Source organism: Arachis stenosperma, chromosome 2 (genome assembly GCF_014773155.1).
Source record: "Arachis stenosperma cultivar V10309 chromosome 2, arast.V10309.gnm1.PFL2, whole genome shotgun sequence".
Classification (NCBI taxonomy): Eukaryota; Viridiplantae; Streptophyta; class Magnoliopsida; order Fabales; family Fabaceae; genus Arachis; species Arachis stenosperma.
Window position 1 is genome coordinate 3,819,891 of NC_080378.1, and position 63,659 is coordinate 3,883,549.

The following is a 63,659-nucleotide window of genomic DNA, read 5'->3' on the forward strand; positions in this document are numbered from 1 at the left end:
GAAAGAGGAGAGTGGCAAAACAAAAGGCAAAGATGAGGCGGTGCAGACCGAAAAATAAAAAACAGGTGTGTAAAAATATTTCTAAATGAATTTCAGTTCTTGGAATGTTAGGGGGTTAAGGGGTGACGGGAAGGTGAGAATGGTGAAGGAGTTGAAAAACAAACACAAATTGGGTATGGTAGGGTTGATTGAGACTAAAAGACAAGTGGTGACAAGGTTTGACGTTAGAAGGATTTGGGGGGGTAGTGGGGCGGAATGGGAATATGTAGGGTTCAAAGGTGTTTCCAGTGGCCTTTTGATGATTTGGGATGAATCTTTTTTTAAACTAAATAACTGTTACAAGGGGGATAGGTGGTTATGCATTGAAGGTGTCTTGCTGAAGAATAGTTTCAATTGTGCTTTTTTCTTGGTCTATGGTGCGCATAGTAGAGAAGAGAAGAATCTTGTGTGGGAGGAGTTGAGTTACATTGCTGGCCTTTGTCAGGTTCCTTGCTGCTTCATGGGAGATTTTAATGAGATAGTGAATGTGGAGGAGCGGAAAGGTATTGAAACTTTACCTCTGTCTGCGGAAGAATTTAAGAGTTGGATACAAGACATGCAACTAGTGGATTTGCCACTTACAGATCGGAAGTTTACGTGGTTTCACGGCCGTTCATGCAGTCGAATTGATAGAGCTTTGGTTAGTATAGAATGGTTGGAGGAGTTCCCTGAGACCCGGTTAAGGGGGGGACCACGGGGCTTGTCATATCACTGTCCTATCATTGTGGAAGATAAAAGGATGATGGGAGAGCCTAGGCCTTTTCGAAGTCTTGATTCGTGGTTTACACACGAAGGTTTTCTTAGAATGGTCAAGGAGGAATGGAGAAGTTTAGGGGGGATGGATTTCTCTCAGAAATTGAAGGCATTAAGAGGTCCTTTGGGAAGATGGCATAAGGAGAACTTTGGAGACATGGATAAGAAGATCGCGAAGTTTGAGGAAGAGATTAAAAAGGTGGATGATATGGTAGGTAATGGAGTGTATGATGGAACTATTGAGACTAGGAGGAAGGCGCTAGTTACATGCTGTGAGAGGTGGTATGCAAGGAAAGAAATTCACTGTAAACAAATGTCTCGATCCAGGCAAGCAAAGGATATGGACAAAAACACAAGGTACTTCCACCATATAGCATCAGCACGACGGAGAAATAATCGTATTGATGCTCTGGTAGTCAATGGCAGACTGGTAAAGAACCAAGCTAGGATCAAATTAGCGATTAAAGAGTTTTATAAAGAGTTGTATCATCAGGAGAGCTCTCCGATGTTGGGGTTCAGGGATGACCTAGTAGAAAGGATAACTGAGGAAGAATCTGCAACCTTGGAGATTATACCATTGGCTGAGGAAATTAAAGAGGCAGTATGGGATTGTGAGTTGTCGAAGGCGCCAGGCTGTGATGGGTACAACATGAACTTCATTAAGAGGTGCTGGGGTGAGATTGGGGCTGATTTTACGGGTGCGGTGGTGGAGTTCTTCCAGACATCAAGGTTACCAGCAGATTCCAACATTACATGGGTGGCGCTGGCCCCTAAGTACATTGGGGCGAAGGAGATTAAAGACCTCAGACCTATTAGTATGGTAGGATGTGTGTACAAGGTTATTTCGAAGGTTTTAGTGAGGAGAATGAGAGCAGTGATGCCAAAGCTGGTAGGGGAGACTCAGACCGCTTTCGTCAAGGGCAGAAAAATTCATGATGGGGCTCTCATAGCGTGTGAGACGGTGCACTGGCTTAAAAGGAGAAAAAAGGAAGCAGCTATTATCAAGCTAGATTTCCAAAAAGCGTATGACAGAGTCAATTGGAGCTTTGTGGATTTTGTGCTGCAAAAAATGGGATTTGGGTGCAGGTGGAGGGCGTGGATTATGGAGTGCGTGACCACATCTTCTATGTCAGTCCTGATTAATGGATCGCCTTCTAAACCGTTTAAAATAGAAAGGAGCTTGAGACAAGGTGACCCGCTCTCTCCGTTCCTTTTTGTGTTGGTTGTAGATGTTTTGCATAGAATGGTTGGTGAGGCAGTTAGGAACGGACGTATCTCGCCTTTGGTGGTTGGTCGGGACAGTGTGGAGCTATCACACCTCCAGTTTGCTGATGATACAATTCTGTTCTACCCCCTGAAGACAAGACAATGAAGAACTACAAGCGGCTCCTGAGATGGTTTGAGTTGATGTCAGGGCTCAGTATTAATTTCGATAAATCTAGCTTAATTCCTATCAATTGTAAAGAGCAGTGGGTGTGCCGTATGTGTTTGCTGTGGGGTTGTAAGGAGGATACCCTCCCTGTGAGGTACCTTGGAGTTCCCTTAGGAGCTAATCCGAGGCTAGTGAAGACTTGGAAGCCCATCATTGATAAAGTGGAAGATAAACTAAGCCTTTAGAAGGCAAAGGTGCTAAGCAAAGCAGGAAAGTTGGTGCTCATCAAATCAGTCTTGAATAGCCTTCCAGTGTACTATTTGAGCCTCTATAAGATGCCGAAGGCAGTTGCTGAGAAGTTGATTTCCTTACAGAGAAGGTTTCTTTGGAGTAAGGAGGATGGGAGGAATGGCATGGCCTTGGTGAAATGGGAATTGGTACAGGCCCCGAAAAAGCTAGGCGGGTTAGGAGTCGGAGATGCTATGCTTCGTAACACTGCCTTGTTGTTTAAATGGTGGTAGCGCTTTGCTAAGGAGGAGTGTCCGCTTTGGAAGAAGGTGGTCTGTTCCTGTAATAGTCTGAGACCGAATGAGTTACTGTCCACTCAAGTGCTGCCTACGAAAGGAGGCCCATGGAAGGATATTTGCCATTTGCAAATTAAGGAGCAACAGCTCAGGGATAAGATGATCACAGGACTGGCTATGGAAATTGGTGATGGACGGAGGACTCGGTTTTGGGAGGATGTATGATTACAGGGTGGATCCTTGAAAGAGCGGTTCCCTAGACTCTTCTCTGTTTCAAACCAATATGGCTCGGTCATTGGGGATTGTGGGTTTTGGGATGGGCTAGAGTGGGTTTGGAACTTCCAAAGGAGGCGTGAGCTATTCCAGTGGGAGCTAGACCTTCTGAGTCAGCTACATGAGACTTTGAGACCTGTCAAACTAGTGACTACTAGAGAGGATAGGGTTGTGTGAAAATTTGATAAACTTGGCATCTTTTCGACTAACTCATTTGTGCAGGTGCTACAAGAAGAAATGCTATCCGAGGATGTCACCAGCTACAGCTTCACGAAGACTGTCTGGAAAGGGTTGGTTCCACCAAGAGTGGAGCTGTTTACTTGGTTTGTACTAGTAGGGAGGGTGAATACTAAGGAGCGATTGAGTCGGTTCGGGATTATAAGTCAGGATGATATGAGTTGTATTTTGTGCACTAAGGATGTTGAGCATGTCGATCACTTGTTTCTTGGCTGTGAATTTGCTTGGCAGGTGTGGAGTGCTTGGGTAGCTGCCTTTGGCTGGCTTTGGACTTTTCCGAGGGTGATGAAGGACCATTTTCTAAGCTGTACAGAGGAACCGCGTGGAAAAGAGATTCAAAAGCAGCGTCTGAGGTGCTTCTGTGCAATAATCTGGCACATTTGGATGGAGAGGAATAGGAGAATTTTTCAGAATCAAACCAAAGGCGTAGAAGATATTATATGCGACACCATGCTCAGCTGCAAGGAGTGGAGTGGTGCCCAGTTCTAATGTTGTTGATGGCTATGCCGGAGATGACACGTGAATCTTCTCTTTGGTTGTTGTTTTTCTTTGGAGTTGTTGTTCTTATTGTTTGTTTGACACTGTTTGCTCCACCTAGTGTGTTGAGCTCTTTAGTTTTCAAAAAAAAATAGTGGTTTAAATTTCCAGTGATTGGAGATGATGAGATAAATATTTGTTTTCATTTTTTAGAAATATATAATCATAGAATTGTTTAATTCTATAATATTATATCTTTGTCTTTTATTTTAAAATCTCTTTTTGTATTTGTTTTTGTATCTTTATCTCAAACATAAACCAAACCCTACCTATATAGTGTCAAACTCTCTTCATCATTAGTATTCTTTACTTGGTTGTTGTTGAACACCAAATGCGTGAAGCACATATAAAAAATACCGACGCTTAAGTTAGTCAAAGAATAAAACATTCAAAAAAATTTTATAAATAAACTCAGATTCCGATTATTGCAACAAAAATGTAACAATAAAAGAAGAATTAATGCAAAATTTGATCAAAGAGAGAAGAAAAAGAACGGTTTAATGATTTTGAAATTCAAGGTAAGTTTCAATTTCCTGTCTTCGAATTCACAAAATATGAACTCCACTCGTAACAAATTCAACCATTTCTTAGATAATTTCTAGTAGAAAATTTATCCCAATTTTTATTTATGGTCCATCTATCATAAAAAGTAACTCTATCTCAATTTTTGCGTCATAAACAGTAAATAGAAACTTAAAGTATCTCTCTCTTCTTCATTAGAAGAAACTAACTCTAGTCTCTATTGTAGTTCCACTTAATTAATTAATTAAAATACTTAAAATTAATGTAATTAATTTTTTTCAATAATATAACTTAAATTTATAAATTTAAAAATAATTCACTATTAAAAGATATTAATATTAAATAAATTCATATATAACAATAATACACAATATATAATTTGGGATTACACTAATTTGTAAAATTACTTAATACAAAGAAAAACATAATTAAGCTCTATAGTTGACGACAAGCATTGTGAAATTGCCATATGTGTTCAACAAATCCTCTTTCATTTGTCTATGTTGCTGCCTATTTCGAAATTTGGCATTTCTTTGGAGAAATTGATGGTATGGTGCAAAATCTTCTTCTCCCAACTGAGGTTGTGATAAGTCATTTTCGACATCATCATACTTTAAGCCTTGAGCAAAATTTCCTGCATAGGTGTCTCTTTCATCCTCAACAATCATATTATGCAATATAATACAAGCTCTCATTATGTTGGCAAGCTTTTTCTTTTCCCAAAAGCGAGCTGGACCACGTATAATTGCAAAGCGTACTTGCAACACTCCGAATGCTCGCTCCACATCTTTTCTTTTTCCTTCTTGGTATTGTACAAATAACTTGCGTTTCTCTCCTTGTGGCTTTGAGATTGATTTGACAAATGTGGCTCATTCAGGATAAATACCATCTGCTAAATAGTATCTCATAGTGTAATTATTACCATTAATCGTATAATTTACCTTCGGAGCACGGTCATTTAGAATATCATCGAGTACTAGAGAACGATCTAACACGTTGATATCGTTATTTGAACCAGAAACTCCAAAGAACGCATGCCATATCCAAAAGTCTGAAGATGCTACAACCTCAAGTACTATGGTTGCAATCCCACGATAACCACTCATGTACATACCTTTCCACGCATTTGGACAATTTTTCCATTGCCAATGCATGCAGTTAATGCTACCCAACATGCCAGGAAAGCCACGACCCTCTGTCATTTGTAGCAGGCGTCGTATGTCATTTGGATTTGGTTTTTGCAAGTATTCATCCTTGAACACCGAAATGACACCTTCAACAAATTTTTTCAAGCATTTGATTGTACATCTCTCGCCTATGCGCACATAATCATCAACAGCATCAGTGCTACGCCATATGCTAACATCCATATCGCAACGGTACATTTTTGGAGTGGTGACAAGCCTCTTCTTCCAGTTGCATCAACCATCTGTTGAAAATACGGATAGACGTTTGAGAGAGTGTCTACTATCCGAAGGAACACATGTCTTCTTATTTGAAATCTCTGTCAGAAAATATCAGCATTATACACCAGTTCATCTGCAAAGTAATCTTGAAAAAGGCGATCATGTCCTACTTCTCAATCTCTGTTGATCCATCTACGGAGAGTTGGGATAGAGCTTCTATCGATATCTTCTTCTTCTAAATCTTCGAGTAAACACTCATTGATCCAATTATTTATGATTGTGTTATCTTGCCGTCTTCTTTTGCCATACAAAGCCTCATTAAACAGATCATCAAAATTTCTAGCCATATCTAAAAATGTAATGTTTAGTTCTCTTTCGAGGTGAGAAACCAAAGTTGAAGTGGAGTTACAGAGTCATTGATAGTTGATATTTATAAGTGTGTCTGTAATAAGTACCTACTCCTCAACAGCAAGTTTTACAACGACTACTTAACGGCTAGTTTTGTAACGGCTACTTTTGCAACGGTTACTTTCATGAACAATAACGGCACAATAATATTGACTAATTTAAAAAATTACATCAGAAATAAATAAAATAAACTACATCACATACCAGTAATACGCAATAAAAATAAGAACATACTACATAACTCTATGAATACAAGGAACCATTAAGTAAACCACTTGGCGATTATTTTCTCACATGCAATCTCATAAAGAGTTCGTCGTTTTTCACTCATTGTAGACGTGTCAGCATTAAGTATTTGCATATCCATTTCCCTTTCCCTTTCCTTGGCCATCCTTTCCATTCCCCTTTTTTTTTTGCATTTATCTCCATTTCTTTAATATACCTCTGAGTTTGTAATTCTTGTTCTTTAATTGCCGCTTGAATTTGTAATTCCTTCTCTTTGATTGCCATAATCTTTGCTCTATGTTCCCTCTCCTCTTCTCTTTCTTTTTCCCTATCAATTAGTTTTTTTCTCTAACATTCTTAATATCTTCTATGAGAGATAAATTTTTAACCACCGATGATTTCTTTTCGCTAAAATTTTTAGACATTTGTGCTTTTCTCTTACCTTTTCGCTTGCTCTTCTTTGATCATTGTGGGCGAATGAGAGAGTCCACACCAGATTTATCAGCCAACAGTGTTTCTAGGTTTGATGAGGATGAGTATGCTCCAGTTGCACTAACCTTGGTTCTCTTTGAGCCGCCACTCTGTGTAGGTAGTTGGCTTCTCCATTTTTGCTCCAACCGAAACATGTTCCAATACCTCTCAAAAGTAAATTTTTTACCATAATTTGTGGAATAAAGTTTATAGGCAAAGTCCTTTATATCATCAGCGTTCGAACCACTCCTTATGTTTCGACTAGCTTGATCGTAGCAACCGGCAAATTGTGCAACAGCCTTGTTGATCTTATACCATCGTTTCTTACATGCAACTACCTCCCTTGTGATGTAAGAGCAAAATTCTACATAGTAGCTATGAATTCGACTCCAAAATGTTTTTCCCTTTTGATTGGTACCAACTATAGGGTCAGTTGAAACATTTAACCATGCACTAATCAGCATCTCATCCTCTTTCCAATGCCAGCATTGAATACTATCTTGCCTCCGATCTTCAATATCATCATCATTGAGGTCGATAGCATCTAATCCACGAAGGTTTGCAAAATCTGAATATTGTGAATTTAGACTAGATTGTATAGGAGTCTGAGAGGGTGGGTTAGAAGAGCCACTAACACCAGATGAGTTATTTCTGTATGCACTAAATTGAGTTGAAAATGGCAAGAAAGTTGGACTATCATTTTCGATAGAGGGGTTAAATATGGAAGAAAATGAAAAATGTGGTGTTTGTGAATTTTGATTTTGTGGTTGGAATATAGGAAATTGATTATGATAAGGAGCTTGAAAATTGAAATTAGAAAAATTTTGTGGATTTGGATTTTGAAATATATTCGGTAGTGTGAAGTTTTGATTTGGAACTTGAGAGTTTGAGGTTTGAGATGGTTGGGTATTTGGAATTTGAGAAAAGTTTTGTAAGTAATTGAAGAAAGAGTTGAGTTGGTTTGGATCCATTTTTTCGAATAAAAAAAATATTACTAGAACTTTAATTTCGTAAATTTGGAAGAAGATGAAGAAGAGTAGTAGAAAGTGTGAGAATAGAAGTGTATCTAACTGGTATATATAGAGTAACAAAATATTAATTTATTAATAATAACATTAACAGAGTAACGACTAGTTTCCAACTGCTAATTTTGTAATGACTAGTTTTACAACGACTAATTTAATATAATAATATAAATAATATTCAATATTAATTATGACATAAATAATTAATATAAATTATTAATTAAATAGAAATTTAATTATTTAATCTAATTAATTATTATAATTATTAATAAATTAATTACGATTTAATTATTATTTAAATAATTAATATAAATTATTAATTAAATAAAAATATAATTATTTAATATAATTAATTATTATAATTATTATTAAATTAATTATTATTTAATTATTTGATATAATTATTTATTTAAATAATAACTTGCCAAATGGTAAGTTATTATTCGCTACTTCCAGTTTCTATTCAGAGGGACTTTGTTCCATCGGACTTTGTGCAAGGACCAATTCCATTTTGCTCCAACAGACATGAACACATTTGTCTCAGAAAAAGTTACCAAGGCACTCACCGTTGGAGATGGTCTTAAAGCAAGTCCAATGCATGAGTCCTAATTCTACTTTTTCTGACAGAGAGGTCCTAGCCGTTGGAGTAAAAGAAGAGAAGGTCCCCACACGAATTTCTAGAGAAACCAGGCCCTCTGAATGGGAACTTTGAGAAGCCAATAATAACTTGCCAAATGGCAAGTTATTATTTAAATAAATAATTATATAAAATTTTAATTAATTATATTATAATAAATAATTAAAATAATTAATTAGATTAAATAATTAAATTTTTATTTAATTAATGATTTATATTATTATATTTAATTAGCCGTTGCAAAACTAGCTATTGGAAACTAGTCGTTACTATGTTATCGTTATTATTAATAAATTAATATTTTATTACTCTATATATACCACTTAGATACACTACTATTCTCACACTTTCTACTACTCTTCTTCATCTTCTTCCAAGTTTACGAAATCAAAGTTCTGCTAATATTATTTTTTATTTCAAAAAAATGGAGTTTTTGGTTCAAATAATGATATCAACGTGTTAGATCGTTCTCCAATATTCGATGATATTCTAAATGACCGTATTCCGGAGGTAAATTATACTATTAATGGTAATAATTATACTATGAAATACTATTTAACAGATGGTATTTATCTTGAATGGGCTACATTTGTCAAATCAATCTCAAAGCCACAAGGAGAGAAACACAAGTTATTTGCACAATACCAAGAGGGGCAAAGAAAAGATGTGGAGCGAGCATTCGGAGTGTTGCAAGCACGCTTTGCAATTATACGTGGTTCATCTTGTTTTTGGAAAAAGAAGAAGCTTGCCAACATAATGAGAGCTTGCATTATATTGCATAATATGATTGTTGAGGATGAAAGAGACACTTATGCAAAAAATTTTGCTCAAGGCCTAGAGTATGATGATGTCGAAAATGGCTTATCACAACCTCAGTTGGGAGAAGAAGATTTTGCACCATACCATCAATTTCTCCAAAGAAATGCCCAACTTCGAAATAGGCAGCAGCATAGACAATTGAAAGAGGACTTGATTGAACATATATGGTAATTTCACAATGCTTATCGTCAACTATAGAGCTTAATTATGTTTTTCTTTGTATTAAGTAATTTTACAAATTAGTGTAACCCCGAATTATATATTGTGTATTTTTGTTATATATGAATTTATTTAATATTAATATCTTTTAATAGTGAATTATTTTTAAATTTAAATATTTAAATTACATTATTGAAAAAATTAATTACATTAATTCCAAGTATTTTAATTAATTAATTAAGTGGAACCACACTAGGGACTAAAGTTAGTTCCTCTTAATGGATAAGAGAGATATGCTTTAAGTTCCTATTTACTATTTATAACGTAAAAGTTGAAGTGCAGTTACTTTTTATGACAGGTGGGTCATAAACAGGAACTGGGATGAATTCCTTACTGGAGATGGTCTTAGGTCCCACTATCCCTCCTCTCTCACTATATTCCCCTCGAGACCTAACTAACTCTCTCCATTCCACATTTATTGTGCACCCACACTCACTTTCCCACTTGATAGTCTCTAGTCTAATACGGAGCTTTTCTTACTATCTTATTTTTGGATTTTGATCTTCTAAATTTTGAATCAAGAGAGAAAATATTCAAGGGTGAGATATCACACTTTATTCTATTAAGTAAAAATTTAAAATTTAGAAGATCCAAATTTTTTATTTCTAATTGGACTTGCTACTTCTTGCCCTTCTTTGGCAGGTGCATAAGCTGAGTTTTTCATTGGGCCTTCCATCGAGTCAGTTTGCTGAACCAGATCAGAGTTGACGTTCGCATTAACTATCCCCTGCTCGATAAACACCTTGTCCTCAAGGTCAAGATCTGAGAACGAACGTTAGGCTGCATTTGTTTCTGAGAACAGGACAGGACAACACACTGAGAACAGGACAGGACAAGACACTGATGGACAAAGACACAAAATTTTGTGTTCTTGTATTCTATTTGGTGATAAACTAGAACAAATTATGAAAATCTAATTTATTCTCATTTTTTTCATTCAAAAATTTGAGATGAAAAATATAATAATAAAAAAATATAATTATGAAAAATTAACAAAAATAATAAAGAAAATAATAAAAAAAAGTTGTATCCCTTGTTAGTGTCTCCGTGTCCTTCCTGTAAGGATGGACACAAAATACACTAATTCAGTGTCTCTAGATACACTGTCTCTGTCCATGTCTCCTCTGTCAAGCGTGATTTTATGTCTCTGTGTCCATGTCTCAGTGTCCTGTCTCTGTAAACAAATGCAGCCTTAGAGCTCATCCTTGTCGATTCAACATGTCTCTTCGCGAGGTGACCCTACCCATTCCACCAACACTTGTTCGATCGGCGCCCCCTCTCGCGTAACGATGTGACGTCCGATTATCGGCTTATCACATTTGGGAGGGACTGGAAGATCGTGGGCGTCGTTGTTAAAGCCGGACTTCCCATTGGTAGATCCCCAATTCCCCATGATACTCTTTCAGCATTGAGACGTGGAAGATTAGGTGGATAGTGCTCCCCTCCAACAACTCTAACCGGTATGCGAGCTTTCCAACTCGCCACTGCACGCGGTAAGGCTCGAAGACATGCCGACTTAACTTTCGGTGTTCCTTGAGGAAGAGAGAAATCTGCCGGTATAGTTTAAGTTTCAATAAAATCCAATCATCCTCCTTAAACTCTATCTCTGTGATTTTTATCTGCTTGTTTTTTCATTTTCTACATTGTTTGATGCATGTAAAATCTCAATTCATCATTAAGGATCTCTGTAGTGCACAAAAACTGGTCCACTTTCAATACTAGAAATGCTCCAGAGATATAACCTGGTGGAAGGTTCATTAGAAACCCTTCTAATACTTTATGGTGGCATCTGGATTAGAGTGAAAGGAGCTATTGTAGCAAAATTCAGCTTAAAAAAAGAAGAAAATCCAACACTGTGGTCTAGAATGGGTGAATACTAACAAATACTGCTCCAAAGAATAATTTGTGACTTCAATTTGATCATCATTTGAGGATAATAAGTTGTACTATAGTGTAGTCTAATTTTTTTTTTTTGGTAATAGTGTAGTCAGTTTTATTATGCTCAAACAAGCTCCGCTAAAATTCAATGAGAAAAATTAAGCCGTGGTTTGAGACAATAACAGCAGAAAAGCCATAAAATTTGACTATGGACACAATGAAGACATACCAACGGATGCAACAATAAAGCCGGGACACAATTTTAAAATGGGCTGTCTTGCTAAAGCGCGCGGTCCACGACCACCATAATGGCCGAGTTATGCTAATTAGATCAAAATCCAAACTCAATATATACTTTGCCCAAATTATGTTTTACCAATTTTATAGTTTTTTTTTTTCGAATATCATTTTTAATTTGATGTTATAAGGTTTTATGAATAACTTCTTTTTGAGCTGCATACGTTGCTGTTGAAGGGAGGTATTGCACTCACCTTTGAGTAACTACTAACTACTACTTTTCTTTGAGAATACATTAAATTGATTAGGATACTCATAACATGCACAAATAATTTACAAAGTTTTTCAATCAAATATCCCAATTCCAAACATGCACTAAGGCTTTGTTTGGTTGGAAGGAAAGAAATAAAAAGGAAGGAAATAGAAAGGAAAGAAGAGAAAGGAAAGAAATTGAGTGGAATTTCATTTTCCTTGGATATGTTTGGATGAAAGGAAAATGAAAAGGAAGGAAATAGTATATAATGTTATGAAAAGACAATTTTATCCTTAGATATTTTAAAATATATTAAAAATTAAAGGGTAATATTGGAATATTGATACAAAATATATTTTCCTTCCATTTTCCATCCATTATTGGAGGGAAAAAATTTTCAATGGGTCCCACCCATTTTTTTACACTATTCATTTTTTCCCTTTAACTTTTCCATTCAACCAAACAAAGGAAAATAATTATTTTCCTTCTAATTTCTTTCCTTCCTATTTCCTTCCTCCCATTTTCCTCTCAAACAAACACACCCTAAATGTCTAAATCCAGAAATAGAACATTGGTAGGAGGAATGTTAGAAGTCAGCAACTTTTATAATTTGTAACCATCAAATAGTCATTAATGATGTTTTAAATAATATGAGATTTCATCCAATAATATAGAATTACTCATTTTTCTTTTACTAGTCACATATTAGGCAAAATTTAATAAAGTTGTTGACTTCTAAACTTTTCCTATTAGTAAACCATAACGATTGTTTTTGCTCTTCTCTTTATTCTTGAGTTAAAACTCGAAAATATCTTTTGTTTTGTGTTAACATATTGAGACCAAATTCTTAATTTTGTGTTTTGCTCTTATCATAAAAATGATCGTTCAAATTAATATATTAGTAATAAGCTTAAATATTAGAATTTGGTTCAATAATTTTTTATAGTCAGATGAATTGGACACTTCTAATTCTATGTATTACATTATAAATTTATACACATAATATTTGGGTTTTATTCATTATTTGACCATCACTAAATCAAATATTAGAGTTTAGTTCAATAAATTTTTAATCAGATGAATTAGACACTTCCAATTCTATATATTACATCACAAATTTATATATATAATATTTGGATTTTATTTATTATTTGACCATCACTAAATTTTAAATTCGAATCCAGAATATTGAGAGACATGATATATAGCCACACAACCAAAGCTTAAGTTGCAAAGTTCAATGCTTATTCATTCGTGTACTTTCCAAAACGAATGGTGGAAAAATGTATGTTTTATGCATTTCATTCTGGACTTATTTCCAATTAGTTTGTTAAAAATGTATGTCATATACATATCATTCGTTCCTACTTCCTAGGATCTTTTTGGTGCACCTTGTTAAGAGGCACACAGATCCTTCACAAGATGGAACCTCAAGCTTGTGTTTTTTTTTTTTTGTCTATGTAGTGAAGTTAGCCCAATTTCAACATAGCGGTACGGTCTCTTTTACCATAAAACAAATACAAAAAATGAAATCTACATTTTTTTCACTTTTTAAGCAAATTAAGTACCAATTATTTAGATACCATAGAATTTTGCTAATAGTATATTGTTGTATTGAAATTATTAGTAGGCAACCAAAATGTACCTTTGTTGAGTGACTACATATTGACACAGCCTTGTGTAGTTAATTATTTTACCAAAACTAACAAGATTGAATTATTTACTTGCATATTATAGTTAATCTTTTGATTAATGGCCATATTTTGAAGATTATCCTTTGTTACGAATAAAAAAATTTAAAAAGAAATTCTAACAGTTCAATACCCAACAATTTCTGGGTGACTACAGATTAACCTTAATAATTTAACATCAATCTTAGTATTATGAGTATTATTCGAAAAGAAAAAGTTTAGAAAGATCAATATTTTTATTAAAATTTGTCTAATATTTAACTATTAAAATAAAAATAAATAATTCTATATTATTAAAATACTAATAATAATTAATTAATTATTACAAATTACACCCTTTTCGTCTGAAAATTAGCGAGGCCTCAACGTGGAAGACAGTACTATGACGTTAGCTCCACCTTCCACCACAAAAAGCACCAAGCCGACCAAGACCCCAATTCACCATTTAGTCCAATCCGTAGCCGCCACGTGTCTCATCCCATTCACCTATCAGTCACTTCTTTCCGAAAGTACCCACTCTCAGACAAGTAGTCCTATGCTAATTGCTAACTTTGGCACAATTTGAATTGGGTTAGCAACTTAGTGAAAATTTGAAATGGAGTATTATATTTTTTATATTAAAAACTAAACAATTATTATAGAAACCATAGAACTAATAATTGATTCAATAATTTTGCACGGAATGCCATTATAGTAACATCATGCGTTCAAAAACTAGTTTTGAATGAAACTTTGAAAAAGATCTTATAAAAAAGGTAACAATTAATTAACTTATACTTAGGTGCAAAATATAAAATCATATATAAAAATTTTCCTTTAATTAGCTATATTCTTTAGGAAAATTTTTCAACCAAAAGGACTACTTTTATTATATTGTAATTACAAAATATTTTATAATTCTAGTTAATCATATTTCATTATTTAAGTCAATTTTATATACTTTATAATAAAAGCGTAAAACTTAAAATTTATTTGAGGACATTAATCAAAACGGCGTTAAAAGCCTGGACTGTATCAAAACGCATGCCGCTTAATTCACGTCCGTTTCTCTATGTACCAGATTCAAATTTCTCCGAACCTTAGGCTCGGGTTCCGAGTCTCGTTCTCCGCAACACTATAAAATGAAAGCGAGAGATTCTCGTTTCGAACCCTAACATTTCGCTATCACGTTTCACACACACTCTTCAGCTCAAAAACAAGCTTAATAGTGTGAGCTTCGTTTTCTTCATCTTTTTAAATCTGAATTCGAAGATTTAGGGTTTGTGTTTCGAAGACAATGGCGGAAGAACCGGAGAGCACTGTGACCAGCCAGGAGTCGTTGATCGAGAAGATCGCCGATAAGATTAAAGGCCACGATTCCTCATCTTCGTCCGATTCCGATTCCGATTCCGAGAAAAACGTAGCTTCGTCAATTAAGGAGAAGGTGTTTCGCCTCTTCGGTAGAGAGAGGCCTGTTCACTCCGTCCTCGGCGGCGGAAAGCGTATGAATCTCTCTCTCTCTCTATCTATGATGTGTTTACACGTGGTAGTGGTAGATCTGTGATTTGAGCTGATTCTGTATCTGATTTAGTTTGTTTATTGAGAAAATGTTTATAGGAAATGATGTGAGTGCTACATTTTATTGAATTATTCTATAGATCTAAGATTTTAGCTGAAATCTAAAATCTAAAATGTGATAATTGTAGAATAAAATGTGAAATGATTCGAGTTTTTTTTATCTTATAATTTTATGTAAATGATTCGATAATCCTGGAGCTGTTTATTGTGCTTGTTTTCTATTACAACTAAAAGTGACAATGTGAATACATAATTAGAGTATTAATAACAGTTAGAATCTTATGATGTTTTTATTACTATTTTATTTTCGTTTTTAAAAGATAGTTCGTATAATATAAATAGATAAATCGCAAAGCATTAAGAAGATAATCTTGACATTATGTCTAAAAGAGATCTATACATAATATATGCTATTTTTACTAAGATATCTTTTGAAAAATCTTTCAAGTGTTAATGTATATATATCTTTGTGGAATTCATATACATCATCATATATTACTACACATATATTACATCTTGTTTATCTCTGTGATAAACTTATTCTTACATTGTATAATTTTGATGCACTGTCGCTAAAGATGTATTATGTATGCATTCAATTATACATTAACTAACTACGTACTACACCATGTGAATGGTCATCTAAAAGATCTTTGTGATAGGATAAAATCTCTCCGTGCCAGTGTATCAAACTTAAATTGAATGATATATTCCAAAAGTTATACATAGTTTTATTTTTTAAATATTGTTCTTATGGTTTTGAATATTGTTCCAAAAATTAATTGTTTACAGCTGCTGATGTGCTATTATGGAGGAACAAGAAGATATCTGGTGGTGTGCTTGGAGGAGCCACTGCTGTTTGGGTCTTCTTTGAATTGCTTGAATATAACCTTCTCACTCTTGTTTGTCACATTTTGATCCTGTTGCTTGCTGGTTTGTTCTTGTGGTCCAATGCTCAGACGTTCATCTACAAGTGAGACTCGAAACTTGTTAGCATAGAACTGACAGCATAGTCATGTGGGTTTAGATCATGTTGTTTTAACTAATCACTTGCGTGTAATGTCAAATAATGGTTGTAGGAAGGAGCCTCACATCCCACATGTTCATATTCCAGAAGAACCATTCCTGCAAGTTGCATCTGCATTGAGAATTGAAATCAATGCTGGATTTTCTGCCTTGCGTAACATTGGTGCTGGAAAGGATTTGAAGAAATTCCTAATTGTATGTAGTCTATGACCTACTTCCTGTCATTCCTAGATACTATTTATAACTAATTTTCACAAATTTTGTATTAAGTTTAATTTCGGCATTACTAAATACCGATGATTGTTTTTTGAAAATATCAGGTTATTGCTGGCTTGTGGGTTTTATCTATTATTGGTAGCTGGTGCAATTTCCTGACCTTGTTCTACATAAGTAAGTACAGTTTACAGTCATTTTATATATTTTTTTTATTATTATATTATTATCTATTCCTTTTTAGGTTTAGAGATTTTACTGATTTGCTTAACCTTCATTTGGTTTGAGCAGCTTTTGTTTTGTTGCACACCGTCCCTGTTGTGTATGATAAGTACGAAGATAAGATAGACCCCTTGGCTGAAAAGGGTTTCATTGAGTTTAAAAAGCAATATGCTGTGTTTGATGAAAAGGTGTTAAGTAAGATCCCTAAAGGTCCGTTGAAGGCCAAGAAGTTAGCCTAGTGTTTAGGGTTGGTGTGCCCCATAACCCAACACAATAGAGTTGCTCTGCTTGAGTACTTTTATATACCAGAGCCTCGCATCTTTTGTCGTATAACCATGGCCTTGTTAAAGTTTGTTTCAAGCTTCAATATTTAGTTTTTAAGTTTTGTTACAGGCATGTATGGATCTTGCTGGCTATGTTTTCTGGGCTTGTTTTTAGTCCTTGAATCAGTAATTCTTATTGTGAGCTAAAAACTTCACCTCTTGTTCTTATTGCTGACTTCGTGGTGCTTGCTGGTAAATAGAATTGCCGGTTCATGATTACTGAAAGGTTTTGTTCTTTACAAAAACAAAACTCAGGCTCTTTAGTTTCCATACTTTTATTTGTTGCCAACTACTTTTTATATTATTGGTGTACTTTGACTCGTGATTTTTTGTGTGTTTACGATTACTTATTTTTAATTGTTATCAGATAGTATTATGCTTTGATTCGGAACGAGGTTCTAAATTTACTAGATGATTCCTGAGTTTCTTGTTTTGTTATTAGACCTTATGCTTTGATTCGTAACGTGATTCGACGACTTCTAAATAATGCGTAACCTTAGTTATTGATTAGTCAATTCACTTGCTGATTCCTAGGCGTTCTTTATAATTTTGAAGCAGAAGGTAGTGGAAATGTCGTTACGGTTATGTATACAAGCATTGGGTTATTAGCTTCTCGTCTCTACGGTTCACATTTTTTATTTTGAAAAATATTTAATTCTAATCTAATTCATCTCAATTATTTTTCTAATTAAAAAATAATAAAAATAAGAAATAATATATTGTATAAATTTTCAATCATTTATATTTTAAGCAGTTTTTTATTTTGTTTGTTTTGTTTTTCTTTGTTTAATTTATTTCTGTCACAAAAAAAAAACGGAGGAATAATCAATTGATACAATTAAGTAATGGTAGTGATAGCGTTCTAAGGCCTAGTTTGAGTATATAGTTTAATTAAGTTTTTAAAAAAAATAGTTTAAACAATAAATATTATATTAAAAATTATTTATAAATAAATTATTTTATATTTAATTTTTTAGTTCTAAAAGTATTTAACTTAAAAAAATGTAATAAAAAAAATTTTATAATGAGAGAAGTTATCTTTTTTTACTTTTTTATAAATACTTAAATTGTTTCTTAAAAAATTACAATTTAATTTTTAAAAAATTACAACTTTTTGAAATTTCAAAAAATTTAACTTTTAAAACTTTTTATATGATCCTAAATATCAACAAAGACGTTATACCAAACATCGCGATCGCTACACTACATTAACAAGGGAGTCGAGGACCACATTCTTACAGGTCAGTTTCCAATGAACAAATAAGACAACAAAAATATCGCTGAATAGTGCATACGAATTGATATGCATCACAAAATTGAGCATATAACCTTAAATTTTTAAACTACGTACACGTGAATCCACCCGATATGACGACGGTAATGTTTAAATTAAGACTAATTTTGAATGTGAAAGAATTAATTGAAAATCATTGCATGCCTACATTTTAACCACCAATGATCTATACTTTTTTCGATTAATTACATAATTCCACTGTTTTTTTAAAATCTTGGAAGCAAGTCTGAACTAGAAGGTTTTTCACCAGACGGGGTAAGAGGAACTGTTGAGAACTCGGAGTTAAAATTAGAGATACGAGGGGGAACACTAATTTTCTGATTAATTGAAAAAGCAGAAGCTGTTCTATTGCCAAGCCTGTGGTTGGAAAATGGTGATATTGGTGGAGCAGCAGGAACAGTATTTGGACCTTTATCTGGTGAATCCTCAATAGGGTCAGCAGTATTTGCTGTTGATGATTCCCTCTTTTCTCGTTCTTCGGTTTCCTTGAGAAGAAAATCAACCCACAGATCCGCAATGGACTGAAAAGGGGGAAAACGCTTCATTAAATCTCAAATCACATTGCAATATTTTTGCCAAAAAGTGTAAGTACTTGTAAGTGGTTAACTAGAACAACTTACCTGATCATTGGATCCCGCACTTGCAGCTGTGTCCGTTGAACTTCCTCGCAAGATGCCTCCAACCAGGCGACCGGGCAGACCAAGAACTCCACGAACTTTACCACCTTGTTGAGCAGCACCTATTCTTTGCTTGTCTTCATCAGAGAATCCAAGCATGCGAACCATTAGATCCAAAACCTGTACCCCAATATCACACATTATGAGAAGGATCAAATATAACTACAAATTGCGGAAAGTGATGATACAAGAACACAAGCAATAGTGGTACTTTTACAGACATCAACTAACATAAGTCAAAACAGAGCGAGGGTTTTGTGCAGAGAACGAAGGAAAAATCCTTCCCTTCCCTTCTGCATATTTCACCTAAAGCAATAATAATTATACCTCTTTGCTGTGATTTCTCTGGAAATAAGTTACGAGTAATTTTATAACAATGCGCCTGCAACGAACAGCATAATTTGGATTAGTATAATAATTTGCAATCTCAACAAAAATAATTGAAACAAAGTCTCTCAAGTCTAGAATTCAATCAAAATTCATATTTACAGGACTTCGTTAATTAACTTTGATGAAATTAACAAGGAAAAGAATGTAGACAAATCATATGAACTTAGAGGTGGCGAAATGAGTTGAACGCAGTTGAGATCAAGTCTGATAAACTCATACAGCCAAATCTAATAATTTCTACAGGGCCCTACGGCCTGCTAGGATTTTGTTTTTGTTGTCTTTTTTATGATTGACGGATGAGTACTCCAAGAACATATACACGAAAGTTAAAAATTAGGATTTCCAAATACATCTCTTTCACTTTTATCCTTTTTTATTCCTTTTTTGTTTTCTTTATTAATTTTATTTTGCACCCTTTATATATATGTTTCAAACTATGCGACTTAACTTATTTCTCAAAACAAAAATAGTTCTGTTGTTTTTTTTTAATCACAAAATTATGTTTTTATATTTGTGTTGTGAATGACTGAATGTCGTTTCAAAATTGTTGTAATTTGAAAATTAAGTTAAAATTGTTATTTTTTTTATTCTTTGTACGACTAAACTACTAAAATAGTACTCGAAAGTTCGCATTGCTGACAAAACAAATCTCAAAAGATGCTAACGACAAATAAGCTCCCAAAAGATTTATAAGTACAACAAAAAAAACTAAATATTAAATATATTCTAAAAATCGACTTTAGAGATCAAATTTTGATGCAAATTTTTGCAATCATTATTAAAAAAATAAGATCTTTTCATCTTTAAAATTTGGTAATTTTTTGTCAAGTGAGTTTTTTAAAACAAAAATTTTATTGTGAATGACCACATTTCTTTGAATGGAAAAAAGGACAGAAACAAGCTAACCTGTCAACAAGATAATCTGAATCCAGAGACATTCTATTTAGTTGCATCATACTTTGCTCAAGAGCTCGCCTAACTTTGGAATTGTCTTCCTCGAGTTTAACTACTCTGCTTCTCCATTCAGTTTGTACCTTCTCAGAATGCGCAAGCTGGGCTAAAACTTTTTCATTCTCAGTCCTAGATACATCTACTTTATTTTCGGCATCCTGATCATGGAAATAATAATTTAATCATCTTGTTACCAAATTAGACACCACAAGTTCACTTATCTTTTTCGGTTGAGAAAATATAATAAATCCCAGACTAGGGTAAATCACTTAGAAGTTACATTACATAAAAATTTTACGGTACTGAATGAAAACAAAAAAGAAATAAAAAATTCTAATATTATTCCATATAAACTTAATTTGAGTGTATCACTTGAACTATATATAGAATATTTAGAGAGTAAGAAAGAGAATCATACTCTCAGAAGTTGAGTAAGCCTAGCTGTTTCTTCTCTTGCACGAACCAATTCTCCTTCTAAATGTTCCTGAGGACAAAAAATATATGAGCCTCTCCATAGAGGGAAGTGTAACAACTTGAGTATTCTCTGTTAATTTTGTTACTGTAAATAATAATAAAGAGAAAACAGTGGCCTATTTTTATACCTTGGCTTCAATTTCAGCATAGTACTGCCCAAGAGCAGTCTGTAGATTCAAAAGTTCATGATTCTTAGCATCTATTGTGCTGATACAGTTTGAAAGCTTCTTGTCCAGGTCGTCGATGATTTCTCTAGACTTGAGAACTTCGCTGTTGTTTGCCATCTTCAGTTCTTCCTGACTTAAAACTGCCTGCTTCAGGGTTCTCTCAAGATTTGATACTTGAGCCCTTAAATAATCATTGCTTTGCCTTAGATCTTCAATAATTTTGATGTCTTCGTCCATTTTTTCTGATTCTTCGGCTTCCTAATGACAAGCAGCATGGAAAACGTCTTTCATATCGCAGCATACATTAAATCTACTCTATCTTAAATATCATGCTTTATTATTACTGGTTCCGCTTTTAGAAAATAAACTATGAAGGATGAAACCTTTTCCAACAAATGTTGTTTAAGGCGGGTCAATTCCTGTACTGCTTTCTCCTTTTCTCGCCGTGTATCCATCAAATCTTTATTTAGCTTTTGTATGGATCTTTCCATTTCTTCCTTTTCTGGAAAACTTTTGGAAGGATCTGACATCTGTTATAAAAAGTCAATGCCGGCATTCCAAAAAGTAATTATTTACATTATCAAAAAGCCATTATATTGTTAACATAACTGATATCCCTTGAATGCTTGACCTGTACCTGAGAAGCACTGGAAAGGACATTAGCCGCTAAAGACTTCCTGCTTGTTTCAAGAGCAGCCTCAATTTCATTCTTTTCCATCTAACAATAATGAGAACAATGGGTTATAGTAGAGTGCATTTTAGAGGTAAATATCACAAATTCACAACTAAAAAATATAAGTCTTTTACTGATAAGCAATAAATTTAGGGGACAGAAGGTGACAAATCTACTAACCTTAAGAGTCGCATTTTCCTTCTCTAAGGTTTTGACAAGTCTTTTCAAGCTATCCACTGCCTCACCTGCTACGTCACTTTCCCTACTAGTTAACTCAATTTGTAGTCGCTTTATTTCTGATACTTTCTCATTCAGTTCATCACGTATTTTCGTCATCTCCATAGATGTCTTCCAAGCAATAATATGATGAGTTTAGCTAACAAATATCTAATAAACACCCATGGCATTAGAGAAGATTGCAAGTAAACCAGTGTGATCCTTGTCAGTAGTCCTATTGCAATATAAGACTTTAGAGTGTAAGGAAGAACAATTTATGATGAACTTCTAAGAGATTGTTTTACAACTTTATAGTGAGCTAAATCATTGTCAGCAATAAAACAATGATAAAAGTATCAAATACAGAAGAAATCTCCAACTGTACAGCACAGTGAAATGCCATGTATAAGTTGTACACCTTTTGCTTTATCTCAATTAATAGCTCTATCTAATTTTAAATTATGACCTCCCCATAGTATAACTACAAACAGAATGATTCTTTTCATCTCACGCACTTCTAATATAGATGATGCGCAAAAGAATGCTTCAGTTACAATGACGAAATATATATAATATAAACTCACTTTGTCTCTATCCAGCTTTAATATTTTAAGCTCCTCCTGAAAGGACTTGTTCAATTTCTGTTCCTCTGACATTTAAGTGTAGAATCAAATCGTTAGGCAACTTAAATATATACACCAAAAATTACAATAACATTTAGATTCCAGATGCAGAATAAAAACCTTGGCATTTTAGCTGAATCTTTGCCAATCGAGCACGTTCTTGCTCCATTTCCAACTTCAACTTTTGTATCTCAGCTGTATGTTGTACAGCATCTGCTGTTGGCCTATTTCTTCCATCAACTAAATCTGCAAGCTCCTAGAAGGCATTCATACATCTGTTGTCAAATTCACTCATCACTAAAAGTAAACTTACAAAAAAATATTAATAAATCAAAGTTCCCAGATAAATAAGATTTTAATAGATATAGGACGAAATCAGGAAATTACTTAAATTCAGAAATCTAAGTTGTCATTACCTTCTCATTTCCTTGTAAATTTGAATTTTTAGATTCCGTCTTACTTTGGGTTGTGAACTTATTCTGTCGATTGGGTGATTGGTCATTACTTCCCTGCACAAATATTTTAAAGCAGTCAGCATGAGTACTTATGTATATGTACAGACCAGAAATGCACCCAAAAAAGGAATACTCATGATCAGATTACAACAGAAACATAGCATTCCCATAGTTGTGAAGGAGAAGAGATCAATATTCGAAGGCTAATAACATGCATTTCAAAACAGTACATAGATCTTAAAGTCCACTCTCACACATAACATAATATGTAAGAGAATATTGAGAAATGAGAAGAGACATATATACCACAAACAAATATTATAAAAAGAAAGAGCTTAAATATCCTAATGGGGGATAAATCATTAAGTCAGGAGAGATTACAATGCCATAGCCTTTGAATGCATAGAAGTGGCAAAGATAAGGCTATTTCATATTGGTAAGTATAAATCTCTATAAGAAAAAAATATATATCTTTCAAAAAAGTAAATTAAAAAGTGGATTCACTCAGGAAATAAAAAACCCTATCTTCCTGCTCAGAATTGAGGCTCACGAACTCTCAACCTAAAACTAAGACACAGCAAGGAATATGGAATTGCTCATCAAGCATCCTTCTCAATCACTAGTTAAATAAAATCTCATACAAATAAGCCAAATGTGTAGGTCTACCTTGACAGAATAAGTTCCACTTGTTGATGCTTCAGTTCTGGAGACTCTCAATGCAGCGCTAGTAGCATCCAAATGCTGTTTTAATGAGCCATTTTCTTTATTCAATCTAACAATGTGATCCTGTACAGTTGGAATGAGTGTGGTTAATCTAATCAAAGGCCATCAATTAAAAAAAGGGGCTAGTTAATTAACAATTAAGGTAAATTGTTAACTGACCATTTGAAACCTCCATGTGAAATATCACCTATTTAATATATAATTGTATTATGTATTGAAGTAAAAGAATTACCCTCATGTTCCAGGGGAAGGTGGAAAGGATAATAGCTCTAGATTTAGGAAGCAAAAAATCCAGAATTTCTAAAGATATTTTTTATTTCAAAACGCAAAAGCTCAATAGAACCAAAAGTAAGAATGTATGCAGCAAAATGAAATAGATCATTCAGAAGAGACTAGTTCATGTATTCCATGAGTAAAAATCATACCTCCTTTTCTTTTAATAGAGCTGCATAGTTAACTGAAAGAGCTTTAATTTCTGCCTCTGATGCCTGAAGTCTCTTGATTTCTGCTTTGTATTGTTCTATCTACAAAAAGCACTGGAAAAATTGAATTGACATGTTTTTTTCTCTTTACCAAAATGGCATCTTATTAACCAGCTGTAGTCAGTACAAAATATAAAAGCAGACTATCAATTCCCGAAAGGTTTCTGTGTAAAAAATCGTAAGAAAAGGTAACATATATTTCTTAAGTAACTAATTTTCTATAAACCAGTCTAGACAATGGTTCATTGGCAACTTCTTGAAGTACAATAATTAATTAATAATGAGTTGATGACTTGATGACAATAAGAACCAAGCCTTTTTCTGACTTTTCTCACCGGAATGGCTTCCTCATAATCTAAGCTTAAAACTGGAGTGAGATGTCACACTGCCTCTAATTGTTCCAGTTTATATCTAAGTTTAATAAATAACATTAACTAAGCTTACAATGTTGACACTTAACAGTATGTTATAACACTAATTTAAAAAAAAAAAACGTTGGAATTAATTATCCATAAGCGTGATAAATAAATTATAAGCGAATATGAAGCTCGTATGTCTAAATACTGTCTTCTTCCATTTGTTTGTTTTCGATTTGATAATATCTCGTAAATCTATCTCGAGTCACTTTCTCTAATAATAATATCTCGTTAATCTCAATTGCATGAAAACTAAAACCCTAGAGCTAGCTCAATTCCAGAACCAGATTTATTTCCACCTAAGCTTATCAACGATTCGCGCGTTCATTCATTCACATTCCTCATAACAGCTTCCAGAACCTCAAACAGTTAAAAATGCTTCAGAGAGAGAGAGAGAGAGAAAGAGAGACCTCGGAAAGAGACGTATGCGCGTGATCGGTGCCATTTGCGAGGGGACGAGATCTAACTGCCGGCGATTTGGAATGAGCGGAGCCGTGAGAATTCCGACGATCGGAGACAGCGGCAGGACTTCCGGCGTAGATGCTAAGGATTTCGTCATCGTCGTCGTCGTCGTGAACGTCGAGTGCGATCTTGTTCAAGTTCTCCTTCAAATTGGCAATGGTGCCCCACATCTTTCAAAATTTTACCAAATTTACATCAAATTTGAAAACCAAAAATAATAATAACAAAAATAATCGATGAAGTATTATAATAAATATATTATTAGATGAATGGATAGAGATAGATGCATCTGTGATGATTGTGGAATCGAATTTGAAATTGAAATGAGTGAGAGTGAGGGAGCTACTTCCAATAATGGCAATGCAATTTCGGGATATTTGTGTTTCTCTTTTTTTCTCTGATGAGCTTAGATCTCAGATTTAAACGGAGAAGGAGACAAATAAAGAGAAAAAGAGAGGGACCCTTCTAAATTGTATTGCTTATCATTTTTTTTTTCAAATAAATAAATTTTGAATTTTATTTTATTATTATTGACATTTTTTTTTTGGTATTTTGAGCCACGTTGTGTGGTACGTCCAGGTGCAGCTACATTGAAGCTGAAGAGAAGTGTTTTGGCAACAAATCGTTTTTCGGTTCTTTTGGTATTTTACCAACCAATATATTTTTCCTTTATATGCTATTAAGTTTTTTATTTTACTTATATATATTATTAAAATAAAAATTCACAAGTAATTATTTTTTGTAAAATTAATATTTAAGAATGGTTAAATAATTTAATAAATTTAATTAATTATTATTTAATAATTTTTAATTATTAATTTTATATAAAGACAACTATATTTAAATCTTTTTTTAATTAATCATGTGAAAAATTAAAGTTAAATTTTAAAGGATTTATCATATATTTTATTAGTACAAGACTACAAGTTTTACATTCATAGCATGTAAGAAGAAAGATTGATACAAAGAGTTCTAATTCATAATTGTTGCAAAAGGTATGATAATTAATATTAAATTTTTTTAAAAAAAGTTTATAAACATCCAAATTCCAAATCCAAGTGGCATAGAATATTCAGTTGTTGACAATTCAGACACAATCACACAATCACACAATTGACTATCCACCACTACATGCACAATTTTAACAAAAAATCTAAAAGTATATTCTTTTGGGTTTTTGGGTTAATCGGGGTCAATTTGGGCTTTGGGCCCGTTTCTTCTGAAAAAAAAAATGTGTTAGTTCCATTAACATTGGGGGTTTAGCACCTTAGCTACATATATAAAAGGAGCATGCTCGTTAAGCTAACTGCTGCATCATCTTCTCTGCTTCTATTGTGTTAACGAATTTTAGGGTTTTCATTTAGCTGAAGCCGCAGCTACGTGCTCTTCATTTTCTCTATTCTCAATTCATCGTTAGTTTATTCTAAGCTAAATAATTATACTAAGATAAGATGCTATGAAGAGAAACAAGGAAGGATGGTTAATTTCAACCATCGATTGCGGATTTATCTGCAACGTGATCCCTTCCAAGTTATTATGGTTCGTATTCACTGAGCATCTTCTTCGTCCTTCATCCTTCATCAATAACAAACCCTAGTTTTTTATTTCGTTGTTTAATTTGAGATTTGGAAATGGAATCAGTGAATCGAAGGTCCTATGGAGGATGCGCCATAAATCAGTGCGTGATTCTTCAAGTTTGCTTTCGTACATTGATTGATTCGATGTCTCGTTAACGAATCGAATGAGTTTTAATCGTTTGGTTCGGTTTAACGGTTAATTTAGATAATCGCACACATTTATGTAACTTAATTAGGTAGATAAGTGTTAATTAAGTAGCATTAGTATTTAATAAACGGAATGCGAAGATCCCAGCAGAGGGGCGAGTAACTCTTCGTTAATGAGGTCTCTCTAACTATTACTATCAGTAACCTTCGCAGATTGATTTGCCGAATCGTAGGATTGCCAAAATGCTTCGTATTTTTGGTGCATCTGGAAAATTCGGCTACATCCAAAAAAATAAAACAAATCACTTCAATTTATTCAACTATACCTAAATCCTTTATTACACTATGAGTTCAACTTTTACAATGAAAACGGTTATGTATTGTTTATAAAGGATTCTATTAATGATGATCTAATCCCAAGTTTATAGATTCTGAATGAAGCGAGACAATTTTAGTCAGAATCAAGTTTAATGACACTTAATATAAAAAATAATAAAAAATAAAAAGGTGACATAATAAATTCAGTAATTATGTTTCGCTTTTATTGACAATTGACATCAAAATATCAATTGAGATATTACCAAAAAAAAAAAGAAGTACTTGTTGGGTTGCATCAAATAAATAAATGAGTTAATAGAACATGCATTGTTGCATCAAATAAATTAGAGTTAATAGAAAATGAAGGACCAAATATATATAGCAGTAGCAGAGAGTCACCAATATATATATATATATATAGCAGAATTTTCTAATAAGTAGTATTATGTGTAGAAGTGAGTTTTCTCTGGCCCTAGATCCACCTAGTGACATTCATATGAATGCTAAGAGCCTAACAGTAACTTCAAACCTTTTCAATTTTTCCCTTAGAACCAAGACAATGAGGCTAAAATGAAAGTACTCGGTAATAACTTAATTTGGCCAACTAGAACAAAGCCTTAATTGCTAAAATATATTGACAAAAATTATGTAACAGAAACTTATCCGGTGTAATAAGATGCTTTCCGGTTGTTATACACGTTGGAACATCACCATAGTAAAGTTACAACAGAACAGCAAAACCTTTTCACGACTAAAATCTTCTGGGCTTGTTTTGCCTTTCTAAGATACCACCAAGATTGGCCAATGCATCACTAAATTTTTGGATCTTGAGGAATCCCCTAATCATAGATGTTTCCCCCTGCGATAACTTTGCTTTCTCCATCACCATATTGATGAGTTCAATGAGTGTCTCCTCCCTGGACAAAGAACAAAGACCTTCTGCCAAGAAACAAAACGACGGGAACTCTGGCAATATTCCTTTCTCCAGCATCTCGAAGGTGAAGTCGACAGCCTCTTGTATGGAACCACCACCATTACAAAGGCCGCGGAAAACGATTTTGTACGTTAAAGCATCTGGAGGATCAGCTTTCTCCATCATTTCTCTAAACAGCCTCATACCTTCTTTTATTCTCTTTCTTTTAAAGAGTGCTTGAAGCACCGGGTTATAAGTGCGCGGAGTCAAGACCATGCCTTTCATCTGAACTGATCTGAGAAGCCTACTTGCAACCTCTGTCCTACCAGCCTTACATAGTCCTTGAATAAGGGTCCCATACGTTACAATGTCCGGTTCAATCCCATTTGAACTCATGGTCTGCACAATTTCAGCAGATTTCTTTATATCCCCATTTCGGCAATAGTGTGCAAGCATTGAATTATAAGTGTACTTATCTGGCTTTAATCCTTCCGTTATCATCTGATCCATAAGTTGTGCAGCTTCTTCTGTTCTCTTACTTTTGCACAGGCCGTCAATGAGTGTGTTATAGGTTACTGAATTTCTTGACACACCCTCAAGCTCCATCCGGTCAAAGATCTCCTCAGCTTCTTTAATCCTTTTGTTCTTGCACAAACCATCAATCAGAGTATTGTACACTACCACATTCCTAGTGCAGCGATTTGCCTCCATTTCTTTAAGTAGCAACAAAGCTTCTTTAAGTTTCCTCTCGGAGCATAGGCTGTCAATCAATATACTGTATGTGAATTCATTCGGCCGACACCCTCCTTTCTTCATCTCCTTGAACAGCACCATAGCAATTTTGCGATTACTGGCCATGCAGAGGCCTTGTATCAAAGTATTGAACGTGGAAACATTGGGCAAAATCCCCCTAGAAGTAAGCACATGGACAAGTTTAGTGGCTGCTTCAACATGGTTCTCCTTGCACAGAGTGCTAATCAGCATGTTGTAAGTTTCAGTGTTCGGTGAACAATCCCTTGAAAGCATCTGCTCAAGAATCTCAACCGCCTCATCAACCTCGTCTGACCTACACAACCCAAAAATCAATGAGTTGTACGTGTGCACATCCAAGTCGAACGCTCTCTCGAGCATGAAATCCATCATCTCCAAAGCTTCCTTGATATGCCCAATCTTGCACAATCCATTTACCAATGCATTTAGTGTAACTTGATTTGGGGAAAAACCTTCGTCAGAAACCCCGTCAATAAACCTCAATGCCTCCTCAACTCTCCCATCTTTGCAAAAACCATTCACGAGAACATTCACCGACACATTCGTCATCAGGCACCTAGACTCAACCATCTGTTCCTTGATCCTCAAGGCACCCCTCATGTCTCCTTCCTCAATGAAACCCTGCATCAGTGTTGTGTATGTCATCTCATCCGGCACCAGATCATAATTCCCCATATCCTCAAGCATCAAAATCGCAGGCCTCAACTGATGCGCCTTGCACAGAGCCTTAATTAAGATATTGAAAGTTGAAACATCAGGTCTAACTCCATTGTTAATCATCTTCGAATGCAAATTTTCCACTAGCCTAAGCTTTCCGCCTTCAACAAGAACATTCAAAGCAATGTTATAAAAATGTGTATCAGGCTTCAACCCAAACTCATTTTCCATCAATTGGATGAGTTCGATAATCCTTTCATGTGAGTTAAAATTAGCATAACTCTCAATGAAGATTATAAAAGTACTTGAATCGACAGTGCAATTTGTAGACTTCATTTCACCAAGTACATTTAACATTGAATCTAAGTAACCAACATTGCCAAGATAACGAAGGATTTCATTGTAGACAGTGAGGTTGGGTGAGAAATTGGGCTGCTTTGCCGCCCATTGGAAGATGCGAATTGCAGACAACTCATCGTTTTGACAGCGCAAGAGATCAAGGAGTTCGGTGGGTGAGAAATCTGGTGGGAGCGGGTGTTGATGGTGTTGGTGTGTTATTGCGGAAGCTGAAGATGAAACTACAGAAACTTTGAACGTTTGAATGGAAGAAAAAGAAGAAGGGGAAGTGAAGAGTTTTGGGTGAAGTTTTGTTGTTAGTGTGTGGTGGAGGAGAGGATGGTGGTGGAAGTGAAGGGATGAGAGAGTCATTGGCAATGGAAGCTACAGCAGCTCACAGGAGGTTGTGGTGCAGCAATGTTTGTTCAGAGTCTTCAATGTAATGCAGGATTGCATTGCACTGGTTGTGATATACAATGCATGTTCTACTTTGAAGTTGTTTGGATCCTGCATTTCATGAAAATTTGCATTACTTTCTTTAAGTATTCTAAACCATTAGATAACTCCCAACCTATAAATCACATCATACATCACATATTTGAAGAATATCTCTATCTCAGTAAATTTACAGTTAGTGAATACATATATTGTTAGTTAGTGATATTATTAACATTGTCCCTTATAATATCTAAACCAATAACTGTAATTTACAGTTTCTGATATCACTAACTATTTGAGGTATCACTAACTGATTTCAATGCATTTGGCTTTATTCAATATGCAACCTGCCTAGGAAAATACCCATTTTACTTACAAATTCTAATTAATTACTCAAAATCAGCGTAATTTTAAACAAATACTATATCGAATTATCAACAATTCAATATCAACTTTGAACTTCAGACAAATTAACTAGCAAATACATCAAACTAACAATTAACTTTTAATAATACAAGAGATTTTTTAGAGATTAGAGACTCAAAACAATGTTTTGTACCTACCTGGCTAGAACGGCGACAATGAAGAGAGAAAGAGAGGAGAGCAGAGACACAGCTAAGAAGGAAATAGCAGAGCGGATAAGGCACGGCGGCGGCGGCGGCGGCGGCGAACGGCGAGGAGAAAAAGGGTGCTTCAGGCGGATAACGTAGTCTGCCTTCAACCTTCTAGCTCTCTTAGGCAGTCGTTGCAGATAAACCTTTATTCGGGGGTCGCTGCGTCTCTTTTCCTCTTCTTCTTCTTTTATTTATTTTTTTTCTTTATTCTTTTCTTAGTCTTTAGACACACAAAAAAAATATCATTTAGTATGATTATAAATACATAATGTGTTATTATCTTATTATGTATATAATTCTTAATCTAATATTTGATTCATAATATTCTGAATAAATAATTGTCCAATTTATTTTTGTTAAAAAAAAATTTTAAAAATAATTTTTCATTTTCAAAAATTCTATTTTATATTATTTTATTATATATAATTTAACTCTTATTAAAATTTAATTGAACTTTTCCTAAAAGTTCTCTTAAATCTTACTTGGTAACTTCTACTTAAAAAGAGGTGTAGATGTCCTATATAGAAAATAAATATAACTCAACAACAAAGAAAACTTAAATTATAAAAAGAACTTATGGCTATTTATGTCTTTGATTACACTATTTATATCTTCAAATTAACAATACCATGCAAACAATTGCAAACTAACTCACAAATGATCAAACACCAAATCTGGAAAGGATAAAAAAGTTTTCTATCTTGAGTTGCATAAAAAAATTATGAGAGATTTATGCCACAAGTTCCCCAACATGTTCTTGGCATTCAACCTCCACAGAACTACATCCCAAATCTTTCGTCAATTGTCTATCTTTCATCATTCCCCTTACTTTCTCAACATCACTCCATCTTCCCATCTCTGCATACAGATTAGACAGATGAACATAATATGCAGTGTTATCTGGCTCCAATTCAACTAGCTTTCTGGCTGCCAATTCACTCAACTCCAAGTTACCCTGAGATTTTGAACTAGCCAACAAGGAACCCCACATAGCTTTCGTTGGTTCAAACGGCATATACCTTATGAACTCAAAAGCCTCCTGCAACCGGCCAGAACGACCTAAAAGGTCAACCATGCAAGAATAGTGTTTGACATTAGGCTGAAATCCATACTTGCCATTAACCAAGTACCTGAAGATCTGTCTACCAGTCTCTACCAATCCTGAGTGGCTGCAAGCAGAAAGAACAGCAACCAAAGTCAAATCATCAGGTCTAAACCCATCTTTCTGCATTCTATCAAACCACCAAATTGCCTCCTCTCCACTCTTAGCTAAAGCAAGTCCCTTGATAACTGCATTCCAAGTATATAAATTCTTCTCCTTCATGCTACTGAAAACACTCATCCCCTCTTCAACTCTGCCACATTTGGCATACATCTCGATCAATGCTGTCCCCAATACAACATCCAGTTCCCACTTGTTCCTCCTCACAATATCATGTATCCAAGTCCCCATCTCAATAGCACCAAAATTAGCAGAAGCAGCCAAGGCATTCACCATGGTGACCCTATTAGGCTCCACACCAGCATACTGCATTTGTTCAAACACAAGCAAGGCATTGTCATACTTGCCAGCTTTCCGGTACCCCATAATCATCACAGTCCATGATACAACATCTCTGTGGAGCATTTCATCAAACAGTTTCTGACACAACCACATATCCCCACACGACGCATACAAATCAAGAACCGAATTCTGCACATAAACATCATTCAAATGCCCCAATTTGACGACGTGAGTGTACACACACTGGGCACCAATGAGGTCGCACGAGTCGGACAATGACTTAAAGAGGAAAGGGAAGGTGAAGTTGTTGGGGACAATGGAGTTGTTGTGCATGTGGGCGTAAATGGATAGAGGGGTGTGAGGGATGTTAGAGTGGGAGAAGGCTCTGATGAGAGAGTTGCAGATGAAGACATGAGGTTTTGGAAGGAAGAGGGTAAAGAGAAGAGTTGCAGAGTTGAGGAGGCCATGGTTTTGGGATGCAGAGATGAAGTGCTGAGCAATGGTGGTGTGGGAATGGAGGTTGTGTACAATGAGTTGTGCTTGAATCTGCTGAACCTGAACAACACTATGGCAATGCTTCAGCAGACTCACTATTCTGTCAGCAAAAGCATTCACCTTAGACATGGTGCTTGTCATTCTCTTTAGTTTCTTTAAGTATTCTCAACCATAAGTGGGTGGCTATTTGCATATAGTGAATGTATCCCATTAGATAACTCCCAACCTATAAATCATAATGAATACCACAATCTCAGTAAATTTACAGTTTGTGATTACATATATAGTTAGTTAGTGATATTATTAACATTGTCCCTTATTATATCTTAACCAATAATTGTTATAGTATCAGGTATCACTAACTAACTATTTGAAGAACTAACTTAGATTGGTTGAGGAGTTTGGTTTCTTGTTCATTTAAGCAAGTATTGGCGGATTGAATCATGTCTTGTGTATACAACTTTTCATTGGACAACAGCAAACCTGAGAAAGAAGTCAGATCCACAGATTATTCCTTAACTTGCTGGACTGTGGGATAGCAAATAAAAAAAAACACTATTGAGCTATCACTAACTGATTTCAATGCCTTTGGGTTTATTCAATCAGCATAATCTGCCTAAGAAAACACCGATTTTACTTGCAAATTCAATAGCAAATTCAGCTACACAAATTCTAACTATTTACTCAATCAGAACAATTTTAAACAAATACTATATCGAATTATCAATAATTCAATATCAAGTTTGAACATCCCAAAAATTAACTAGCAAATAGATCAAACTGACAATTGACCTTTAATAAATATAATTTTTTTAAGAGATTAAAGATTGCGAACGGCAACGAAAAAAGACGAACGGGAGAGAGAAAAGGCTGTTGTATATTTAGATTAATTTATTTTTCACTGAATGGTGGATAGAATTAAAATTTATACGTTGAATATATATTTATTTATTTATTATCGAATAAATATTTGAAATGGTCTTTAATAATTTTTGTTTCAAGAATTTAGTCCTTAGAAAACAAAATTAACAAGTTAGTTCTTAGTTTTCTTAAAATAGTAAATAAACTAGTATTTTTGCCCCTGAGTATATTTAGACCAAAATTAACTATGATAAAAAATAATAAAAATATCTAAAATGTTTAATTGTAATGTAGAATCAAAAAACAATAAATGAGAAAAACAACAAATAGTAGTAATAAAAAAATAACATATCATTTTAAGTTTTAATTTTTTTTTTTAAATACAATATTTGTTGTGCTACTAAAAACATGTCCTTCTTTATTGTAAACTTAGGTTTCTCATCGGGCAGAGGCATTAAACTACCAATATAATGAATATTTTTTCCACTAATCTTGTAGACTGTTGGAGCACATATATGGTCTTTATTTATAGATGAGTCTACCTTTCTAGCAGATGAAGTAAATGCAATCATTTGATTATATGCTCTGATATTATTTTGAAAATTCTTGTAATGCTTTGAAACATACCATATTAAAGTACCACACTCTTGACAAATTGAAACTGGATCACCCAAATTAAAATAATCGGCATTATATGACAAAATATTTTCTTTAGAATGTACAATACGAAAAAAATATTTGCATACAACAAGTAATTTTTTACCTCCGTATGTAAACTGAAAGTCATTTTCTTGGTGACCATTACCTATATCATATCAAATATAATATTTCTCAACTAAATAAATTTAACTTTAGAATAAAACATATGTAAAAGCAATTGACAAAATAAATACAAAAGGAATGGATATATAAATATACGAGGAACAATATAATAAAAACATAGCATAATAGTACCTGCTTGAAAATCGGTGTTACTTTCATATAAACCAACACTCAGAGTAAAATTTTTGAGAAGCTGTTTACATATAAAATAGAAAACTTAAACACTAAACTAACTCAAAGAATGGGTAACAGTGCTAATAGCATAAAAACTTTATGATTTATCATAGCAAACTCATGAGAAATATCATCATAGTTAAAATCATAATCAACTCTAATAGAAATTAATCCATCTTCTGAAATATCAAATTGATCACATGTCATCCAGAAGATAAATGACAAGTTGGATGTGCCATAAATTTCTTTGTATTTGAATAAACTTGACCAGCAGAGACTCCACATTGAAATGCATTTGGATTAAAAAATATTTGTGTAAAATCTAGTCTTTCAAGCTCATCAGTCAACATAGGTGCTGATAGGTATGAAGTACTTACAACAAACTCTCTATCCTTGCAGTTTTTTCTTGAGTTCTCACCAATACCAATAAAAACCTTTTTTCTTACACTCTATTACTCATATCAGCTAACACTTTTCTTTTTCCTAAGTTTTTCATATTCCTTTCATCAATTTAAGAGTCATTAGTTCTTTTTTGTTGTCCTCTTTTTAGTAGTAATATTTATTTTCTTCTTAATCTAGTCTTTTTGCACTCATATTTAACAGAATTCTTTTTTTTCTTCTAATAATAACTGCAAAAGAATTAAAATAAGATAAATTAATAAGCGCTAATACCAAATACTAAAGAAAAACATAATAATTCATAACACAAAGAAGATATAAATAGTCACTATTGATTAAAGAAGATCAAATAGAATTTATTATCATTTTCCAAGAAGGAGTGGGAACTTACAATGTCTCTTCACTTTTTCATTGTATCTCGGTTCTCATGTGTCTGAAACTGATCATATATAAGAGATCGGATTAACTATAACTGCTTAATTTGTCTGTAAGTAGTTATATCCAATGAAGAAGAATTAAGTTTAGGCTTAGCAATTCATCAAACATGTAATGTGCAAGAAAAAAAAGTAAAGCAATTCACCAATCACTGCAATAAGTTGAACAGTTGAATCAATAAGCTCCAATATCAAACACTAAAGGAAAACATAATAATTCATAATATAAAGCAATTCATCAAACATGTAATGTGCAAAGAAGTAGTAATGCTAAAGAAAATAGAGTAGTTATATCCAATGAAGAAGAACTAAATTTAAGCTTAGCAATTCATCAAACATGTAATGTGCAAGGAAAAAAAAGTAAAGCATTTCACCAATCACTGCAATAAGTTGAACAGTTAAACCAATAAGCTCCAATATCAAACACTAAAGGAAAACATAATAATTCATAATGTAAAGCAATTCATTAAACATGTAATGCGCAAGGAAGTAATGCTAAAGAAAATAGAAAAAAAATTATAATATAAAGGAATTCATCAAACATATAATATGTAGAAAAAGAAAGAAAAGCATGTCATCATCAATCTCTAACTTGCATAGAAGCACACAATTATGAACAAATCCACTCTCTAATCATATTAGGATCAAGCTAAAAGTACAGCGGAACATATAATTACTCACAGAAAACTAAAGGAACACAGTGGTAAGGCGATCGTCAAGGCAAAGTGCAGCGGGTGAAGCGACTCCATTGGTGGTAGAGTATGGAATTTCTGTGATGATGGAAGTGGAGAACGATGGTGAGGATTGCATGAAGAGAAACAAAGTTCTGAAATAGCGAGTATTTTAAGATTATATTATTTTAGTTTTTAACGTTATTTCTGAGTTCCATAAAAATTTAGGATTTGGATTCTAAATTTTAGATCTTTATTTTAGAGGATAAAATAAAATATTTTATATTTAAATATTTTTTTTATAATTTCACTTATAAAATAAATAATAATAAATTATATTTTATCTTTTAAAATTAAATTCAAAATTTAGAGGATTCAAATGTAAGAATTTAACATAGGTATTTGATGAGTTATTGCATACACACTTGGTGAATTGTTTAAGCGGATTTATCACTTGTTAAAAAAATTATATTATGAGCCTATAATTTGCAATTGGAGAAAAAAAAGCAAAAAATATTTCTAATTTAAATGTAATTAGGAGATGCCATTTGATCATTTTTGGTTGCAAAATTAGAGTAAGATAATAGAAATAGATTAACCTCTCATAAAAATAAGAGGACAACTTATGATATCACTTTAAGGATTTAATACAAAATAAAGGACTAAATATATACTGCATAAATTTTTAAGATCCAAAGCAGCATTATGTGTTTTTATTTTACTTTATATTTTTATGGACTAAATTAAATAATTGGAACATGGCAACATGCAACTATAAAGTGAATCAATATCATATATATCTTTTAGAAACCAAACTATTTCGCATTCACCTTCACGAGTATCTTTTGAAGGAAATATTTATATTAGTATGGTCTAAATAACACTTAGTTTGTACCACCAAGTTCTATTATCCTTAATTTAAGGGGTTGAATGAAATATTCTAATATCAACGATCAAATAGAGTGCAGCTCAATAATCCTCTCCTTTCACGCAAACATGTACAAGTGCTGAAATTATATATATTTTAGCCATGCTTCGTCTTCACTTTTGTCAGCATTCACAAATTTAGCTGTGCATGTGGCTGTAGCACTTTCTTAAACCAGTAAACATATATTAATTGATTTATAATAACACTATTCATGCACCAAAAATACTTATATTGATATAAAAATATAATTGTTATTAATTAAATTATGTATTTAAATTATTTTTAATGAACAAAACAAAAAGAATATGTTAGTCGTTAAGAAAATATTAATGTCAAAATGCAAGTTAATACTCAAAATTTATTAAAACTCTAAAAGTTTAATTGTTACTTCTAGAGTTGCAAAATTTTCAAATTGAACTTATTATTATCGTCTTCATGAAGATGTTGGGGACTTAGCCACATGGAATCTAGGTGATGAATCCAAATCTTAGCAAGTTAACGTATAAAATCAACACGCTATGTACGAAAATTAGCTCAAAAATTTTTGGAGTCAATTGTAATTTTAAAGATTAATTTAAATCCAACCTCAAATTTCAATGGTCAAATTGAATATTAACTCGGTCAAAATGCTATCTACTATAAAAAGTATACGTATAATGGGATTGATTAATTTATAATATATAAGAAAGTTGAAATGATGAACATGTGCATATGCCTTAATGCAAAGCCTTGTGGCACTAGTTGTTTCCACCCTCAGCTGCATTATTTTCTAGTTTCTTGCTACTAGAAATTCTCTAGATCCGTGAAATACTTAACTCATATTGTTTACTTGTATTGTCCAAAATAATAATAGAGGATATAGTTTCATGCTTTGACAATTCACCTTTTTTGCTTATTGAAACAAAGTATTTGTCAAGCAATCCTTGGAATGCTTGCAATATCAGCTAGATAAGTACCCTTTATTAGCATTCTTAGGAATATTGAATCCAAATTCAACACCCCTCTACTCCATGCTTCTGATTCTGGTTTACCAAATTGATGCTATAACACTATAACTTCACTGATAGTATCTTAATCCATGCCATGATCCATTTTCTTGTTCTTTCCTCAATTTCAGTCTTGCTGCTATGGCTTCATGAGTATATCCTCTTTGAAGTGCAAATGCTGAATCACTTCATAATTTGAAACATATGTCATTAGTCATTACTTTCACATTTAAGGATACATGAAATCTTTAAGGATTCTAAGTCTTGAAGATCCTGCAATGACAAAGCAGATTGTTAACACAACAAAGTTGAAAACATGGAGACGAATTTACTTTCTAATCTTTGTCGCGGGGGCTGTTGCTCTTCTCCTTTCTGGTGCTGCCATGTCCAAGTTCTTCTCCTTGAAGTCATTTCTTGGCAATGAATCTTTCTACTCCAGTTTCAACTCCGGGAACCAAAATGAAGTGATTGAAACTGTGCGAACCGTAATTCAGAAAATTCAAGAGGAGCTCGAAAATCTGAGAACAACAGAGCTGGATCCAACTACTTCAGCATCTGTATTCAAACAAGGAGCCTTTCTTGCTGATGTACTAGGACTACTTGAGTCGGCAGTGGCTTCTCACGATGAAGGGAAAAATCAGCGAACCAGTAATTTCGTTGTTCATCCTCTGTTTAAAGAAAAGAAACGATCCGATGATGAACCTGCAGATTACTTTCTGCGAGAGGAGATTCGCAAGTACGTCAAGATCAAGCCTAACAGATTAGGAAAACAGAATTTCATGGGGGCAAATGCAACCTTCACCAGCATAGGACATGCTTGCTTTGCCATGAAGGAAGAGCTAGAGGAGTACATGGATTATGATGTTGGCGAAATCTGCAATGATGACTGGAAACTAGCTCAACGGCTTATGGTTCATGGCTGCGATCCTCTGCCAAGGAGAAGATGCTTCTCAAGAGCCCCTAAGCTGTACAGCCAACCGTTCCCCATTAACGAGTCCATGTGGAAACTCCCGGACGATAGAAATGTCAGATGGAGTCAATACAGATGCAAGAACTTTAAATGTCTCGCAAACACAACCACCACCAGTAAAGGATTCTTCAAGTGTTCAGACTGCTTCAATCTCACCCATCATGAGATGCCGAGATGGGTAAGATTGGATGGTGATTCAAATCAGACATCCGATTTCCTCATAACCGATGTTCTAGGAATCAAGCCAGGAGAGATCAGAATAGGGTTGGATTTCAGTGTCGGAACGGGTACTTTTGCAGCTAGGATGAGGGAATTCAATGTGACTATAGTTTCAGCAACTATCAACTTTGGGGCACCCTTCAGTGAAATGATAGCTCTTAGAGGACTTGTTCCTCTATACTTGACTATAAATCAAAGGCTTCCATTTTTCGACAACACCATAGATTTGATCCACACAACAAGGTTTCTAGATGGTTGGATTGATTTTGTGCTCTTGGACTTTATATTGTATGATTGGGATAGAGTTTTGAGGCCAGGGGGTTTGCTATGGATTGATAGCTTTTTCTGCTTAAAGGAAGATTTGTATGATTACTTGCAGGCATTCGAAATGCTGCGATATAAGAAGCATAAATGGGTGGTTGTTCCAAAGCTGGACAAGGACGATCGGGAGATGTTCTTTTCTGCCGTGTTAGAGAAGCCTCCAAGGCCATTCCGGTGATATTTACCTTCTTTCTTTGTGGTTTTCAACATTCTTATTCTGGATTAGTATATATGGAAAAGTCAAATTTGTAGAGTGGTCTGCTCTAATGCTACAATAAATCGAGACCAACTTACCTTTTTTTTTTTTCTTTTCTAAACACAGAAATGACTGTTCAATATGATATATGTCAATTACATAATAGTCAATGTTGAATATATTTCAATTCCTAATCATTGAGGTATTTCCATATAAGGATTCAAAATAGTATGCACTATATCTTATTTCTCTTGCTCTTTTTGCAGGCTTGAAATTTTAGCTATTCTTAACTTCTACTCTTATTTGTTCATGTTAGTTATATCCAACAAGCTTCAACACAACACAACACGATAGGAAATGTCAATCCATGCAGGTTCTAAAATCTGAACTAATGTTCCAAATGGGAAATGATCCCAATAAATAAATAAAATAAAATCACCCAAATCTAAAACAAAGAAGCAAATATCAACCTGTAAGCACTAAAATTTGGAACCTAACATAGTAAAATCTTCACTTGTGCTTCACTCTTTTCTCTCTAAACATTAACAATGGGACCAGATTCTAAGTTTGGGCCTGTATTCTATGCAACAACATACTCTTGCTTCTAAACAAGAAAATTGCTATATCCTCAGAATGAAATCCTCGGTGCAAAAACGCCGGGTGTTTATTATTGGAATTTTATAATTTACATACACCAGTAAACCACTGAAAAATCCATCAGCTAATTAAGTGTTTCAATCAATGTAAAATGACACAACATACAATGTATCAAACCAAAACAAGGATTCTAACAAGTGCATCCTTAAGCATAACACAACAAGAACAAAAATAAGGAGAAAGATATGTTAACCTCTTATCCTTCATTGACTTCAGAAGGTGTCTTTGCTACAATGGACAATGCATGAAGTCCAGACTGCAACTCATCATCCAAGAGCTTATAGATAAGCCTGTGCCTCTTAACCAAACTCTTCCCTTCAAACTCCTTAGACACAACCCTAAGATTGAAATGTGTTTCTCCATCACCACTCCCTCTAACACCAGCATGCCCAGCATGTTGATATGAAACATCTTCAACTTCTAATTCAATAGGATCAAGCTCCTTCTCAAGCTTCTCCTTTATCCTCCTCCCCCTTCCACTCAATTCACCACCACTTGAATTCTCAACAAAGCTACCACCTTTGACCTCAGAACTTGAGGTGAATTCAGCACCTTTTTCACCTGATCTTTGTGACACTGATTCTCCACCAGCCCCAGAACCCTTTGAATTCTCAACAAAGCCACCATCTTTAACTTCCAAACTCGAACTTGAACTTGAACCCAATTCAGAAGCACCCTTTTCAGCTTCAACAAAGAGCATCAGTGCTTTCTTCTGCATCAACTTGAGCATATTCAAGAACCCATTATTCCTCGAAGGTGTCAAACTCTGCTGTAACCCAAGAAGGTGAACAAAATCCGGTTTGACTCGAACAATCTCGCTAACGGGTCGACCCGAGAACCCGGTTACAAGCAAAGCAGCGAGACCCTTTGTGAGGAGCGAGTCAGAGTCAGCTTCGTAGACAACAACGTTGTTGTTTTGTTGAGGGTCGAGGTAGGCTCGGACCCAAACCTGGGAGACACAACCTTGGACCTTGTTGTCGTTGGTTTTGAATTGCTGTTCGAGGGGTTTGAGGTTCTTGCCATAGAAGAGTAGCTGCTCGTACTTGGCTTTGGGTTCCTCAACGGATTGGAAGAGCTTCACAATTTCTTGAAGCTTTGGGGGAAGCTCTTCAATGGGTTGAAGGGAATTTTCTTCGGTAGTTGATGGTGACGGTGGTGTTGATGATGATGATGATGGTGTTGTTGGAAGCTTCTGGAAAGTTATGGGTCTGAATGAGAAGAAGGTGTGGTCGTTGTTTTTTCTGGGTATTTGGATGAAAGATGGGGTTTTGAGAAATGGGGTTTTGGGGATTGTTCGAGTTGTGAGGAATCGGAAAGAGGAGCAAGAAGAAATTGAGTTAGCGGACATGGTCGTAGGTTGCAGCTACCACCAAACAGAGGAAGTAAGAGGAACATTCATTTTTCAGTTATAAGATTCTGTTTTTGGAGTTGGGCCTGCCTGGCCCGCTATTTAGCCCATTAATTTCAATTAACTTTTTGTCCGATTTGTTTTAGAAAAATTTTTTTTATTTCTCATGTTATCTCCCAATCAAAGAGAGATTAAACCAACTTGGGTTGGTCGAGTAGTCAGCTCACTCGTTCGCTTAAGCAAGTGTCGGGGTTCTCCCGTGGACAACCAAAAAAAAAGAGAGATTAGGAGCAAGTGTCGGGGGTTCGAATCTTGCCTTGTGCATACAGTAATCCATTGGCTAGCGGCAAATCCTTAAATGAAGCTCAATACCGCGATGGATTAGTCATTGACCTGCCAGGTTGGGAATACCGTGGAAAACAAAAAAAAAAAGAGAGATTAGGAGAAGCACTACTTAGAACTCAGATTTGCGGCGAATTAGTCGTTAACCTATCGGATTAGAATATACTATAGCCAATAAAAAAAAGACAAGGACTAATTTATCGCAAATTTAAATTCTACTTAAGAATTTACTATTAGTCAATCAATTGCTCTATACAGTATATATAAACGGAATTCAAATATTAACACTTACTTAAACCAACAAATGAGTTAATCACTCAATTAATTCAAATTGGTTGTTAATGTTGTAAAATAAATAAAAGATATAAAATAGAGATGTATAAATAGAAGACTTTATTATTAATATAATTAGCTCATTAATTATTATATATATATAATAATATTATATGTTGTATTGTGTATATATATACAAAGATAAGAAAAAGTATTAAAAATAAAGAGAGAGAGATTTGCATTTGATACTATCTCAATATAATAAAGATGGTTAATATTGCTATTAATATTATATGTAAAGAGTAATAGAAAATAGAATTTAAAATACTTATAAAATAAAATAGGAGAAAGAATTGTAGTAGAAATATAAGGAGAATAGTATTTGATTGTAGCATAAAGAGGGAATAGATTTCTTATTACTTGCTTCTGTGTAAGAAAGAAAAGAGAGAGTATTTGTATTTCTTGTTGTGTGTAAAGCCTCGTACCGTACCCCCCTATTTATACATGCATGGGGTCTTGATTTTCAACACATATTTAATATTCATTCTCTCTTTGAAAATATGAGTCTTGCATGGGAATGGGCATCCACGTTGGTCATTCTTATCACAACACTCCCCCTTGGATGCCCATTTATGATTATTGTCTCATTAAAACCTTACCAAAGTAAAACCCTGTGGGAAAAAACCTTAGTGAAGGGAAAAGAGTACAATATCCTTTGTGATGGGGACTGCCTCATTAAAAACCTTGTCAAGAAAAACCCAATGGGAAAAAAACCTGACCAAGGAAAAAAGAGTACAGTCTCCCCCTCTTGCCGACATCATTTAACGTCTCGAAATCGGCGCATCCCAATCTCATGTACCAATCTTTCAAAGGAGGATTTTGGGAGTGACTTTGTAAATAAATCTGCCAGATTGTCACTTGAACGGATCTGTTGGACATCAATTGTCCCTTGATTTTGAAGGTCATGAGTGAAGAAGAATTTGGGAGAAATATGCTTTGTTCTATCACCTTTGATGTATCCACCCTTAAGTTGAGCAATGCATGCTGTATTATCTTCAAACAGGACAGTTGGAGCTATCTTATGATCAATCAGTCCACATGATGACATAATATATTGAATCAGACTCCTTAGCCAAAAACACTCGCGACTAGCTTCATGAATCGCCAGTATTTCAGCATGATTAGAGGATGTTGCAGCAATTGTCTGTTTCGTGGACCTCCAAGATATAGCTGTACCACCATATGTAAACAGATATCCTGTTTGAGATCTCCCTTTATGTGGATCAGACAAGTAGCCAGCATCTGCATAGCCAACTAGTTGTGACTTGGATCCATAGGGGTAAAACAATCCCATATCAACCGTTCCATGAAGATATCGAAAAATTTGTTTGATTCCACTCCAATGTCTTTTGGTTGGAGAGGAACTATATCTTGCTAGTAAATTCACCGCGAATGATATGTCAGGTCGCGTATTATTAGCAAGATACATTAGTGCTCCAATGGCACTAAGATATGGTACTTCAGGACCAAGGATATCTTCATTTTCTTCTTTAGGACGGAATTGATCCTTTTTCACATCCAAAGATCTTACGATTATTGGGGTACTTAATGGATGTGACTTATCCATATAAAATCTCTTCAAGATCTTTTCTGTGTATGTTGTTTGATAAATAAAGATCCCGTCTTTTATATGCTCGATCTGCAGGCCGAGACAAAATTTAGTCTTTCCAAGATCTTTCATCTCAAACTCTTCTTTTAGAGTTTTTATAATTGTTGGAATCTCTTCAGGAGTCCCAATGATATTTAAATCATCAACGTACACAGCAATTATAACGAATCCTGATGCAGATTTCTTTATGAAAACACATGGGCAGATATCATCATTCTTGAATCCGTTTTTGGCCAGATACTCAGTAAGACGATTATACCACATTCGTCCAGATTGCTTTAGACCATATAAAGATCTTTGCAATTTGACTGAGTATAACCCTTGCGAATATTCATTGGATGGTTTAGATATCTTTAATCCTTCAGGGACTTTCATATAGATATCCCGATCTAATGAGCCGTATAAATAGGCTGTTACCACATCCATTAAATGCATATGCAGTTTATGATATGCAGATAAGCTGACCAAATAACGCAAAGTTATCGCATCCACTACAGGGGAATACGTTTCTTCATAATCTATACCGGGCCTTTGTGAAAAACCTTGTGCCACAAGTCGGGCTTTGTAGCGCACGACTTCATTTTTCTCATTTCGTTTTCTCACAAATACCCACTTATATCCAACAGGTTTTACATCTTCAGGTGTACGGACTATAGGTCCAAAGACTTCACGTTTTGCAAGTGAGTCTAATTCAGCCTTCATGGCTGCTTCCCATTTTGGCCAATCATTTCTTTGTCGACATTCTTCGACTGATCTTGGCTCAAGATCCTTACTTTCATGCATGATATCTACTGCCACATTATATGCAAATATTTCATTGACAATTGTCTTATTTCGGTCCCATTTCTCTCCTATAAAGACATAATTTATCGAGATCTCGTCATTTTCACAATTTTCAGGTACCTGAACGTCTTCTGGCGTTATATCAGAATTTTGGACAACTGCCGGTGTCTTTACTATGTCTTTTTCAACAGGAATCGTATTTACCTCTTTTCTCTTTCGAGAATTTTTATCTTTGGAACCGACAGGCCTGCCACGCTTCTGGCGTGTATTTGCTTCCGTGGCTATTTGTCCTACTGGGACATCAATTCGAATTGGGGCATTTTCTGCCCTGCCACGCTTCTGGCGTGAATTTGCTTCAGTGGCTACTTGTCCTACTGGGACATCAATTCGAATTGAGGCATTTTCCGCTGGTATATAAGATTTGGTTATCCTCTTTGTATCAGAAAATGCATCAGGCAATTCATTTGCTATTCTTTGCAAATGTATAATCTTTTGAACTTCTAGTTCACATTGCCCTGATCGAGGATCTAAATGCATCAACGATGATGCATTCCAATTAACTTCCTTTTCAGGAAGCTTATTCTCTCCCCCTAATGTTGGAAATTTTGATTCATCAAAATGACAATCCGCAAACCGGGCTTTAAACACATCACCCGTTTGTATCTCAAGATACCTCACTATAGAGGGAGAATCATATCCAACATATATCCCCAATTTTCTTTGGGGTCCCATTTTGGTGCGATTAGGTGGTGCAATGGGAACATATATTACACACCCAAATATTCTTAAATGGGAAACATTTGGCTGCTGGCCAAAAGCTAATTGCATAGGAGAGAATTGATGATAACTTGTTGGCCTCAAACGAATAAGTGCTGCGGCATGTAAAATAGCATGCCCCCAAACCGAGGTTGGGAGATTTGTTCTCATAAGCAAGGGTCTAGCGATTAATTGGAGGCGCTTAATAAGTGATTCTGCTAACCCATTTTGTGTGTGAACATAAGCTACTGGATGTTCAACACTTATTCCATTAGCCATACAATAAGCATCAAAAGCTTGGGAAGTAAATTCACCAGCATTATCAAGACGAATTGCTTTAATTGGATTTTCTGGAAATTGTGCTTTTAATCGAATAATTTGAGCCAGTAATCTCGCAAACGCCAGGTTGCGAGAAGATAATAAGCACACATGTGACCATCTCGAAGATGCGTCTATGAGGACCATAAAATATCTAAAAGATCCACATGGTGGATGAATATGTCCACATATATCACCTTGAATCCTTTCTAGGAATTCAGGGGACTCAAATCCAATCTTTACTGGTGATGGCTTTAAAATTAGCTTTCCCTGAGAACATGCAGCACAACAAAATTCACTAGTTTTAAGAATCTTCTGGTTCTTTAGTGAATGTCCATGAGAGTTTTCAATAATTCTCCTCATCATGGTTGTTCCCGGATGACCCAAACGGTCGTGCCAAGTTATGAATTCATTTGGGCTAGTAAACTTCTGGTTTACAGTGGCATGTGATTCAATTGCACTAATCTTGGTATAATACAACCCAGATGAAAGAGAGGGTAATTTTTCTAATATAACTTTCTTATTTGAATCATGAGTTGTGATACATAAATACTCATGATTTTCCTCATTCATCGTCTCAACATGATATCCATTTCGGCGAATATCTTTGAAACTCAACAAGTTTCTCAGAGACTTGGTAGATAATAGTGCATTATTTATTATAAATTTTGTTCCTCCAGGAAACAAAATTACAGCTCTTCCGGAGCCTTCTATCACATTGCCTGATCCAATAATAGTATTAACATATTCCTCTTTTGGCACAAGATGGGTAAAATATATATCACTTTTGAGAATAGTGTGCGAACTTGCACTATCCGCAAGGCATACATCTTCATTACATATCCTTGCCATTCTTCAAAAACAAATAATAAAATGAGTAATATGCACAGTTAAATTGAATACTTGATCAGAATTATTTTTCTAAGAAACACTGTACATAAAATAATGTCATATACTAAAATTTTATTTTAAAATTTGACACATTTAATAATTTCAAAATTCATATTAATATTTCATTATTTATGTACATCACATTTGAAACTTAAATACATAGAAAATAAAACTTAACAATAAGTTCTTTACATTATTTATTTACATATATACTTCACAATCCCACATATTAAACTATTCCATCATTGATCGAATGACCAATATTTCCTTCAGGGTCCTCAAAGAAATCAGATACATCATAATGAGTGGTGGAGTTCTCAGCATCATTTGAAACAAAATTTGTTTCCTTTCCTTTGTCGTTCTTTTTCAAAGATGCCTGGTAAAGATCGACTAGGTGCCTTGGGGTACGACAGGTACGTGACCAATGGCCCTTTCCACCACAGCGGAAACACTTCTCCTCCGTTGATTTATTCTGCCCGATATTCCTTTCTTTGTCCCACTTCTGGTGAGATCCTCTCTTTTGAACATAATTCTTTTTCCTTCCATAATTTTTCTTGTTATTAAAAGCTTGCCATTTACCTCTTCTGGGTAATGATTTGCGGCATTTACTTCAGGAAATGGGGCGGCGCCAGCTGGGCGCGCTTCATGATTTTTTAATAACAACTCATTGTTGCGTTCGGCAACAAGAAGGCAAGAAATTAACTCAGAATATTTTTTAAACCCTTTCTCTCGATACTGCTGCTGCAGGAGCACATTCGAGGCATGGAAGGTTGAGAAAGTTTTCTCCAACATATCATGATCAGTTATTTTTTCCCCACACAATTTCATTCGTGAGGTGATTCGAAACATTGCAGAATTATATTCATTTATAGATTTAAAATCTTGTAAACGCAAATGCGTCCATTCATACCGGGCTTGAGGAAGTATCACCGTTTTCTGATGATTGTACCTTTCTTCAAGGTCTTTCCAAAGATCTGCAGGATCTTTTAATGTGAGATATTCATTTTTCAATCCTTCGTCAAGATGACGACGGAGAAAAATCATGGCTTTAACTTTATCCTTCTGGGATGCATTATTATCAACCTTAATGGTATCTCCAAGATCCATTGAATCAAGATGGATTTCAGCATCCAATATCCATGATAAATAATTGTTTCCAGATATATCAAGAGCATTGAATTCAAGATGAGAGAGTTTCGACATAATGAAAATATTACCTGAGTCTTCCTAAAGATTTGATCAGAGTCTCGTGCTGATAACGTGTTGTAAAATAAATAAAAGATATAAAATAGAGATGTATAAATAGAAGACTTTATTATTAATATAATTAGCTCATTAATTATTATATATATATATAATAATATTATATGTTGTATTGTGTATATATATATACAAAGATAAGAAAAAGTATTAAAAATAAAGAGAGAGAGATTTGCATTTGATACTATCTCAATATAATAAAGATGGTTAATATTGCTATTAATATTATATGTAAAGAGTAATAGAAAATAGAATTTAAAATACTTATAAAATAAAATAGGAGAAAGAATTGTAGTAGAAATATAAGGAGAATAGTATTTGATTGTAGCATAAAGAGGGAATAGATTTCTTATTACTTGCTTCTGTGTAAGAAAGAAAAGAGAGAGTATTTGTATTTCTTGTTGTGTGTAAAGCCTCGTACCATACCCCCCTATTTATACATGCATGGGGTCTTGATTTTCAACACATATTTAATATTCATTCTCTCTTTGAAAATATGAGTCTTGCATGGGAATGGGCATCCACGTTGCTCATTCTTATCACAACAGTTAATTCCTTTATGTATATACTCTTTGACATCATTATTTTATTAACCGATGGAAAAAACTCATGTTTAGTTATTTTCATGTAAAAGTTGCTAGTTGAGAATCGTTAGATGATTTGATATGCTTGATTAAACTATTATCTAACAGTTCTCAACTAGTAATTTCAGAGAAAGTTTAGGAGGCCAGCAGATTTTGTGGTTTTTAACCATCAATTAGCTATCAATGATATTTTTAATGGTGTGAGATTGCATCTAATGGTGTAGAATTATTCAATTTTCTTTTGATAGTTAAGTGCTGACCAGAATTGAACAAAAGTGCTGATCTCCTAGTACTCCTCGTAATTTCACATAAAGACAACTGCTTGTGAGTTTCTAATGTGTTATACTTTTTGTTAATTAAAAAAATATTTTAAATGTACAATTACTTAATAAAATAATCATATTTTTATCTCGATGTTTGATGTATGAACAGTGTAATTGTTTCCCAATTAATCTTTGTTCTCGTTAAAAAAAAATATTAGAAAAGTAGCATTATCAATTAGAGAAGGAAAATTTTTTCTTATATACACAAAAAGTGTAAGTAGGATTTGACCAAAAACCAAAAAGTTTAAGGAGGATTAGTAAGGTGATTGCATCAAGATTATGATTCTAAGCTCTTAATCGTTTATTGTATTATAATTCCAAAATGACATATTTTGAAATGAAAGAAATTTCACAACAAAACCAGCATTTGAAATCCTAATCAATTAGCCTCTAACTTGTTCCACCTCTTGAGAATTAAGAAGAGGAGGATCAAATAAACTAAATGCTCTAAAAGCTGAAATCACTGCCAAAACCAAGAAGCAGCCAAAGGTAAAAAAGTGTAGAATCAAAGCCAACTTCACTCTATTGCAGAACTTGCCATAGGAACTGCAAGCTTCACTCCATGAATCTTCCTTAGCTCCATTATAAGCTAGGTAATATATCTCCATTACTGCAGCAACTGATGTGACAACTAAATAAGCTAAAATCTGTAAAATAGAAAATCAATTATATAGAATAATCAGCTCATGAACCAATTTTAAAAGGTTGAAACTATAATTAGTAGCACCAAGAAAAAAATTACACAAAATATACCTCTAATTTGTATTTTCATTTTTTTTTACCAAAAATAGGGGGACTCAAACCTGCAATCTCTTAGATGAGTATGAAGAGACTATGTCATTGGCAATTTGTATTCTCATTTTAGTTGGGTATAATTTGTATAATATATTAAAAGATCAATGACTAATTTATTCATTAATTTTCTTATTAAAAGCTAATTTGTCCCAAACCAAAATATAGAGATCATTTTAAGTGTTTATCTAATAATATATAATAAATTTTTTTATAGAGCTACATGGATGTCTTCAATGAGATTGTGCAGTTAGAAAGTGTGTCAGCATTATGGAACTGGTGGATATAGAGTTGAATGACCGTAAATTTACGTAGTTTAAAGGTCAATCGTGTAGTCAGGCTGATAGAATGTTGGTGAGTTTGGTTTTATTGTTATTATTTGGAGCACTTAGTTGAAAAGGAATGACGGAATCTTCAAGAATCAAGAATCATGTATTGTAGGGATAGTCAACCAGTCGATTAAGAGTTACAAAAAGTTGAGTGATATTTAATTTTTTGGGTGTTGATGACTTTTGTCGAAGATGATTAGGAATTAATTTATTTAATCTGTTTAGTACTTTTTTATTGATGCTCCATCTTATTGTGTTGAGCTTTTTGTTTAAAAAAAAAATAAAAATTTTTAATTTATAAAAATAAAATTTCTAATAGCAAAAAAACCTAAACAGTCTAACTTATGTTATGCAAGTGGAAATGTGTGCATATATATATGGTAATAAGTTATAAGCCTTAAGCATCAAACCTGATCAGAGATAAAGAAAATCCATGCTTTAGATACTGCATATTTGACCCAAGAGCAAGCTACAGCAACAAGAGCATAACCAGCACAAAGGGCACTGATGAAAACCATATACCTGTCAACAACAAATTTGAGAGTTCATTTGAATGTGTTTTATTGGAATAATTTTTTAAAAATAAAAAAAATTATTTCCAACTTTTTTTTTGTTTCTTATATGTAACCTACTAGCCGACTAATCCGAATTAAATTCATTATAGAGACGACAATTTCAACTCAATTGTTTTATTTATAATGACAGAATTCGAATTCTTGACATGACTTAAATTATTAACTTTTTAACATTTTAAATTATATAAAACATTTAAGTCGGAGAAACTTTTTTTTTTCTGGAAAACAAAATAGTAGTAGAAGATAAAAAAGAATTTAATTTCTTACTTGAGACCTGAGAGGTTGCTATACTTCAACATTCCATAGCTGCTATTATCCTCCTTGTTAGTCACAGTAATCCATATGGTTGCCACAGACAGAGGAACCACAAAGAGCCTCAGAGATGAATCAAAAAGCTTAAGCATTGCAAAGTGATTCTCACTAGATGAACTATGCTCAATATGGGAACTAATATTTCATATGAATTGAAAGGGGAGAGATCTCACTATATACATGTATATGTATATAGTTGTATCATTAAAGGATAAGGGTTAGTGGAGTTGGTGAGAATAGTGGGATACACTTTTTTTTCAGATCATAATCATTGCACATTTGGTTGGTGAGTTTGTTTTGTTGGCTTTTTATGATGTTATAAAATCCATGTTCACACAATCACACTTAGCTAGTAGCAGCTCATGTAAAGTCTTTTTCTTTTTACCTTTTCTTTGCCTACTTGAGGTGTATTAAGTATCTAATATGTTGGAGTAATGATTTTTTAATACATGTACATTTATAAAAAGCGACTTATATTCCTTTGACATATGTATTATAAGCTAATTTATATCCATATATTCTTAAATTTCTCAATTTTTTTTTTCATTTTTGTTAATTTATATCCTAATATCCTTAGACAATCATGTAACTATTTCATTGAATTACACATCATATATTCAGTGCTTTACAAGCTCAACTATTCACAATAGCAAAGAGAACCCTATATATATAGATAGGCTATTATATACTTGTGCTAATAGATTCTAAAACCATGTAAGGCAAGTTTCTCACAGCTATATGTATTCAATATATTTATCCATAATATGCACAATTTACACCAAAACTTTCTGAAGAACTTGAGCAATATCATGTTCTCTCAGTAGTTGAAGATACTTCAAAGTAAGTTGGTTTTGGGGTTGAGGGACACCCAACAGATCGAATTAGTTCTTCCACACCAAGAACTTTAAACTTGGGAGGTGAATTCAAAGCAATGTTGTCGACACGGTGCTCGTATATCTTGCCTTGTTTGTCAAGTTTGTACACAGAGGTTCCATCAAACCTACCTCGACTCTCCCATGGGACTCGTGGGATCCCATGAACTGTCCAGCGAATCATAATGATGTCCTCAACGGGCTGCCACACGGTACTTATGTCGATCCACAGAGCTTTGAAGAAAATCCTGCCATGAAAGCGTAGCGCCCAGAAAATCGATTTGTAATTCTCAATGCCCATGAAAGTATTCAGCGGATCTTTGAATACAATATCATCCCTGTAAAATATAGAGAGATATTTAAAGTTAGTCGCTTTAGCCTTTAGCATAGCAGAGAAAAGCAGATGCTCAGTTATATGAGCAGTTACACATGAAGATGACTAAGCCTAACATCACATAACAGAAGACTAACCGCGTTCGAAAGAGAAGATTTAAACATTTGTGAACACAAATCTTGAAAATGGTTAGAAACCAAACTGAAAATAGTTGCGTAAATTATCAAAACAACTATCTCAGCTTAAAAAATAAAGTTAGCACAATTCTTGGTGCTGCTTCAGTTTCTGATAACCAGGAAAACGATATGCAATAGGAAAAAGAAGCATAGCTACAAAGGGCATGCATCATTACACATTTTTGGGGGGTAAAGTAAGATTACACTTTCAACTGCTATTCAACTTATAATTACCAACAGTTCAAAACTATCAATGACAGAACATGTTTATTCATTTACCATAATCCTCTTGCTTTTCCAAAACCAATCCCCTCACTTGGTTCACTATCAATAAATCCATGTAGCTAAAACCACAAGTTGGGCAGCTACTAATTAAGAACAGATTAGCAAAACCTGTAAGACTACAATTATAAATTGGTAGAAGGTCACAAAAGATTAGCTCAACAGGAAACAAAGAAAATTTAGTTGAAAGCAACTATATACCAAAGATAACTATTCTAACTTGACACTTGAACTAAACGAAAAAAACTCAACCAAAACACTTAGAAAAAAAGAGGGACAAATTACAATGAGCTGCCCTTATATTAGGTCATGCACTCATGCCTACACCTACATTTTACAAAATACAAGAGTACCAAGTATCATATAACCTAAACCTTAGAAAGCTTAGTGTATAAGCCTGTATGTTTGATTTTGAGATAATAACTGTAACAATCAAATCCTTCTTCAAATGTTACGTTACAATATTGAAAACAATATACCCAAATTAAAAAAATAATAATTAAAAAAATAAGGCAACCAATTTAAACTCATTAAAATATAGAAAGCACCGAATTTGCCACTCTCCTACTATGCCCAACAATATTATGCAAAGATTGATGAAAATTTTCCCAAAAAAAAAGTACCTGTAGATGTCAAAGCTGAGTTCCTTGTAGAACAAATCAGGGAATTCTTCCCTCAAGGTTCGGATTGCGTATCCCAAATTTACATAGTAATTCTGCTTCTCTTCGTCCTCTTTGCTCAGTCTCGAACTTTCCTTAACATTCTGATCCAAACCCACATTCAAAACGCCCAATTCCTTCACTTTGCAAGAGATTTTCATCTCACGATTCGACCCAATTGCCTTAAGAGTACCCTTCTTAGTGTAGGGTCTGAAGCTGTAGAGCTTGCTCAGATTAGGGTTAGGGTTTTTGACAATTTGGGGCGCAATTGACATTTCCGGGTACTGAATTAGAACGGCCATCGTAAATTTTGGAATTCTCTTCCTATAAAGATACAATGAATTGAAATCAGAAGAAAATCTAGCGAGAAAATCTCATTTTCTTTTTCCGGGAAAATGTGACTCGGGAATTTTCTTTTTTGGGTGAAATGAAAAGGAAGGGTTATGTTATGGTTTTTTTGGATAATTGGAATTATTGACATTATTAAGTAAGAAAAATATGCGATTGGTTACAAAATTCTAGAGGATAAAAAAAGGGGCTATTAAATCCAATTAAATTAGATGATCTAATAATTAATTTACTAATTCGTTGAAATAAGTATCACAATTGTCATCGGGCAATAATGATAAGAATCCAATAAACGTAGGGTGTGTTTGGCAATCACGTTCAAAGAGAAAAAGTACGTTTAGATATCTTGAAAGTTGTAATTTTTGGTTTAGCAAATTTTTTATTTATGAACGTAGAAGTGATTTTGCATTCAAAACCACGTTTTCAAGAAGCAACAATTTTAAGCTTCTGCGTTTCACTAACGAGCTTTTAGCCATCAATACTCAATCTATATTTATCTTTTACCAATTTTATCCTTTATGCATACTATTGTATTATTTATATTATTTTTGTTTATATGAACTATCTTTTTCTATTATTTACTATTTTTTTATTAATTATTTATTTGATATTATACACTTTTATAATTATAATTTTTTTGTATTATTTTTATTTTTTTAATATAATATATTGATCCTATTAAGAAAGTAAATTAAACAAAAAATTAATTGTAAATAATAATAATAAAAACTATAACATGCTAAAAAAGAGTACTAAGAGTACTAAAAATATACTATATAAAAAATATTATAAATTTTTTTTTGATTTATTTCAATTATTACCAAAATAAATATTTAATTTTTTTATTATTTTTTGTTACGGTCTGGCCCAAACCATGCACGGGCCGACCCGACCCATTGGGAACCCGACCCGGGCGATCGAGCCCTTAGCGCCTGCCACGGCATCTGGACACGCGTCCTCATCGTTCCCCTAACACAGCTAGGAGGAACCTTCGCGGAAAGTGGGCTCGTCCCTTCAGGGCCCACCTCTGACACAGTATAAATAGGGAAGGACCTGTCCTTCCCCGAGGTACGTCATATCCTTTCACCTCACTATTCTGCCAGCCTGCACATCGCTGACTTGAGCGTCGGAGTGTCTTTGCAGGTGGCACCCCCCAGTCCTCTCTCCAAGACAAGTGCTCGGCTACTCGGCAAACCCGCAACAACCGCGACCAAGACTAGGGCGTCCTCACTCCCTCAACTGCTCACCCGATCCGTCCGGTACCCGACAACCGAACATTGGCGCCGTCTGTGGGAAACCTGCCTAAATGGAAGTCGTGCTGGGTCCCGGTGACCAAGCTCGAGCGGCCGGAGCGGAGGGGGCAGCCTCCGTCGCCTCGCTAAGGGGGCGGTGGACGTCCCCCCAACAACACACGAGAACACGACCATTCGGGGGAACGGGCGGCGATAGCGCCATAATAATGCAGGAGCTACGCCACAGGGTCCAGAACCTAGAACGACAGCTGGCCGACCGGGAGCGGGATGGGCGGTCTACCGATCCCAGCTATACCCCATCTCCCGGGAGCGAGGAGGAAAACTCCCACCGAAGCCGCCCGCGGCGTACATCCGCATCCCGGACGGAAGCGGAGAGCACGCGGGAGGAGTCACCTATACTGAGAAGACGAAACGACACGATCATCTACTCCCGCGGCAGACCAACCCGCCGAACGGCAAGAGGTCGCGATGACGGGGAAGGGAGATCCGAGAGAACACGACAACCTGTGATAATAGGCGCCACCCCGTTCCACCGATCTATCCTCGAGGTCCAATTGCCGAAACACTTCGACAAACCAACGGACATGAGATACGACGGAACTCAAGACCCTCTAGAACACCTCACGGCCTTTGAGGCCAGGATGAATCTGGAGGGAGTGGGGGACGAAGTAAGATGCCGCGCCTTCCCGGTAACCTTAGCAGGGCCAGCGATCAGATGGTTTAACGGCCTCCCACAAGGTTCCATCCACAGTTTCTCGGACATCAGCCGTGCATTCCTGGCCCAATTTACAACGCGGATAGCAAAGGCCAAGCACCCTATCAACCTACTAGGGGTAACCCAGAGACAGGGAGAGCCGACCAGAAGGTACTTAGATCGGTTCAACGACGAATGCCTGGAAATCGACGGCTTAACCGACTCGGTGGCCAGTCTTTGCCTGACAAACGGCCTCCTCAACGAGAACTTCCGAAAACACCTTACCACGAAACCGGTCTGGACGATGCATGAAATCCAGACGGTGGAAGTCTACCAACAAATAGCCGAGAAAGGAATCCTACCGAAGCCCCGACCACTCAAAGACCGCACCGGAGGGAACAAGAACCTTTATTGTGATTACCACAAGGGTTACGGTCACCTAACGCAGGATTGTTTCGACTTAAAGGATGCATTGGAACAAGCGATAAGGGAAGGTAAACTGGCAGCCTTCTCCCACCTGATCAGGGAGCCAAGGAGGCGCTACCGCGACCAAGACGAGGAGGGCAAGACCCGTTCGGCAAAAAGACGACAAGAGCCGGAAAGCGGAGAGCACGGCCTCACGGTGATAAACGTAGTGACGGCCAAAAACGCCGCACCAAGATCCAAATCCGCACATAAGAAGGACACCAAGATATTGTCAGTCTCCTCCTCGTCGACGCGAAGCTCCAAGAAGCCTCCATTCATTTCTTTCGGCCCAGAAGACCAATGGTTCGACGACGTCCCGGAAAATCCACCCATGGTCATAACGGCCAGAGTAGGGACCGGCCTCGTCAAGCGCATCCTTGTCGACACAGGAGCAGATTCAAACATCATGTTCCGCAACGTGTTCGATGCGCTGGGATTAAAAGATGCCGATCTGACGACTCACCAACACGGGGTGATAGGATTAGGCGACCACTTCATCAAACCGGATGGAATAATATCCTTGCCAATCTCAATAGGGCAACCCCAGGGCAGGAGATCGGCGATGGCTGAGTTCGTAATTCTCCGAGACTCCACCGCCTATAATATCATCCTGGGAAGAAAAACGATAAATGATTTCGGAGCCATAATCAACACAAAGCTGCTGATCATGAAATTCGTTACCGATGATGGGTCCATAGGATCCATAAGGGGAGACCTTGAGACGGCGGTCGCTTGCGACAATGCCAGTCTTTCCCTCAGGAAGAAGTCTAAGGAGGCATCCGGTGTGTTCCTAGCCGACCTGGACGCCAGAGTAGACGACAAGCCTAGACCGGAGCCGGAAGGGGATCTGGAGAAGTTCAGACTCGGTGACGAAGAGGGAAGGTTCACATTCGTTAACAAAAATCTCCCACGCGAGTTGAAGGAACCTTTGGTCGAAATGATAAGAGCCAACAGTGACTTATTCGCTTGGACTCCAGCCGACATGCCGGGCATAGACCCAAAAATCATCTCGCACCATCTGGCCGTCAAGGCGGAAGCACGCCCAGTGGCACAACGGAGGAGAAAGATGTTGGCGGAAAGAGCGGAAGAGGTGGCCAGACAGACGGCCAGCCTCCTAGAAGCAGGCTTCATACGGGAAGTGGACTACTCGACATGGCTCTCAAATGTGGTATTGGTAAAAAAGCACAACGGCAAGTGGAGGATGTGCGTGGATTATTCTGACCTTAACAAAGCATGTCCTAAGGATTGCTTCCCCCTCCCTAACATAGATGCACTCGTCGACGCTGCGGCAGGATACCGGTATCTAAGTTTTATGGATGCCTATTCCGGTTACAACCAGATACCGATGCACCGCCCAGACGAAGACAAGACGGCGTTCATAACGCCAGGAGGAACTTTCTGCTATAAGGTAATGCCATTCGGCCTAAAGAATGCGGGGGCAACGTATCAGAGGCTAATGAACAGGATCTTCCACGACCTCATAGGAAAGACAGTTGAAGTCTACGTGGATGATATCCTCGCCAAAACAACACGACCTGACGACCTTTTGAGTGACTTGGCGAGTGTATTCGCGTCCCTCCGACAACACGGTATGAGGCTAAATCCCCTCAAGTGTGCTTTCGCCGTGGAAGCTGGAAAGTTCCTCGGGTTCATGATAACCCAAAGAGGGGTAGAAGCCAACCCGGAGAAGTGCCAGGCGATACTCCAAATGAAGAGCCCAGGCAGTATCAAGGAAGTCCAAAGGTTGGCGGGTCGGCTGACTTCGTTGTCACGGTTTCTTGGAGCATCGGCAACAAAGGCCTTACCATTCTTCAATCTCATGAAGAAAGGGATAGCGTTTGAATGGACACCCGCATGCGAAGAAGCCTTTCAACACTTTAAAGAAATTCTGGCAACACCACCAGTCCTCGGTAAGCCAAAACAAGGGGAACCATTGTACCTATACCTCGCCATAACAGGAGAAGCCTTGGCCTCAGTTTTAGTACGAGAAGAAGGAAGGACACAACAACCAATCTATTTTGTTAGCAGGGCCTTACAAGGGGCAGAGTTGAGATACAACAAATTGGAGAAGTTAGCCCTGGCACTCCTGACCTCTTCGAGGAGATTAAAGCAGTACTTCCAAAGCCACCGGATCGTCGTGAGAACAGATCAGGGGATCCGGCAAGTACTTCAAAAACCCGACTTGGCAGGAAGAATGATGACCTGGTCGATTGAGCTCTCTCAATACGACATACAATATGAACCCCGGCAGGCCATCAAAGCGCAGGCAATGGTGGATTTTCTAGTGGAAGTATCGGGGGACCCAGCCGAAGACACGAACACACGGTGGAAACTCCATGTAGACGGAGCCTCCAACCAGACGTTCGGGGGCGCCGGGGTTATCCTGGAAAGCCCAGCTGGAGTCGTATACGAGCAATCAATTAAGTTCGATTTTCCCGTCTCAAACAACCAAGCAGAGTACGAAGCCCTCATAGGAGGCCTAACCTTAGCATCAGAAGTCGGGGCAACAAGGTTGGAGATATGCAGCGATTCGCAAATCGTCACCTCTCAAGTAAACGGGAGCTATCAGGCTAGGGACTCGCTGTTACAGAAATACTTGGAAAAAGTCAAGGATTTGAGCCGAAAGTTTGAAGAAGTCACGATCCAGCACGTCCCGAGAGAAAAGAACACACGAGCAGACCTCTTGTCAAAGTTAGCCAGCACCAAACCGGGAGAAGGTAACCGGTCTCTAATCCAAGGAAAATTAAAAGAACCAGCAGTCACATTGCACCTCTCGAAGCTAAGCCCCTCCTGGTTGGACCCCATTACCGACTTCCTAGAAAACGGCAAGACCCCCGACGACGAAAAAGATGCCAAAAGGCTAAGAAGGGAAGCCGCCAGGTACGCCATCATCCAGGGTCAGCTTTTCAGGAAGGGATTCAATCATCCCTTGCTGAAGTGTTTACATCCCGACCAGACGGACTACGTCCTCAGGGAAGTCCACGAGGGATGCTGCGGCCATCACATAGGTGGCAAAGCCCTAGCAAGGAAGTTAGTCCGAGCAGGGTACTACTGGCCGTCGATGATGGCTGACTCCAAGGAATTCGTCAAGAGGTGTGCCAAGTGCCAAGAAAACGCCAACTTCCATCACGCACCCGCCTCTGAGCTCAACTTGCTAACGGCCTCTCGACCATTCTTGTAATGGGGAATCGATCTCTTAGGACCTTTTCCCGTCGGCCCGGGACAAGTCAGATACCTCATAGTCGCCATCGACTATTATACAAAATGGATAGAGGCTGAACCGCTGGCCAGCATATCCTCAGCTAATTGTAGGAAATTCATGTGGAGACAAGTCATAACACGGTTTGGTATCCCGGAGGTCGTCATCTCGGACAACGGGACACAATTCACCGACAAAAAGTTCACAGAATTTCTCAACGGCCTGGGCATAAAGCAGAGATTCTCCTCGGTAGAGCACCCACAGACAAACGGGCAGGTCGAGTCCGCAAATAAGGTCATCCTGCAAGGGCTCAAGAAGAGGTTAGATAGCAAGAAAGGTGTGTGGGCCGACGAACTGGCTTCGGTCCTATGGTCCTACCGAACAACCGAACAATCCTCCACCAAAGAGACACCCTTCCGGCTAACCTACGGGACAGATGCAGTAATACCCGTGGAGATCGGAGAGCCGAGCCCACGACTACTCTTGAAGGGAGTAGACGAAGCCGTTGAAAAAGATCTGATAGAAGAAACCAGGGAAATGGCCCATCTGGCAGAAGCAGCGCTAAAACAGAGGATAGCTCTATGCTACAACGCCAAAGCGCTCAAAAGGAAGTTCGAAGAAAACGACCTCGTCCTGAGGCGTAACGACATCGGCCCGTCCACTCCGGGAGAGGGCAAGCTGGCGGCGAACTGGGAAGGGCCATACCGAATCAAAGAGGTAATCGGCAGAGGAGCATACAAGCTAGAGAGACTCAACGGCAAGGAGATCCCGAGAACATGGAATGCCGATAACTTAAGGAGGTTCTATTCATAAGTCATCTATTTCATAATAGCACTTCAGTTTCTTTGATATAATGACTAAACCCTACTAACTCTTTACGTGCTACATTTGCCTATGATATTTTCCAAACTCTTAACCTTTTACATTGTATATTTGCCTATGCTGTTTCCCAAACGCTAACTCTCTAAGCGACCATTAAGAGAACGATGATGCGAGGCCCCGGGACTGATCACCCCGGGAACCCCTCAGTTCAAAGAAATACGAAGAACGACTACAAACGCACGCCATAAACGGCTAACGCGAGTAAACGGAAACACGAGGTAATTCGAGGACGAATAAAACCGGAAAAGTTAATCGTACGGGCAAAACAAGCCCACAAACCCACTAACGGGCAACAGAGTCGTAAAAACAGTCAACAAAAAGTACAAACAATACAAACGTCACTTTCTCGGAATATCAATAATTTTTCCATCCTTAATGGTCTTGAAGACCCCGATCGCCGACACATCAAAATCCGGAGAGACGACCTTCACCTGAGCCTTGAGGGCCTCTTCAGTCATGAAAATTGCATTCTTGCCCTGCTCCTTGACTTCCTTATGCTTTTGCTTAAACAAATCGGCTTCCTCCCGAGCAACCTTGGCAGCCGCCACCGCGTCTTCCCGTTCTTTCTCCAGGGCGGACAACCGACTCTGCGCGGCACTCAATTGGCTCTTCAAGGTCGTCTCCTGCTCCGTAAGACGGGCCACAGAGGCGTCGGCAGTCTTCAATTTCTCCTCCGCCGAAGTAGCCTTCTTCTGGGCGGCGTCGAGCTTGTTCCCCGCTTCAACTAACCGATCTTGAAGCGTTTTAACTTGGGTTTTATACTTGTTGTTGGCATCAACAGCAGATTCAAGCTTCCGACGAAGCGAGGCCATACCAGAAAGCTCAGATTCAGCCTTTCGAGCTATGGCCGCGCCGCGAAGGAGGGTACGGTACATCCACCGAGCCTGTCCCGAAAGGTCGGTGCCATGGAAGTAATCCTCCGTACCCGGGAGCAGCTGGGTATCAATGAACGTCCCAGCATCGAAGTTCCTTTCCATGACAGTCAGAACCCCCTCGGGGCTGGAATGCGACCTCTGTCTCTTGGGAGTAGGGATGATAGACAACTCCTCCTCCTCCTCACGACGAGATGAAGACGAGTGCCCGGGAACGGGAACCTCTGGAGGAATCGGGGTTGCGGAAGTCGGAGTGGCGGCCTTCGTGGACGTCTCGACTTCGGGAAGAGGCACTTCCGGAGGAGCCTCTGGAGGAGCCGCCGCCTCCTGTCCTCCAGTGTCTTCACCCGCGTCGTCCTTAAGGAAAGTTTCGAACAAGTTATCCATGCCAGTCACCTCGGCAGAAAGTCCCACTGCAAACAAGTTGAGAAACGAATTAGTAAAAGCAACAGCGGAACATTTAAACAGACGTCAGCACGACAAAAGAAACTCACGAATATAATCTCGAGCGGCCTCTCGGCTACCCATAAGGAGGTGTGGATTCACATTGTTCCTCCCAAGAACCTCCCACAAGATGTCGGCCACCCGCCGGTCCACGGCCGACATCTTATTATAAGAAACTTTGATAAAAGGATTAGACCCCGCCCCGAAGCTCCAATATGTTGGGATGAGGCGCTGCTTTTCCAGAGACAGCCAAAAGGGGTGACGACCCTTGACCGGACGGACCTTAAAGTACTTGTCCTTGAACCCGTGGTAGGAGTCCTCGAACAAACCAAAGATCCTCCGGCCTTGGGCGGACCGAAAGGACATGAAACCTTTCTTGTGCTTCCCCTCCTTCGAAGGGTTTGTTAGGCTAAAGAAAAAGAGGAAGACGTCAACGGAGGTCGGCAACTCCAAGTACTCGCACACCATCTCAAAACAGCGAACGGAAGCCCAGCTGTTCGGATGCAATTGAGACGGAGCCACCGAAATTCGGTTCAGGAGGTCCATCTGGAAGGAGGAAAGGGGAATGCGAACCCCCACCTGAGTGAACATGGCCTTGTAGAACCAGATCCAATCGGGAACCCGGGGGGCATTAAAGTTAATCTCATAAAGCCGCTCGTGAGCGGCAGGGACGAACACGTCATAGTTTGCCTCCTCGTCGGTACCCCCACAAAGATACTCGGCTTGACGAAACTCCGTTAACTCCTCCTCCCCCATCTGATTGGGAGAGTTCTTAAGGTCGGAAACTACCCACGCGTACGGGTCGTAACCCGCAGCGGAGGTCGAAGCTCGGCTAACGACACGAGGCATACCTGCAGTGGGGGCACCGCGCGGTTAGTCCGTGGGGTCGGAATTCGGGAAAAACCCAAAGAAACCCCCCGTGCCGCAGCCACAAGGGGGACCAGACAAACCAAGACCGAACAAAAGAATAAACCCCCCCCCCCATGATCAATGAAAAGGAAAGAAAGTGCATCCCCAAAGTGTGCCCATAAATAACCAGAAAGAACAAGAATAGAGCAAGAACAGGAAAAATGATCATAGTAGACATGCAAACAACCCTTATAGTAAAAGGAAAAGAAGCAGTTACCTGGAAGAATCAAGGAAGTTCAAACAAGGATGAAGTGCGTTAGAGCAATACACGTTGGAGCAGTGGAAACAGCTTTTGTGTGATGGGAACAAAGAAGGGACGAATGGGCAGTGTGATCAGGGAGGAAAATAAATGGAAGAAGAAGAGAAGCATGAAACTGTTCAAAACCGCTCTGTTGGAAGCGCGAAAGACCTGGGGGCAGAATTGTCTTTTCGCACACAGGAATTTTCAATCTTTTATGGGCATTTAATGCCCGGCGCGGGAAACAAGGCGGAAATGGAACCCCCTGAACCACGAACGGGCACACATGCGGGCAGCGCGTCTCCCACACGAACGGTCGACCAAACGACAACAATGATAGGATGCTCGCCGCCAATAGCCTACACGGCGGATTAACGGCGCGTGGGGGCACTGTTACGGTCTGGCCCAAACCATGCACGGGCCGACCCGACCCATTGGGAACCCGACCCGGGCGATCGAGCCCTTAGCGCCTGCCACGGCATCTGGACACGCGTCCTCATCGTTCCCCTAACATAGCTAGGAAGAACCTTCGCGGAAAGTGGGCTCGTCCCTTCAGGGCCCACCTCTGACACAGTATAAATAGGAAAGGACCTGTCCTTCCCCGAGGTACGTCATATCCTTTCACCTCACTATTCTGCCCGCCTGCACATCGCTGACTTGAGCGTCGGAGTGTCTTTGCAGGTGGCACCCCCCCAGTCCTCTCTCCAAGACAAGTGCTCGGCTACTCGGCAAACCCGCAACAACCGCGACCAAGACTAGGGCGTCCTCACTCCCTCAACTGCTCGCCCGATCCGTCCGGTACCCGACAACCGAACATTTTTAATACTCTCTAAATTTATATTTTGTTAGTTTTAATTAAAAGTATATTTTGCCAATTTTTATATATTATTTTTATTTTAGTGTATAAATATTAATTTTATTATAGAATTAATTAATAAGATCTATTTAAATATCTAAATTAAAATAATATACAAAAATTATTTAAGTTGATGTCTATTTTAGTAATTTTGTATCTAAAAGTGATTTTGAATAGTGTAATCCAAACAATATTTATTTTACTATAATCCATTTTGATATAAATATTGTCAAACATAAATCACTTAACACAAACTTACTTTTCATCAAAATCAAATTTACAAAATCAATTTTATTCAAACTTTCGTTTGCAAACTGTAATTCAAATACACACGTAATAGTTA

General features: G+C 36.5%; 9 protein-coding genes and 1 non-coding gene across 14 annotated transcripts; 3 read left to right on the forward strand and 7 right to left on the reverse strand.

The window, feature by feature from the left end:
- Window positions 1-4,685: 4,685 nt before the first annotated feature.
- Window positions 4,686-5,627, reverse strand: LOC130962388 (uncharacterized). The gene is made up of 2 exons (XM_057888607.1): window positions 5,199-5,627; window positions 4,686-5,099 (listed from the first exon to the last, which is right to left on the reverse strand). Exons 1-2 carry the CDS (start codon window positions 5,625-5,627, stop codon window positions 4,686-4,688), a joined length of 843 nt encoding a protein of 280 aa, XP_057744590.1.
- An 8,978-nt stretch (window positions 5,628-14,605) lies between these two features.
- Window positions 14,606-17,092, forward strand: LOC130962157 (reticulon-like protein B1). Its single transcript, XM_057888270.1, has 5 exons — window positions 14,606-15,007; window positions 15,876-16,056; window positions 16,163-16,304; window positions 16,430-16,499; window positions 16,614-17,092. The coding sequence occupies exons 1-5, from the start codon at window positions 14,803-14,805 to the stop codon at window positions 16,781-16,783; spliced, it is 768 nt and encodes a 255-aa protein (XP_057744253.1). The 5' UTR covers window positions 14,606-14,802; the 3' UTR covers window positions 16,784-17,092.
- Window positions 17,093-18,135: 1,043 nt separating this feature from the next.
- On the reverse strand, window positions 18,136-25,327 carry LOC130962153 (golgin candidate 3-like). 2 transcript variants are annotated; one of them, XM_057888262.1, is made up of 16 exons: window positions 25,217-25,327; window positions 24,819-25,040; window positions 23,936-24,034; window positions 23,454-23,573; window positions 22,749-22,841; window positions 22,453-22,588; window positions 22,294-22,358; window positions 21,674-21,841; window positions 21,458-21,538; window positions 21,204-21,350; window positions 20,782-21,078; window positions 20,598-20,663; window positions 20,135-20,337; window positions 19,166-19,220; window positions 18,782-18,958; window positions 18,136-18,682 (listed from the first exon to the last, which is right to left on the reverse strand). In XM_057888262.1, the coding sequence occupies exons 2-16, from the start codon at window positions 25,038-25,040 to the stop codon at window positions 18,368-18,370; spliced, it is 2,244 nt and encodes a 747-aa protein (XP_057744245.1). In that variant the 5' UTR covers window positions 25,217-25,327; the 3' UTR covers window positions 18,136-18,367. The 2 variants fall into 2 exon arrangements, with proteins under 2 accessions (XP_057744245.1, XP_057744244.1); XM_057888261.1 differs by having other exon boundaries at window positions 24,819-25,301.
- A 1,400-nt stretch (window positions 25,328-26,727) lies between these two features.
- Window positions 26,728-26,882, forward strand: LOC130964705 (small nucleolar RNA snoR145). Its single transcript, XR_009080783.1, has one exon. It is a non-coding gene; the product is annotated as a small nucleolar RNA snoR145 (small nucleolar RNA).
- A 387-nt stretch (window positions 26,883-27,269) lies between these two features.
- LOC130962151 (pentatricopeptide repeat-containing protein At3g53700, chloroplastic) lies at window positions 27,270-30,837 on the reverse strand. The gene is made up of 2 exons (XM_057888260.1): window positions 30,591-30,837; window positions 27,270-30,096 (listed from the first exon to the last, which is right to left on the reverse strand). The coding sequence occupies exon 2, from the start codon at window positions 29,959-29,961 to the stop codon at window positions 27,664-27,666; it is 2,298 nt and encodes a 765-aa protein (XP_057744243.1). The 5' UTR covers window positions 29,962-30,096; window positions 30,591-30,837; the 3' UTR covers window positions 27,270-27,663.
- Window positions 30,838-31,225: 388 nt separating this feature from the next.
- LOC130962155 (pentatricopeptide repeat-containing protein At5g56310-like) lies at window positions 31,226-36,211 on the reverse strand. Of its 4 annotated transcripts, XM_057888267.1 has the most exons (5): window positions 36,012-36,211; window positions 35,288-35,335; window positions 34,456-34,516; window positions 34,265-34,306; window positions 31,226-32,866 (listed from the first exon to the last, which is right to left on the reverse strand). In XM_057888267.1, the coding sequence occupies exon 5, from the start codon at window positions 32,779-32,781 to the stop codon at window positions 31,372-31,374; it is 1,410 nt and encodes a 469-aa protein (XP_057744250.1). In that variant the 5' UTR covers window positions 32,782-32,866; window positions 34,265-34,306; window positions 34,456-34,516; window positions 35,288-35,335; window positions 36,012-36,211; the 3' UTR covers window positions 31,226-31,371. The 4 variants fall into 4 exon arrangements, with proteins under 4 accessions (XP_057744250.1, XP_057744249.1, XP_057744248.1 ...); XM_057888266.1 differs by lacking the exon at window positions 34,456-34,516; XM_057888265.1 differs by lacking the exons at window positions 34,265-34,306; window positions 34,456-34,516.
- Window positions 36,212-38,154: 1,943 nt separating this feature from the next.
- Window positions 38,155-39,603, forward strand: LOC130962154 (probable methyltransferase At1g29790). The gene has a single exon (XM_057888263.1). The coding sequence runs from the start codon at window positions 38,155-38,157 to the stop codon at window positions 39,601-39,603; it is 1,449 nt and encodes a 482-aa protein (XP_057744246.1).
- On the reverse strand, window positions 39,419-41,666 carry LOC130962156 (sufE-like protein 1, chloroplastic/mitochondrial). The gene is made up of 2 exons (XM_057888269.1): window positions 40,472-41,666; window positions 39,419-39,642 (listed from the first exon to the last, which is right to left on the reverse strand). Exon 1 carries the CDS (start codon window positions 41,624-41,626, stop codon window positions 40,475-40,477), a length of 1,152 nt encoding a protein of 383 aa, XP_057744252.1. The 5' UTR covers window positions 41,627-41,666; the 3' UTR covers window positions 39,419-39,642; window positions 40,472-40,474.
- Window positions 41,667-49,078: 7,412 nt separating this feature from the next.
- On the reverse strand, window positions 49,079-50,976 carry LOC130962389 (CASP-like protein 2D1; the record flags this gene model as incomplete). Its single annotated transcript, XM_057888608.1, has 3 exons — window positions 49,079-49,472; window positions 50,357-50,468; window positions 50,789-50,976. Coding segments are annotated over 3 exons (564 nt in total), but the record flags the coding sequence as incomplete, so codon positions are not given.
- A 430-nt stretch (window positions 50,977-51,406) lies between these two features.
- Window positions 51,407-53,596, reverse strand: LOC130960157 (uncharacterized). The gene is made up of 2 exons (XM_057885461.1): window positions 53,121-53,596; window positions 51,407-52,043 (listed from the first exon to the last, which is right to left on the reverse strand). The coding sequence occupies exons 1-2, from the start codon at window positions 53,456-53,458 to the stop codon at window positions 51,641-51,643; spliced, it is 741 nt and encodes a 246-aa protein (XP_057741444.1). The 5' UTR covers window positions 53,459-53,596; the 3' UTR covers window positions 51,407-51,640.
- Window positions 53,597-63,659: the final 10,063 nt, after the last annotated feature.

Excerpts from the sequence above, each read along its gene's own strand:
- LOC130962388 (XM_057888607.1), bottom strand. The coding sequence starts at position 5,627 with ATGGATGTTAGCATATGGCGTAGCACTGATGCTGTTGATGATTATGTG. Across the intron at positions 5,100-5,198 it reads TAAATGACCGTGCTCCGAAG|CCACAAGGAGAGAAACGCAA; the intron begins GTAAATTATACG and ends TCAATCTCAAAG.
- LOC130962157 (XM_057888270.1), top strand. The coding sequence starts at position 14,803 with ATGGCGGAAGAACCGGAGAGCACTGTGACCAGCCAGGAGTCGTTGATC. Across the intron at positions 15,008-15,875 it reads CGTCCTCGGCGGCGGAAAGC|CTGCTGATGTGCTATTATGG; the intron begins GTATGAATCTCT and ends AATTGTTTACAG. Across the intron at positions 16,057-16,162 it reads GCTCAGACGTTCATCTACAA|GAAGGAGCCTCACATCCCAC; the intron begins GTGAGACTCGAA and ends TAATGGTTGTAG.
- LOC130962153 (XM_057888262.1), bottom strand. The coding sequence starts at position 25,040 with ATGTGGGGCACCATTGCCAATTTGAAGGAGAACTTGAACAAGATCGCA. Across the intron at positions 22,589-22,748 it reads ATTTACAAGGAAATGAGAAG|GAGCTTGCAGATTTAGTTGA; the intron begins GTAATGACAACT and ends AATGCCTTCTAG. Across the intron at positions 20,664-20,781 it reads ATGCTGAAATTGAAGCCAAG|GAACATTTAGAAGGAGAATT; the intron begins GTATAAAAATAG and ends TTTTGTCCTCAG.
- LOC130962151 (XM_057888260.1), bottom strand. The coding sequence starts at position 29,961 with ATGACTCTCTCATCCCTTCACTTCCACCACCATCCTCTCCTCCACCAC.
- LOC130962155 (XM_057888265.1), bottom strand. The coding sequence starts at position 32,781 with ATGACAAGCACCATGTCTAAGGTGAATGCTTTTGCTGACAGAATAGTG.
- LOC130962154 (XM_057888263.1), top strand. The coding sequence starts at position 38,155 with ATGAAATCTTTAAGGATTCTAAGTCTTGAAGATCCTGCAATGACAAAG.
- LOC130962156 (XM_057888269.1), bottom strand. The coding sequence starts at position 41,626 with ATGTCCGCTAACTCAATTTCTTCTTGCTCCTCTTTCCGATTCCTCACA.
- LOC130960157 (XM_057885461.1), bottom strand. The coding sequence starts at position 53,458 with ATGGCCGTTCTAATTCAGTACCCGGAAATGTCAATTGCGCCCCAAATT. Across the intron at positions 52,044-53,120 it reads CTCAGCTTTGACATCTACAG|GGATGATATTGTATTCAAAG; the intron begins GTACTTTTTTTT and ends TATATTTTACAG.